The 69,629-nt window shown below is 42.3% G+C and overlaps 6 protein-coding genes and 1 long non-coding RNA gene across 36 annotated transcripts; 2 read left to right on the forward strand and 5 right to left on the reverse strand.

Moving 5' to 3' along the window:
• Nucleotides 1-533: 533 nt before the first annotated feature.
• On the reverse strand, nt 534-1,634 carry LOC101780927 (transcription factor bHLH139). The gene is made up of 4 exons (XM_004964090.3): nt 1,251-1,634; nt 944-1,156; nt 718-849; nt 534-620 (listed from the first exon to the last, which is right to left on the reverse strand). Exons 1-4 carry the CDS (start codon nt 1,632-1,634, stop codon nt 534-536), a joined length of 816 nt encoding a protein of 271 aa, XP_004964147.2.
• Nucleotides 1,635-11,114: 9,480 nt separating this feature from the next.
• Nucleotides 11,115-13,650, reverse strand: LOC101775105 (adenine phosphoribosyltransferase 1). Its single transcript, XM_004962974.3, has 6 exons — nt 13,362-13,650; nt 12,610-12,720; nt 12,418-12,510; nt 12,164-12,313; nt 11,874-11,932; nt 11,115-11,456 (listed from the first exon to the last, which is right to left on the reverse strand). Exons 1-6 carry the CDS (start codon nt 13,624-13,626, stop codon nt 11,403-11,405), a joined length of 732 nt encoding a protein of 243 aa, XP_004963031.1. The 5' UTR covers nt 13,627-13,650; the 3' UTR covers nt 11,115-11,402.
• A 1,603-nt stretch (nt 13,651-15,253) lies between these two features.
• Nucleotides 15,254-29,444, reverse strand: LOC101781333 (kinesin-like protein KIN-12F). Of its 2 annotated transcripts, none has more exons than XM_012844989.2 (39): nt 29,316-29,444; nt 29,102-29,217; nt 28,338-28,995; nt 27,818-27,973; nt 27,656-27,739; nt 27,457-27,576; nt 27,133-27,246; nt 26,954-27,046; nt 26,700-26,860; nt 26,544-26,618; nt 26,351-26,438; nt 26,209-26,267; nt 26,052-26,115; nt 25,896-25,961; nt 25,655-25,816; nt 25,247-25,351; nt 24,913-25,148; nt 24,728-24,797; nt 24,581-24,646; nt 24,442-24,498; nt 24,246-24,325; nt 24,088-24,160; nt 22,366-23,952; nt 21,903-22,217; nt 18,495-20,810; nt 18,288-18,395; nt 18,014-18,174; nt 17,839-17,926; nt 17,665-17,739; nt 17,348-17,581; nt 17,170-17,268; nt 17,022-17,093; nt 16,890-16,951; nt 16,689-16,800; nt 16,483-16,593; nt 16,225-16,395; nt 16,077-16,142; nt 15,860-15,979; nt 15,254-15,634 (listed from the first exon to the last, which is right to left on the reverse strand). In XM_012844989.2, the coding sequence occupies exons 3-39, from the start codon at nt 28,992-28,994 to the stop codon at nt 15,503-15,505; spliced, it is 8,415 nt and encodes a 2,804-aa protein (XP_012700443.1). In that variant the 5' UTR covers nt 28,995; nt 29,102-29,217; nt 29,316-29,444; the 3' UTR covers nt 15,254-15,502. The 2 variants fall into 2 exon arrangements, with proteins under 2 accessions (XP_012700443.1, XP_022680866.1); XM_022825131.1 differs by having other exon boundaries at nt 17,022-17,096.
• A 5,685-nt stretch (nt 29,445-35,129) lies between these two features.
• On the forward strand, nt 35,130-36,675 carry LOC111256850 (pectinesterase/pectinesterase inhibitor PPE8B-like). The gene is made up of 2 exons (XM_022825586.1): nt 35,130-35,505; nt 35,596-36,675. The coding sequence occupies exons 1-2, from the start codon at nt 35,190-35,192 to the stop codon at nt 36,282-36,284; spliced, it is 1,005 nt and encodes a 334-aa protein (XP_022681321.1). The 5' UTR covers nt 35,130-35,189; the 3' UTR covers nt 36,285-36,675.
• Nucleotides 36,676-37,349: 674 nt separating this feature from the next.
• On the forward strand, nt 37,350-45,943 carry LOC101782128. 29 transcript variants are annotated; one of them, XR_002676780.1, is made up of 16 exons: nt 37,350-37,492; nt 37,945-38,064; nt 38,135-38,203; nt 38,865-38,936; nt 39,384-39,458; nt 39,608-39,686; nt 40,685-41,854; nt 41,963-42,030; nt 42,117-42,160; nt 42,238-42,448; nt 43,094-43,198; nt 43,564-43,674; nt 43,874-44,153; nt 44,282-44,869; nt 45,195-45,259; nt 45,453-45,943. It is a non-coding gene; the product is annotated as an uncharacterized LOC101782128 (long non-coding RNA). The 29 variants fall into 29 exon arrangements; XR_001163650.2 differs by having other exon boundaries at nt 44,282-44,383; XR_002676781.1 differs by having other exon boundaries at nt 44,282-44,383; nt 45,493-45,943.
• A 6,829-nt stretch (nt 45,944-52,772) lies between these two features.
• LOC101775510 (uncharacterized protein Os08g0218700/LOC_Os08g12160) lies at nt 52,773-53,609 on the reverse strand. Its single transcript, XM_004962975.1, has one exon. It carries the CDS (start codon nt 53,595-53,597, stop codon nt 52,944-52,946), a length of 654 nt encoding a protein of 217 aa, XP_004963032.1. The 5' UTR covers nt 53,598-53,609; the 3' UTR covers nt 52,773-52,943.
• Nucleotides 53,610-64,005: 10,396 nt separating this feature from the next.
• Nucleotides 64,006-64,638, reverse strand: LOC101782533 (uncharacterized protein Os08g0218700/LOC_Os08g12160). The gene has a single exon (XM_004964093.2). The coding sequence runs from the start codon at nt 64,636-64,638 to the stop codon at nt 64,006-64,008; it is 633 nt and encodes a 210-aa protein (XP_004964150.2).
• Between the last annotated feature and the right edge of the window lie 4,991 nt (nt 64,639-69,629).

A 69,629-nucleotide genomic window follows, 5' to 3' on the forward strand; every position in this document is an offset into this window, starting at 1 on the left:
TTGGAGGAAGGCTGCACCGCTCGCGCACTGGAAGCGTAGAAGAAGCTAGAGGATGACATGTGAACCCGTGCCACGTCGGTTCAAAATCGCTGCCATATCAGCACCACGTTGGTGAAAATCGGGTGAAATCAGATGGGGGAGGTCACGTGTCCGGTTTCAGGAGTAGGAGTGTGAATTGCTCTTGGTATTTGCTCGAAAGAGAAGAAACAAAAACTTGTACAATTTACATATAATAATAAAGGGGAAAAATATCTCAGTTTACTGATTGTTAAAAGATGCCTCTTCTCGAGACAAAAGAAAAGAAAAATGTCCCGTGCAATTTGGGAGTAAAACGATCTCTTGATGTAAGTGGTGCAGTAGGCTGTAGGCAGCTTGTCACTCCCTTGCCTTCAGAAGTTTCAGAGTCTGCGCCTAGCACGCTGCTTCTGTACCTATGGTCCTCGAACTGTATAAAAAGTTCAGACTGGTTATACCAAGCACATTTTTCATCGGTTAAGTAACAAATTTCCTTGATCACGATTGTTCGCGTTTGATCATCTGTCCATGCTCAGATCGATCCCGATGTTCATCCCGTTGTACGCGATCGGGGCATACATCCACATGTCGTCCGAGCTCAGGAGCTGCAGATTCAGAAAAAGGAAAATGTCAGTGGAATGTCGTCATTGCGCTACAACATGGATGGCGCCAACACTATCAGAAAAATCTGCAAATCCTCACCCTGATCTGAAGCTGCAGGAACTTCACATAGTGGACTGCCTCCTCAAGCATGGTGCTGATATCTACTTTGGTCCCGTTGGGCACCAGGTTCTGCAGAATCTTCAGCCTCTCGTTGATCCTTTCCCTCCTTTTCTGCATAACCAAAGAACAGCAACAGTACTGTCAGATTCAGTTATGAAGAGGAGTGACACTTTCATGAACAGATTAGGATGATCATATATAGTACCCTTGCATAGATGCTCTGGGGTTCAGTTGTCGCACCGCGGCCTGCCCGAGCCTTGCCTTTCGGAAGAGCATCAGCATCTAAAGACTCCAGAGAGGCATTGGAGTCACTGTCAGAAGTGCAGCAGCTTGTTGGGCTCCTACTTGCATCCTCATCTCTACTCTGTTTGGCCCTCTTCGTTCGCTTAGTTTGAACTTTCCGTGCGCATTTCCGGCCCTGCATTTATCCCATTTTATTAAGCACTTACGTAAGTAACATGAGGTTTCTAGCCATAATATTGATGCTAGAAAGGATAATCACGAAGACTTACTCTTGTTTGGCCATCGAGTTCTTCAGCCAAGTGCTTTCTCTTGTTGGTAGCACTTACTGAGTCGAGCATACTCATGTTTGGAACATCCAGATCCTCGCAGCTCCGGTCACCATTCCCATAAAAATTAGGGGAATGGTTTGAGAACATGTTGACAAACTCAGTTGCACCGTACTCCTGGACCGAGCCCAGGTCATCAGGTGCAATGCAGGAGCTGATCCCGAGGGCTTCATTGGAGTTGCTCAAATAGTAGCCCTCATATGCAGGTTGGACAGCAAGACTACTTCCAATGTTGTCACTGTATGCATTGGAAGCTTGATCGGACCAAGGCAGATCTTGGTGGCCTTCCTCACCATGGGAGGGGAAGCCACCTAGCAGCTGGGCCATTACCTCTGACTCCTCTCCATGCGACAGAAAGTCGAACTCAGTCCAACCGACCTCAGTGATCAACCCTCCAGCCTCCATTGTGATGTGCAATGGGGACTTAGAGGTCAGAGGTGATTGTGTAGTGTTTTTGTGTGTCTGAGATGTTTGCTGGATGAAGACCAATGCACAACTGTGCAGGTGCTTTTATGCTGTTCAGGAACAAGAATTCAGAAAGGTTGCTGGGCTGGGCATCATCTTCAAAATTAAAAAATGTGACTCTGATTAAAGAAATGGCAGTCCACGCTTGGGACGAAGTTTATGGCTATAAGTTAACGATTAAAATCAACCAAAGTATATCCTGGAGACGTGAAGGTTACAAGATCAGAAAACTTCAACTGCTAGTTGGTAGACAAGACAGTGACTTATCCGGGATTACAGTGCCGTGGCCTGTCTGAGAAGAAGGTTCCATGATTGGGGACACTTCACTAATCATTGGTTTATCAAGGGGAGGGAGAGGAAGTCTATGGTGAGACAGGGTTTACCTCAGAAAATAGAATAGAATAGAATAAAAGAGTGTAATGCTGGTTAGAGAGATAGAATAAAGAAAACTGGAGATGCAAAGAGAGGCCTGCACGAACATGGTGGAGGGAATCTGAACATTCTTTAGAAACTGAAGGAGATATGCCAACGCCTCTGCTGATATTGAGGAATGATGCATTCTTCAATGTAGAATGTACTGGTGTTCTTCTGCATAACTCCAAAAGCCTAAATGATTTTCCGTACTTGTACATGGAAAAAAGACTCCAGAGTAAGCTAAATTTGAAACACAGGAACTATGTAATCCAGTGAAATTTTCTGAACTAAACTTAGATAGCAATTGGTCCGTGCCTACAGCCTCATACAAGGAAGTTCTTAATGCAATTTAGACCACAGCAGTTTACAGGAAAAAGATTGAACAAATGCAAAAGGTTCAACAGATGGTGTATAAAATGCTACCTTTGTGAAGGTCAACCAAGGCACCAGCTGCAACAAGAATACCAAAGGCCTTCAGAAAACTCAGTTGGATTTTAAATTCAGATTATGGCACATTTTGCGATTCGATGAGCATGTGCACCATCAAAATGGAAACCACAATGTAGGTCTCCACATAAGGTGTCAGGTTTCCGCAATGCCAGACAAATCTGAATCTGCTGGAGATCTGCTGCTGATATCCTTGTCAGCAGGAAGTGATCTGCACCCATCTAGCAATTAAGAGCTGCACATGACTCAGATCCACCACAATGTACAAATCAGTTGTACTTCTGGCATGTCCTCAAAAGGGACTTCTTGCCTCTCTTTGTCAAACAGAAACAGCTAAGATTCTGGCAAGGAAAATGATTTAAGGGAACAAGATGAGGTTTGTTTATGGTCTGTGATTCTTAACCTTTAGCTGTACGAAAGAAGCGATGATGCCTCCGATGTTATGCGGCCAAACTGCACGAGTATGCATTATAGAATACATAAACAAACCAACAATATATCAATACTAGAATCAAAACAAAGAACATAATATATGATGATTGCCAAGTAAACACTTATGTTTATTTTCTGACTTACACAACGTCCAACTTCAAAGTATGGGAAAGCCAAATTGCTTGTGCGATCGCCTCCTTTGGAGATCCTAAAAGATATTCTCTTCATAGCATTTCTTAGCTTGTAAACTAAGGGCCTGTTTGGATTCAACCTGTTAAAGTTTAACATCCGTCACATCGGATGTTTGGATGCTAATTAGAAGTATTAAATATAGACTAATTATAAAACTAATTGCACAGTTGGAGTGTAATTCGCGAGACGAATCTATTAAGCCTAATTAGTCCATGATTTGACAATGTGGTGCTACAGTAACCATTTGCTAATGGTGGATTAATTAGGCTTAATAGATTCATCTCGCGAATTAGCACAGGGTTATACAATTAATTTTATAATTAGCTCATATTTTGTTCTCCTAATTAGCATCCGAACATCCGATATGACACTGTTAAAGTTTAGCACCTCATATCCAAACACCCCCTAAGTGTAGAAACTGGCACCAATAAATTATGCCAGCTGATGGCGTTGCTTTGTTGTGTTTTTCAGAAGAACAGCTACATTTTAACATGAGTACGTTTGCTTTCACAATTAACTATATCTTGAGTTTAAGATATTTCACGCATTCTTTTCTCAAAGAAATTTTTTCTCGAATGGTTTTTCTCAAGAAATAGGAGTACCATGATCGCAACATTACTTATATTCAAAATATGAAATACAACAGGGCAGTAGTTTTGACAAACAATGAAGAAAGTAAATAAATAAAAAACAAACACATGAAATTGAATATATTTGAATAGCTTGCGAATAGTTAGTCTCCATCTCTACAGTCACACACTGCAGTGAATTCTAACAAAGGAATTGTGGGAAGGCAGTTGTACACCATAACAATATTAAATGGTCACCATTGTTACTAACCTTGGTTGAGACAAGAATTGAGATGCTGCTGTCCATTAGGGATGATGGCTATATAGGCCATGTTTGGCATGACTCCAACTCTGGGTGGAGCTGCTCCACTCCAGAACTCCAGGTGGAGCCAGCTCTGGGTGGAGTTGGAGCTATCTGACAAGGGTGTTTGGCTTGGAGAGTATCTCCAGCTCCAGAAAAGAGGAGTTTGAGGGTAGATTGCCATTCTTGCCCCTGGTTCGACTTGAACTACTTCTCACAAATATGAAATGAAAGTACATGCAGTGAAGTCCAAAATAATAATAAATTACATGTCATTTAACCAAAATTACAAAATAAGTTCATAGTTCCATAGCAATAGTCTTCTTTATAGGATCCCAACCAGTCCTTGTTTGCCTCAGCATTAGTTTCTTTCATGCATTGAAATCTTCCTTCAACTTGTCCCATTTGTTCTTGGTAGCCACAATTCCAATCCTTTCTTTGAACCCTTTCTCAACCCCAGCATAACCAAGTGCATTCAAGTATGTGTTTGGTCGATTTCCTTTTCCAACTTGTTTGGCAAACAACATACACAACACTCGAGTGTTCTCCGAGTTCCAATCAATTTCAGACATCTATCGAACTCACAAATTTCATATTAGAAGGCAAGTTACCTAATTTCTGTTAACCAATGTGTACAAATCAAACCAAGTTACCTAATTTTAGTTACCTAATGTATATGAATCCTAACCAAATTACCTAATTACAGTTACCAATCAAACCAAGTTACTGCATACATGTTGCTGCATACATGTTACTGCATACATGTAAACACAAACCAAGCTGCTGAAAACAAATAAACGGTGGCATCTTCACTGTTGCGATGACTTTAATCCACACGCACATACTTGATAGGGGATGGCCGGTTCACATTTCACACTAGAAAAATTTCAAGCGTTGCAAGTAGTTCCCTTGTTGGATTTGTAGTATACCATACCTTGTGAACGGCGGCCGGCGGGGGATCTCCTCCGGACGGTTGTTGGCAGGCCTCTACGGCCATCAGTGGGGGGCTGCAGCCAGTGTCGGAGCTTGTGCAGCAGGCGGCGGCCGGTGGCAGGCCTCGGCCGGTGGGGGATCTCCTCCGGATGGCTGTTGGCGGGCCTCTGTGGCCGTCGGCGGGGGGCTGCGGTCGGCGTCGGAGCTTGTGTGGCAAGTGGCGGCCAACGGCGGGCCTCGTGCGGCACGTGGCGGGAGGTGGAGCTAGGCAGCCGGGTAGGGCTAGGAGACCGGCGGTGAGCCTAGGGCAGCCGGCGGCGGGGGTGGACTACGGCCGCTGGTCGGGCTGGCGGCAGTCCAAACCCTAACAGCGGTCGGTCTCGCAAGAATAGAGTCAGGACGGAGAAAATGGGAGGCACGGGACGGAGAAAATGGGAGGCGCGGGGGAGTCTTGGAGAATAGAAGCGAAACGTTTTTTTATGTAAATAGTGGTATTGGTGGGCAGTTACCCACCAACTCCATGAGGAGGTTCAAAAGAGAGGGTTTTGGAGCAACAAAAGAGGTGCTCCAAAACTCCACCTCCATTTGCACCACAGCTCCATGGAGTTTTGGAGCTGGGGTGTTTGGCTAGATTTTTTGGTGGAGTTGCTGGAGTTCAGGAGTGGAGCCATGCCATATAGGCCAATAGAGTCCTCATGGGCCATATGGGCCTGTAATATGTATGGGCCTTAATATACTTAACACCCCCCATCAAACTCAAGGTGGAAGTGGAGGATCTGAAGCATTGAGTTTGAGTAAGTGAAGTCGATGTTGCTCTCGAGTTTGTGCTTTGGTGAAAAAATCTGCCACTTGCAGCTCCGAAAGCACATACTGAAGAGCAATAGTTTTCTGCAAACAATGAGACCGAGTAAATGAGGCATCAACTCCGATATGCTTTGTAACCTCATGCTTCACAGGATCATTGGCAATCTTTATGGCTCCAGTGTTGTCACAAAGAATGGGTGCAGGGCCATCACAAGAAATACCAAAGTTAGACAACAACCATCGAAGCCATATAATTTCTGAAGTTGTAGTGGCAAGTGCTTGAAGTTCTGACTCTGTATTGAATCGAGATACAGCTGCCTGCTTCTTGGACTTCCACGCAAGAGGAGAAGATCCAAGAAGGATACAATATCTTGTGACGGAACGACGATCTATTGGATTACTCACCCAAGTGGAGTCCGAGTAAGCATGAAGCCGAAGCAGACTATCATGAGCATAAAACAAGCACTGGGATGATGTCCCTCTTAAGTATCTCAACACATGAAGCAAGTGTCCAAAGTGAATAGAAGTAGGAGCACTCACAAATTGACTCAAGATATGAACTGCATGTGCAATATCAGGTCTTATAACGGTGAGATAAACAAGGCTACCCACAATATGCCGATATCGAGAGGGATCCTCAAGGAGTGTACCATTAGTAGGATGAAGCTGCAAGTGAAAATCCATAGGTGTTGCAGTCGTCCTAGTGTCAGAAATTCTAGAACGAGCAATAAGATCTTGTGTGTATTTAGACTGAGAAATATAATATCCCTTTTCACAATGCAACACTTCAATCCCTAAGAAATAACTGAGAGCTCCCAAATCAAACATCTGAAATTGCTCATGAAGTTGCTTTTTCAAATGAGATGTGTTCTTCGTCATCTCCAGTAATCAACATATCATCCACATATAGAAGAAGCAAAGTACGTCCATGTGGAGAGAGATGAATAAACAAGGCAGGGTCATGGTCACTAGGTGAGAAACTAGCAGCCCGTATCACAGATACAAAGCGCTCAAACCAAGCACAAGGAGCCTATTTAAGACCATACAAAGCACGTCGAAGACAACAAACATAGCCTAAAGGAGCATCAACACTTGTAGGTGGTTGCATATAAACTTCTTCATGCAAATCGCCATGAAGAAAAGCATTCTTAACATCCATATAAGAGATTTTCTAGGAAGAAGTGGCAACCATTGCAATCAGAGTATGGACAGTAGTCATATGAGCAACTGGTGCAAATGTCTCATCATAATCTTGTCCCTAAGTCTGCTGAAAACCTCTTGCAACAAAACGAGCTTTATATCTCTCAATGGAACCATCTGACTTGATCTTAATTTTGAATACCCACTTAGATGTGATAGGCACGACATGTGACGGTAATGGAACGAGATCCCATGTTCTTGTACGATCAAGGGTAGCAAGCTCCTTAGACATAGCAAGCTGCCATTTTGGAATACTAGCAGCTTCCTGATAAGTGATTGGCTCATAAACAACAGTATTCACATAGGGAAAACTATACTTGTCTTCAGGATGAATAGTACTATGATCTTGTAGATTATATCGTGGACCAGCCTGTAACTCATCATCCTATAACTCATCAGAAATAATATATGACTCATCAATATTATCAGAAGCATCAACAACAGACGTGTCAGGATTGGTCGAGGTGGTAAAACTAGAAAGAAGTGTGGTAGGGTTTTTGGGATGATGTTTGAAAAAATGTGTGACAGGTGGTTTTGAAAAAGATTGAGGTGGAGGTGATGGAGGGGTTGTAGGTGGCTCATAGAGAGGAGGCGTGATGGGAATGGAAGGATCACGGATGGACTCTGAAGGTGAAGTGACATCACTCATGGGTGAAATAGGAGGAAGACACATAAAAGATGTGGACTCTGTGGGAGTATATGAGGGCTGTGTAGAGGGGTTATAAAAGAAATGATGGTCCTCAACAAAGGTGACATGATACGTATGCGAAGAGAAGAAGGATCATAACACCGATAACCTTTATGCTCAGGACTATACCCTAGAAAAACACATTCAATAGACTGCGTAGTCAACTTAGTCCGCTCACGAGGTGCAAGCAAAACATAGCATGTACATCCAAAAACTTGAAGATGATCATAGCTAGGAGGAGTACCAAAAGGTACTTCACCAGGACATTGTCCACACAGTTTGGATAATGGCTGTCTATTGATGAGGTAAATTGCAGTATAAATAGCTTCACCCCAAAAATGAGAGGGAACAAAAGAGGAAATCAGAAGCGTTGGAGCTGCCTCTGTGAGATGGCGATGTTTGCGTTCAGCAACACCATTCTAAGCATGAGCGCCAGGACATGAGAGCTGAGCAAGTGTACCCTCAAAGGTCAAAAATTGGCGAAAGACATCAGATAAATACTCGCAACCAGAGTCTGAACGAAAAACTCTAATAGAAGTACAAAACTGAGTGTGAACCAAGCGAGTAAAAGATGGGTAAATTGAGCATAACTGCGAATGATGCTTCATGAAATAAATCCATGTATATCGAGAATGATCATCAATAAAAATGACATAATATTTATGATCATCTTTTGTAGCAAAAGGTGCAGGACCCATACATCTGAATGAATAAGATCAAAAGGTCTAGATGAATGAGAAACACTAGAGGAATATGGAAGATGTATATGTTTGCCAAGTTTGCAACCCTTACAATGAAAGCTAGACTCAATAGATGTATGACCTAAACAACCTTTATTTATTAATGTCGACAGGCGAGACCCACAAAGATGACCCAAGACGATGATGCCACTTGGCGAAGGAAGAGGACGATGATGCAGATGATACTCGGGCAATAGGGGCAGCAAAAGAAGGAAGACGCAAGGTGTCCAAAATGTAGAGGCTAGGAGCACCTTTACGGCGATGGCCAGTCCCAATTACAGGCTCGCTTTGATGATCCTGGATAAAATAAGATGAGTCATCAAAACTAATGAAGCAATTTTGATCTGTAATTTGACCAACTGAAAGTAGATTCATGGACAACTGAGGTACAAAAGATACATCATGAACAGAGAAATGAGAAGTGCATAGTGAACCCTAATGAGTGATAGGACAGGACGTACCATCAGCCGTCTGAACAGAAGCACCATTAGCAACAGGCTGCAAGCCACAATTTGGGACCGATCAGATATCACATGAAAAGAGGCCTCCCGAATCAAGCACCCAAGATGGTGAAGGAGCACTACCAGGAGAGCAGCAGCAACAGACATTGAGCCTCTAGGAGCAGGAGCTGTACCACGGCCACGACTAGCACGACATTCATGAAACTCAGCCAATTTCTTCGAATGTGCTGCAAAGCACCCAAGACGGTGAAGGAGCACTACCAGGAGTGCAGCAGCAACAGACACTGAGCCTCTAGGAGCAGGAGCTGTACCACGGCCACGACTAGCACGACGTTCACGAAACTCAGCTAATTTCTTCGGATGTGCTGCAAAATAATTTTCTGTATGTGTAATCTTGCCACAATGCTTACACGGCTATGAAAAGGCACCTTTTGGTGCACTGGTCCTTTGAAAGCTGCTAACACACTGTGGGATGCTGACATAGAAGAAGTGGACACTTCAAACGAGTCTCTTCAGCAAGTAAATCTGACAAAGCCTGTGCCATGGTGATATTGGATGAATTATGAAGCAACCGTGTACGAATGGAATCAAATTCTGCCCTAACTCCCATGACAAATCTATACGTAAGAAATTGCTCTGATTTCATGTTACTAACCTTGTGTGAGACAAGAATTGAGATGCTGCTGTCCATCAGGGATGATGGCTATATAGAGTCCTCATGGGCCATATGGGCCTTAATATACTTAACAACCATCCACTCGATTCTAATAAACTTAATATATTACTACACAAACACAAATTTATGTCACTTTCATTGACAACAAGAATGCGCCATTGTTTTAAACTTTGATTGTATTGATTGACTTGCACAAATGCATAAAAGCTGAACCAGAGAGTAAACTAGTCAAGCAGACTTTTCTATTACTGAATTATGCAGCCTCTGCCCTGATAACTTGGGCAAGAACAATGTACCACATATACAAATTGCAGGGGGCAAGAACAATGTACCCTTGGTGCAAATTGCAGGAACAAAGAACAAGTCGCATTAGTTCATGCAAACCATGAGTATAAGAAGGAACATATAAGATGATACTTATAGCCATGAGTATAGCCAGCTAAAGTCAACTAATCTCCTCATTAAGATGATACTTATAAGTGAATATATTCCTCCACTCTAACTGATGGGGAAGTCATCATGCTCAGCAAGATACAGAACTTCTGCTTGATTTTTATTGAATCAACACCATTTCTGTCACCAGTAGAAACTCAAGTGGAGGGAATATCCATGGAAGACACCAAAAAAGCTACTTGAAAAAAAAAGAGAATAAGCATCCATTGAGTTAATGCAAGGCAAAGAAGTCAAAAGTAAACAGATTGACTTTCAAAAGAAAATAGAACAAAGTCGAAGTCAGAGATCATATACAAAAAGTTCATTGTCAAACATAAAAATAACAGATGATTGGAAAACCGTTTGCTGAATGCATAACAATCTTCAAGTCAAATATCACTTATACATCATCAATCAGGATGTTCAACTGTTCAGCAGAAAGCAACAACAATTCATTTACAAACTAAAAGTTGGTAGGCAGATAGCACCGTACTCTAAAAGTATAATTCAGTTAAGGCAGTACTCTCTCTAAGGTTCAGTTAAGGAAATAATGCTCCTTTTAATAAAACATACAAACCGATAAACATGTCACAAAACAATTAACAGTCTCCTTTCTGATAGGTAGACCAGTCTAATCAGAGCATGACCCATGGGCAGGAGTGCACAATGCACCCCAAATGTTTCACTGCCAGGAAAGCATATGCATGCTTCAAGTAAATATTCCACATGTTCAACACTGTGAAGAACCAGGATTACAAAATTCAAGTTGCAAACATGAATAATCAAGACCCATGCCACTTGGCACAAAAGGAGATGGCAAAAGACATGGAGTAGACACGCATCAAACTATATAACTATCTAAAATAAAATATAATCAATGGTTGGGGAAAATAGTATCCATGATCATCAAGGAAATATGAACTCATGACCACCAGGCCCCTTAGCCAGCCAGTAGCATAATCTTCTCAAATCACTTCAGAAGCCCATGTCCAAACATGAACCACTATTATGATGGCAACTTTAAGTCATGAATAATTGCACCAAGAAAGTATGTACTAGCAATGACAACAAACTCCAACAAGGATTATCCTTAATTTTGATCTGAATAGTTGGCACTGTTTTGACATACATAAGCCTTACAAGGACCAGCAATCATGTCCATATTGACAAATAATTCATGGCCTCACAAATTCAAAGATAAAACTTTATTATGCATCAGCTAGGAATTAGCCGATGCTGTAAAATGGGATACTTTGTTGCCTCCAGAATGGTTCTGGAGAGGGAGCATCAACAGGGCCAACTCTGAGAAGTCCTAAGTTGTGTACTTGTATTCCATCCTGCTCAGTCTGCTTTCACAAGGACAAAAACGGGCCTGTCCCCTAGCTTGTCCCGGCCCTAAAATACAACATATAGTTAGAATAGTAAGCAAAGATAATTTCTCATAACAGGTACTCTAAACGTTTTTTCTTCATTATCTAATTTCCATTTTGATCCTAGATGATTACTATTAACTATTTAGGCTGTGGAATTCAGACACCTGAGATTGTAGTGCCATCAATATATACTTGAAAAAATTAGATAAGCTTATGAACTTCCAGGCATGACTTCAATTGTTCCCTTCCATGCATAAGTGTCAAGTCACAATATGTGATTTTACCCTTTTCTATGATGACAATATGCAGAAGAAAGCTGCCAGGTACATAGCAGACGCAAATAGAAACTCCTAGTAAGAGCATGACAACAACTCTAATGTGGTGTACAGATAATGTTTTTTCTGACCAGGGACATTGGTGTATCAGAAGCAAAGCATACCTTTAATTCTGGCAATTCAATGACACAAGCACACTCAACCACCTTTGCTCCAACACGTTCTGCGAAGGAAAAGAAACACAATTGAAGTAAATAAACCATCATAAAATAAACAATAGGAAAGTGATCCGAAGTGAGAGAAGGGAACCATAAACATGAACCAATAGACATGCAACTCTAGGAAAATCAAGTGTTTAGCATGATTTTTCATGATAAAAAGGATTTAGCTAATTGGCTTACAACATTGTGTACACAGTAGAAAAAACAAAGTAAAACTGAAGACAGGAGCTCACCAAGAAGTTTGACAGCTGCACAAAGTGTTCCACCAGTAGCAATAAGATCATCGACAACAAGTGCTCGATCATTGGCCTCCACAGCTCCGACGTGCATTTCTATTTTGTCGGTCCCGTATTCCAAAGAATATTCTTCAGAGATCACCTCACCTAGTAAACAGAAGGAAGATAGTTAGCTACTTCATTCACCTTGAGCTCTGAGCATCGTCGTTCAATAATAACAATGCCACACAGTTAACGGTAGATATACAGACCTGGCAACTTTTTTGGCTTTCTCAAAGGTACAAATTTTGCACCTATAGCTAAAGCAATAGGAGGGCCAAAGATAAAACCCCTAGCTTCAACACCTGTTTCCCATGGCAACAAACATGATAAATGAGAGCCACCGAACACATACGGTTGTCGGTTGCATTGCTTACAATTCTGAATGCATAATTATACTTTACCAGCAACAACGGTGATCCCTTGGTCCTTGTACCGCTCAACAAAGAGGTCGATCGTGTCGCGGAACGCCTTCGGATCAAGGAGCAACGTCGTGATGTCTTGAAACATGATCCCTACAACAAAATAAAACAGAAACAAAATCGATGCATGATGATTAATACAAAGAACAAGTACTGCAATTCCCACACACCAGAAATCTAGACTAATTTTTCAAAACCCCACATCAGCAGAGAGTGGCGTATCATTTTAAAGGTGCAGTTTTGTAACACCACACTAAGCAATGTTTGATACATGGCTCTCCAGTCCCCCACTATGGTGGGGGAGACGAAGAACCAAGATGCGGGTAGTAGCTAACCGATCCCCGTGGCCTGATAAAATAGCACGCAGCTTGCACGTGAAAGGTAAATAAATAAATAAATAAACTTCCTTGGCCCTCAGAACAACTTTGTTATTAGCACACTATACTCATATTATTCACGGCTTTAGTAATATGCCGTGACGCCAGGTTACGCACTTCAGTTAATTACCGCTAGCTCCGGAATCCCGCATACGTCATCCCCCATGGTGGTACTACTGAAAAGCAAATCTATACAACGAACCGTCGCGAGTCATCGACTGCCGGCAGCGCCGCCGCCAGCCGCAAGCATGAAGCCGACCGCTCAATCGAATCGAGCAGCCCAGCCCACCTACCCTGCGCGAGCGATCCTGAAGGGCTGTAGAGAGGGAGAGGGAGAGAGGAGCGGGGGAACCCCACCTGGCTTGGGGAAGTCGGGGATGACGCGGATGGAGGACGCGATCCCCGCCACGCGCGCGTCGCCGGACGCCATCGCCACCGCCGTCCCGCGACGCCGCCGCCGCCGCCCGCAGGTGATGCGCACGCCCGATCCCGCGCCGCCGCCGACGACGACGACGGAGACGCCGGTGGTGGAGGCGGGCCCGCGCGGAGGAAAAGGCGGCGCCGACGCTGCTGCTGCTGCTGACGGGAGGAGGCGGAGGCGAGGCTGGAACCGCAGCAGCATGCTCTTTTTATCTGGGCCGCGCCCGCGGGCCGCCGGCACCTCGGTCCGTTATACCCGCGCCGCGGGCGGGTGGGGGGGTGGGCGCCGTCTCCGTCTCTGACACGGAAGGCCAGGAGGGTCAAGCCACCCGGCAGGGCCCGCGGCCAGTGGCTTGAGACGCGGTTTCCGAATCGCTTTCGCCGCCGACGCCACCATGTTCCGGTGGGCCCCGGCGCGCGTGGTTCGTGCCTTCCCTCCACCACCAACCGGGAGGCGGGCCGACGACACGCCGGCCCAGGCGCGCGTGCCCGGGGCCGGGCCCACGTAGGGTTTTGTTGGTCGGATGACATGCGGGGCCGGGAGGGGATGGGCCCGCGACGACGCCAGCTAAAAGGAGGAGGGCGGCCGGCTTGGCTCATGCCGTCATGGCGGCGTGCGTGCGAGAGCTTCTTCATCGGCTTGGATTCACCGCGTGGGATGGGGCGGTAAAAACATCACTCAAACTTTTTTTCTTTTTGGAAGACACTCAAACTTTAGTCGAAAATCAAATTTCGAAAAGGACACTCATATTGGCATGGATCATCATAATTACCGGCAGCGTGTAATAACTGTCCTCCATCTTTTTTAGCATATATGGCATCAAAGGAACGAACCCTTCTTCTATAATCTTTCATGAATTTGCATTTGCATGCATATAGTGTATTTTTGAAGAAAATCAGCGTGTTCCATGTGCCTACAGTGCTAGAATATTGACGGAGGCAAATGAAATAGTAGCGTCGATTCAGTTTTCAGTCAGTGAAGCGAGTACTAACTTCTGAATGGAGAAAGCCGATCCTCAATCTTAGCAACTCGGATTGTAATTTGTTAATACTCTCTTCGTTTCAAATTGTAGCTCATTTTAATATTTCTAGATTTGCAGCTTTTGCTATACATCTAGATATACATTTTATCTACATACATAATAAAAATTATGGATCTTCAAAATCCAAGACAACGTACCATTTGGGACGGAGGGAGTAATAAGGTTGGTTTGGGTGAAAAAAAAATATCTTCATGATTTTACCGATTTATAGGGTTAAACGGAAAAGATGACGGTTCGAAAAAAATGGAAAGGAAATCGGTAAAAAAAAATATGGAATCGAAAATGAAAACGACTTTGCCCTTTTTGCGACCGTTTTCGAAGAATACCATAGTTGACTGGCGACCAGGGAGCTCGAGGTCCCCTGCCGCTGCTGGCCCCAAGGTTGTTGCGCTCGCCGGGCGGTCGGCAGGGAGTCATCTCCACGCCGGCGCCAAGCTCACCAAGATGGACAGCGCCGGCCTCGCTGACCTCACCAGGCCCCAGCCCCGCCGCCCTCTCTACCCGCAGCTCGCCAGGCCGGCGTCAGGCCGTTTGACGCATTTTTCAGTCCAAAACCATACGGACATATGTTTTCGAAAAAAAAAACCATACGGACATGATATCACAGCAACCTCCAAATTTAGGCATTCCCAATCCTGAATCTGGATTTTGGATTGGACAGCTGCAAATCTGCATAGAACCTGGCACAGTTAAAATGATTTTGGAAGCAGAAATCATAGAAGATTAGTTACTGATAACTGATGAGTGCGTTCGATAATTTCCTTTATACATTTAGAAAAGAAGAGATAAGGCAAAAAAAAATATGATTGCATTGAATTTCATTGAATATACACAACAGATGAGTCAGCAGGTACAATATCAGCAAAAGGAGATTGCTGTACCAAAATGGATCCTAATCATCCCTACTACCAGTTTGACTGTACTAGGGGTAGGGGATGATGCGTGAGGCCTGCAGGTTTGCTGTTAGCTGACGACTAACTAGTTACAGAGAATATGTTATGTACACTTTGTTCCGCCTGCAATGTCCCCACCGTATCACCGGAAGGACGAAATGCTTGGAGATCTGCTAAGACCTGGTGATGTTGAGCCAGACTTTGCCCCTGAGCTCAAAGACGATGAGTCGCTCTGGAGCTGAGACAGACGGGCTTTTTCTCGCAACAGTTTGCACTGCATAAGTTGCAATTTTCAGCAATCAGTCACATGAATACAGTAAACATATGTGCTGTTCCCTTTCGCCTGTTATATCGAAAAACTTAACCACTGAGGCTGTTTCAATGTGAGAACATAAAATAAATATTTGCTGTGTTATTTTCGGGTACCAAAGTAACAGTAATATCACTCCTGAACTCCCAGTATATTGATGGTTCAGTCAGCTAAATTCAGACATCGTACCTTCAACTTTAGATCCTCAACTTCACTTTCCAAAGATGGAACACGGCACTGAAGCTGATTTAGGCATTCCAATGCTTTCAGAAGACTCGTGTCAGGTTCAGGGTTTACAACTCCAGCTACCTGTAAAACAGCAGGGTTAATGTTTGGTCATGTAATCTGGCAACCTCACATCAAGCACAAGATAAGATTACTTCTTAGTAATAATATTCATGCATACCTTTAGAATGCTAGTGCATAAATTTGACAGATTTTCTGCCAGTTTGCTTCTATCTTGTTCGCTTTCCTGTTCACAATCAGACAGTATCAGTGTCGCAGTCTTCACACCTGGCACAACTCTTTGATAAATAAATAGAAAGTAGACGCACATCTAATTTCTTCCTCAAGAGCTCTTCCTCTTCAATCTGCTCGTATGGATCTTTCCCATTTGAAACCCTGTAGCGGGCAAGCTCTTCTTTTGTACGGGTAAGGATGGCCCCTAGCTGTTGCAGTTTTGCACATAGCTCTTCATTCTGCCTTTTCAGCAGGATATTCTCTTCCTGATGAGTGGTAGGAAAATAGATAAGATGATCATACAGGAAAACACCAATGCTCGCAAAAGCCTAAGTACCAACAGTGACCAATACCTTTGTTTTGACATGATGATTGATTCGAAGCTGAAGATTCTGTTGTCTGGTAAGCTTCTTCACTTCGTCTTCAAGATTGAGAATGATGGTTTTGTAGTTTGAATTCTCAGCCTACAAATATACCAACCAATAATAATTACTAAAATATATTATAAGGGAAAATAAGCATGGTCTTTCTTTTGCAATTGAAAAGTGATTTTCTGTACCTTTAGCAACTCTATTTCTGCGATCATAAAGTGTTCTCGTTGTCGTAATTTCTCTATATTAATGCGGGCAGCTCCAAGTTCTGATTGTTTCTGATTTATTTCGTCAAGCCAACTGTACCACAAAATCAATGACATGTAAGTCACTCACTATAACCTATTATTGGGATTCTAATAGGTCACAACAGATGGTGAAATATCTACCTCTGTCTCTCTTCAATGAATTCATCAAGCTGCTTCTTCAACTTCATCAGCTCATTGGATTGCTGAACATTTATGTTCAAGTAAATGCCAAGAAGAAGATAAGTTGGAGAAAAACTATTATGCTGAATTTACCTCTTTAATTTCCTGTGCTTGAGAAATAGCCGATTCTGTTGGCTCCATCTTTTTCTGGTTGTCAACTAGAGCCTGCTAGATAGGTGGTTTAGATGCATAATTGGAAATATTTTACAAATGAACAAAGTATATGAATTTATATTCTTACCGCCCAAGTTGTCATGTTCATTTTAACCCCAAGCATATCACGAATCACATCATGCGTCATGCTCTCTGTTGTAGCTAATCTCGCGTTCAGCATGAATATCTTCAAACAAAGGAGCACAGATAGGTTGATAAAATAATTAAAAGTAGAAACAAAAGTGGAAAGTGAAGAGTAACCTCACCTCCCTTTGTCGGCTAGCAGCTATACCCTCAAGTTCCACGATACGCTGCTTTGCAGCACTTAGTTCTTCATCTTTCTCAGAATTCATTTGCTGTACAAAGCCAATGCCGATACATTTAAATGGAGAACCTGAACCGCGAGGTTTTGAGCTAATCTTCTCTTGTCTCATGGAGCAGGCATGTGCTGAGGAATTGTCGGTCTTAACCTGCTGTGCCATGGCCTCCAGCTCCATCAACTAACCAGATCACAATTCATTAGATTTCATTAAAGCTGTTAGTAAGTTCAGTTCTTCAAAATAAACACAGACAAAATGCTTACCTTCTGCTTGTATTCTCGTGCTGCTGCCTCAGCATGAATGTTTAACTCCGAGATATGTGCCTTGCACTGAGCAATCTACAAAGAGAAAACAAAATCATGGTGGAACCTTATACAACCGGGGGACTGGACTAATTAAACTGTGCAAGTGAGCTGATAAGCGATTAGCAAACCTACCTCTGATTCCTTTTCAGAAACGTCCTTCTCAAGTGCTCTAATACTTTCCTGAGCACAGAGGAGATCATTATGGATGTCTGCTGGGTACCTGCAGGGGCATCAAGTTTAGTGGTAACTGTTTCTGTTATAGTTGTAAGTATATGTAGCATGTAACAGAACTGATAGCTATACGAACCTAGACGAGTCAGCTAAATCAACAATTCCATCTTCCATACAGCTCTTAGATTTTCCAGAGGCTGGCACAGTAAGCATTTGTTGCCTAACTTTCTGCAGCTCCACTTCTAGTTCTTCCCGCTGCATTCTTTGCCTCTCTGCTTCTTCCTTGACTATGTCCACCTTAGGAGAAATAAGCAAAATCATTGTTGAGAAAAAAACACACTTTCAAAAAAAATGATCAGAGTACAGTAAGTGATTACTACACATTTAAATAAAAAAGTAGCACAACTTACTTTGCTTTCCAAAGCACATACAGTATTCTCAAGTTCTTCAATAGACGTCTCCAAGAGCTTGACTTCTTCATCCTTCCCTTCAGCATATGCCTTATGTTCCTCTGCTATCTGCAGCTTTCATGAAATCGAAATGATTTCGCAGAAAGAAGAATACAATATGTATGTAAGGAAGAACAATATTTTAATAGTAAAATATGATATGAGCACCTGCCGAGATTCCGTAGCAATTGCTTCACTTTCTTCGGCAAGTGCCTGAGCCATCTCCAGCTTCTCTTTCAAGATAAGCAACTGAGTGTCACTGAATTGCTTTTCATCTGAGAGTTTGGAGAAGTCATTTTGCAAACTCTGAAGACAGATATTCCTCTCATCAATTAAACGTCTCAACTCAATTAACTCCTCCATAGCATAACCAATCTCTTCAATATGCTGGAGCTGTGATTTGAGTTCTGTGTTCTCCATAGAAATGACATTTAGCTCATCAAACTTTTTTGCCAGTTCCTCTTCTAGGGTTGCAACCTTTTCATTACTCATCAAGATTCTAGCTTCTAATTGTTGCCTCTCAGAAGCACCATCATCAAGTTCAAGCGATTTAGATGCAAGAGCTTGTTCCAAAGATTTTATTGCTTTTCTCAACTCCATAAGCTCAGCAGCTTGATTTTTTGCTACAGATGAAGACTCTTGTAATAGGCTAAGATCAAATGATAAACCCTTTGCTAATTCATCTTTCCTGATTAATTCAGACTGGAGAATAGAATTATGGGTGCTTAACGCCTCAGCTAATACCTGAATGATGTCTAACTCATTGGATAACTTGCTCACCATGTTTATTTGCTCATTAATGTAATTGTGTACATGATCAGTAAACAGTTGCAAGCGGCTTTCAAAGGTAACAAATAACTGATCAGCCTCAATGTTAGCCACTGATTCGACCATGCACTGTTCCTTGCACAATATATTCAAAATTTCCTGCTTCAACATTTCATTCTCAGAACTGAAATAATTTTCTCTAGTAGTGCTGAGATGAATGGCTTCATTTTTCAGTTCCAGCTCCCTACACATGGTTCCATGGGAAAGTTCCAACTCCTCCAAAGCTTTGCTTTTTGCATCTAAATTTGTTTGAAAGGATGTGATGCTAGATTCCAAGGAGGAAATTAAATAATTAAGTTTTGTGTTTTCTTCGTTCATGGCGTGCAGATTTTCCATAGCTTCATCACTAATTTGCTTCAGGTTCTCCAAATCAGCCCTACTGCCTTTGTTCTCCTCATGTAAAATGCAGATTGCAATATTCTCCAAATCATGGTCCACTTTCCACAAAGTTGCTTCTGCCATCAGTCCTTCAAGGATGTCAGTAAACACAACTCTTTGTTCTTGCAGATGTCGTTTGTTTTGTTTCAGTTCCGAAGCCAAAACAGTAGACTCAATGTCTTTTGCGATCATATTTGCCATCACCAAATCACTTCGATAATCTGCAAGCCAATGGCACAATTCAAATTCACTGCAGCCTTTAAGGTCAACAAAAGGCATGGAACTATTCATTTGAATCAGATTCAACTCTATAAGCATTTTGTCCTTCAACATTCCATTGAGAAGCAAAGCTTCATCTAGTTGGTGGCGCAGATCTTCCTTTTCTTTCGATTCAGCAGCCAAGGCACTCCTGTTCGTAGCATCAATCTCTTCGATCAAAATGGAGAGCTCACTATACATGGAATTTGACCGTGACACCATTGCTTCTTCTTGTGCTTGCAAATGCAGAATCTTCTTCTCAAATGAATCTAACCTTGTGTTCAATTTGGTTGCTTCTTGTTCCTTTTTTGTAATTCGACTAAAACTGTTGTTGATGTCAAGTAATAGCTTTCCTTTGAGAACACTACACATTTCCAGTTCATTCTTGGCTTTGTCATTATGCTCTCGCAATTTAGATATCAAAGAATTAGATTCACAGAGCCCACGTTGAAGGAAACCATTTTCTGCATTCAGCCCAGTGATTCTCTCCAAAAGAATCCCCATGTGACAAAGATGCAATACGGAAATAGCACAATCTTTTCCAATTATCTCGAACCAATTCTCCTCCAGCCATGTTCTGGCCAACTCTGCAAACTGCTGAAGCTTTTGCTTCATCCATGCTACATCAGAAGAGACAAACTCAAGCTTCTCTAACAATAAATTCTGTAAAAGTCTAATGCCATCTTCCAGCTCAAGAGCTAGCTCATTTGCTTCAAGCAGGCCTGATTGGAATTTACTTTCCATAAGCTTGTAACTTTGTTCCTTCGTATCCAGCAGCGTCTTCAAAGTACTAATTTCACTTAACATGCCATCCTTTTCAGCAATAAACAAAGCTTCCTTTTCCTGATAACTTTCTGCTTGGTGTTTTGCCTTTTCATTCGCTTCAACCAGCGCCTTCACAGTAGAATCTGCATCACTTATAGTTGCCTGCGCTTCTTCAAACTTGGCAATAAGTGTTGCAGACTCAAAAGATTTCTGGGCCACAAGAAGTTTTGCCTCCGAAATCTCAAGCTCGAGTGCCTGAAAGAACATGTTTATGATGTTAATCTTTCAATATCTAGACTTGCATTCTTGCATAAAGAATATGCAGATAACTAGATACGATCACAACCGCAGTGAGGAATCCAGATCAACTAATAACTCAAGGAAATATAAGGACTCGCTCAGAAGAAGTGCACCCATGGTGCCTTGCTTAGTCGATGGAGCTAAGGACTTAAGGGCTTTAGCAGCAGCTAGAGGCTAGGATAGTGCAACGGCTGGTTGTTATCTTTTCAAAAAGCATGAATGTACCTCACAAAAGCTGATGTAACTCTATTTATTCTTCGTAACGCAATGACACACTGTTCTCTTCCATGTTCGAGGAAAACAAAGGCAAAATAGTTTTCCATTGTAGACTCTTATAGTTGTCATCCATAACAAATTAACATATTAATTACTCCCTCCATCCCAAATTGTAGGTCTTTTTGGCTTTTCTAGGTGCATAGATGTTTGTATACACCTAAATATAGTGCATGTCTAGACGCATACAAACATCTATGAACCTAGAAAAGCCAAAACGACCTACAATTTGAAACAGAGGGAGTATCCACCTTGTCTGGTAGTGCCAACTGCCCAACACATAGTAGTGCATATGTATCCCACATTCAACATTGGATATCAATTGAAAGCTTGCAATTCAGGTCACCAAAGAGCGCCGAACACTATGGTGTGCGCACCATTGATTTCTTTGCTAATTTTGTTAATAAAGGGTGTGTGTGACCATTTTAAACCCATGGGGCAAAACCAGGTGGACCAAAGGAGTTATTTTACTACAAACCACAAAGCATCAATGATCGCTCTCCTATTTTGTGCAGGGGATAGTTATTCTCCTTTTAACTGTTGCTTCGTGCACATGACCAAATTCCTACTTGTCAAACATAAAGTATACAGCACAATAGAATTCTTTTACTGGAGGTCTACCTTTTTTTGCAAGGAAGAAGAAAGGTTACTGTGAATAAGCTAAAAATACTATCTAACTAAAAAGGAAGATAATTTTTTGCTCGCAAAGCCACAAAAGGTTTTCAAAAAAGGGAAAAACTTTAATGGAGATCATAATGTCCTTTCAAGTGTTACCTCTTTTTCCTTATTCCATGAAATAAGTGATGCATCATTTCCTTGTATCTTTACCTCCAGCTCTTTCAATCTAGCTTCGTAGCATCTTTCCTTTTCAATTATCTCTGCATTCAATTTAAGGACCTCATTCCTTAGATCTTCAATTGTTCTTTGACTCTCTTTCAAATTTTCTTTTGCTTGCAGATATTTAGCCATTTGAGACTGCATCATCTTCATTCCTAGAACTGTAAACTCCATTTCCTTACTGAGTTGGCAAAGTACCTCAACATTTTGCTGCTCCACAGGTTGGAAGGCTTCAAGTTCCCTAAGGTCAACCTACACCATGAAGTTAAATATGGTCATATACTCATATCCTGACTGCCACTCTTAATTGGCATAAATTGATCATTGTGAGGAACTTACTGACATATAACAGTGGATTGTATGGTTCACCTTGTACCAAATAACAAGAGCATTAGCTTACCCGATCCTCCAACTTCAAGTCTGAATTTTGACAAGCGGTCTCTTCAGGGCTAATAGAAAGGCTTGACTGCATTGTATTGAATCCAACTCCGAGCTCACGTATGATACCATTTGCCTTCACAGTTTCTGACATCAGTCTTGACAAAATAGTGAACTCTTCATTTTTCAGCTTCTCAATAGCCTGGTCCTTGTCTTGAGTCTGACTCAATAAATGAGCTAAATAGCTCTTTGACTGGTCTAATTGTGATTCCAACTGATGAATCTCTTCTTCCATTTCCCTATGTAAAGAAACATAGTTTTGCTCAAGAACCTCCTTCTGCACAAATGTTTCGATGGACTCATCCAATAAAAGCTCTATCCTGTGAATTCTTTCTAGTTGCTGACTGTTCACATGTCCTTGTTCAGATAGTTGTGATCTTAAAAGATACATTTCTTTTTCTTGATCACATTTTTCTTGTTGATGCACTTCATTTATAGCCTGCATTGCTCCTCTTAAGGACATTAACTTCAAGTCTAAATCACATTTTATAATATCTGCCTCTTTCAATCTGTTCTGAAGCTCTTCAAGTAGCTCATCTCTTTCAGATATACCAAAACACATCTTCTGGACTTGTTCCTCAACCCATTTTCTTTGAGAAAAGGATTTGGAGATAAAGGCAACCTGATCAGCAGCTTCGTCTAGAGCTGAATTTCCATCCACAAGATAGCTTCCCATGTCAGCAGCTAATCTGTTCCAGTCATTGGTCAACAATTCAATTTCCTTTTCTTTGTCTTCAATCACAGAAGAAAGGCTTTCATTCTTTTTCAATACCTCAATTAACTTATCATTCAACTGCTTTATTTCTAGCTGAAGTGCATCTATGCTTTGCTTTGCTAACAGATCTTTTTTGTTGCTTGCATCTAGCTGCTGCTGGACTGATATCAGTTCTTCTTGTAAGCACACAATTACCTCAGCTGTCTCAACCTCCACCTGCCTACGGACTTCATCCATTTCTTGCTCAGAGGAACTGTGAGATGCCTGATCCCTTTGGTACCTTGTATTCAAGTTTCGTGCCTTCTCAAGTGAAGCTTGCATTCTTTTCAGCTTTGTCTGCAAAGGTGAATCTTCATTATCATAACACTTCAGAAATTGTGCTGTGGGTTCCTCTTTGGTTAGGTGTTCCTGTCTACGGAGGATGTCAAGCTCATTATTTAACCTCAAGATCTCCATATCCCTCTTCTCCAAAAGCTCTATGCTTTGCTGATTATTGTTCTTCAGCTGATCCAGTTCATTTATCAATATAATTTGCTGTGATTCAAGAGCTTCAATAACAGATCCTGAGTCATTCAGTTTCCTTTCCAAGGCTTCATTCCGCTTACACGCTTGGATGATACGTGTATTTGCTGATTGCAGCTCATCACCTAAACAAGCTGATTTTTCCTCAACTTCTGCACGGGATGTTCTCTCTTCTACAAGAATTGTTTTTAGTACATCCAATTCCAGCTGCAGGTTTAATAGCTCCTCCATCCTCTTGAAACTCTCATCAGAACAGTCTTCCATCTTTGCAGGGGCATCAGAATCATATCGGTGCAATGAAGATGGAATATTCTGTCCACAAAATCAAAAGGCACAAAATTTACATTATTCTCATTTCACCATCACTACAGGCAGTACAGATAAGTTCAGACTTCAGACATAGAAGAACATAAGAATACAGATAAGCTCAGGTAGTGTTGTGCATACCTCGTATACTATAGGTTGTTCCTCCTTTGAGATTTTTAGAGCACTTAATTCTTTCTCAAGATCAGCTATTTCCCTGTGACATGATTTACTTGCTTAAATAACAGAAATTCAATCAAGAAAAACTCATGGTAGTGCTTATCATGCAAATATGCAATTACCTTGTTAGTTTTCTGTTTGATTCTAAGCAAACTTGCAGGTCACCTCTACATGCTTCTAATTCTTGGCTGGTCCTTTTTAACTGGACGCGAAAAGAGGGAGAGAACAAAATCTGTTAGTACATCATATGGTATTAACTGTTTATTTTAGTCAATACAACTAATATGAAACAGATAAATCTAGAGGACAAAAACATACCTCCATACGTAAACTTTCAGAATCACCTTCTAGATCAATGCAATGCTGTTGACTGTCCTGAAATTGTTTGAAAAACTAAACTTTGAGCAAACTTATAGGGAAAATAAATGTGCTTAGAGAATTTAAAGAGGAACTCAACCTTGGATTTGGCAGGAAAGATATTTTGTTGCTCAGTTTCTATCCTCACTTCAAGTATCTGTGATACCTGTCAGCACAAGGAAAAGTTGTTTAAAAGAAACAGTACACCGTACCTAATTAGAATTACAAAATAAAGTTCAATATAGACCTGATTTCGAAGTTCAGAAATTTCATTCAATAAGAGCTCCCTCTCCCCTTCGTCAAAGAATTGTTGGGACCTGTAAATACACCAAAGTTATTTTACTCCAGTATAACATTTTTATCTTTGAGTGAACACTAGGATCATCCCCTTAAAGTGCAACGTATGCTCATGCTGATCAAGACTAGACATACCTCTTCAGTTGGCTTGAGAGACGAATATTTTCTAGTGCAAAGCGAGTTACTTCAGGATTTTTATCAAATCTTGCCCTAAGAAGGTCAATTTCTTGTGACAAGGTTTTGTTTTCTTCAAGGAGATATGATTCTGCTGGCATTTTTTTGTTCACAAGAGCATCCATCCTATGAATCTTCTCATCTCGAAACTTAAGCATCATCTTAGCGGACCTTGTATCATCCTCTCTTTGGCGAACCTATGCACAAATCCAAAAAAACAAACATAATTATGTCCACTTACAAAATTTTATGGGTGGGTGTTAGAGAATTATTTTTGTTGTCGCAAGAAATTTACCAATTCATTCAACTGCTCAATTTCAATTTCAAGTTCCCTTATAGTATTTTCTGCAGTTGATTCTCTCCGTAATGCTCCCGCTAATGCTTCTTCCAGTGATCTCAACTGCAACGAATTTATGTATCAGCAAATAATTTTTAGTTTATCCGATGAATTGAAACGCAGAAAGACTCTTTGCTGCAATAACTTGAAATGTGGAAAGAGTCTTTGCTGCAGTACACATACAAAGGAAAAAAAAAAGATGACGAAGCCATTTAACTAGGGAGGCATCTGCATGTTCATGCTGAATAATTTAAAAATCACATTTGATCTCAAAATATATGTTTAACTCTGATGGGCATACAGCATGTAAAACTAGAAGTCATGAGATACAATACAATAGACAAAAATCTAATGAAGACAGCTTACCTGCTTATTTGGAATTTGTAAGTGTTTGAAAGAGCTTCTGTTATTGGTATCATCATCATTCTTGTCATCCACACTATCATCATTAACATCACCTCCAAAAATATCAGCAGAGAATGATAAAGATCTGGTGACATGTTGACGCTTGAGGACAGCAAGCTCTTCCTGGTAGAAGTTCATTCCTTTAGTTTAGGATGAATGTTATATGGAACAAAAAGTAGATCTGAAATTCTGCATACATCACCTTTAGGAGACGTATCTGATGTTGCAAAGCTAGCACATCTCCTGAAGCATCTTCATTCACAACCGCCTTAAAATTTGAAGAGAAAGAATTGAAAGTTGTTAGTAACATAAGACTTTTTGGAAAGAAGATAAACAGATTGAAAAGGCATATACTAACATTGTTCTGAATGAGCCTTGCACGCTGAGCAAACTTTAGGGTGCTAAGTGTTTCGTTAGCAGAACTGTATGAGCACACAAAAAGGAGATATAACAATACTTAACAAGTTCGCATACATTTGCCAAGTTAGACCGGATATAGTTGAAGAATTCATTACCATACTGATGGGCTGACATTTGCAATTATCATAGTTTTTGAATTTCCTCCAAGTGAATCCTGCATGTCAAAAAATAAAATAAAATGAATTCCAGGCATCAAGGGAACTCAGATGTATTGAAGAAATGTGTCTAGGTTATTACCTGGAGAAGAAATGTCAATCTTGAGTCCCTATAAGGAACATGCCTTTGTTTCCCATGCGCAAGATCAACTAAATTCATTATCACAAGACTGCACAGCACAATTCCCATCAATACTCATGGCTGAACAATAGAGCAGAGAAATTCCTTTCATGGAAAATTAAACATCTAAAAAAGTTGAGTCGTAAGCACGAACCCAAGTGTTGATAACGATTTGTTAATATTAGCAGCTTCCTTCAGCCGCTCACCTTCCGCACCAGATGTCCTCTGCCTGTTTCAAGTGGATTCTCAAGAATTAGGACTGAGCTGAGCACAGTATACTGTGAGACAATTGACCAGATTGTCTTCCTACCTTTCGGATCCAGCAAGATCGACAAGATTTAGTCTTGCAAACCGTAAGTTAGATGCCGAATCTTTCTCCCACCTACTCTCAATGATACAGGTGAAAACACTGTGGGAGCGGCTACTCTCACGATTCATGTTTGTAGCAGCCACTTTCCTGTTTGCAGAACCCTGAAGCAGGTTTTGGGCAGCGCAATAATTTAAATACAGTGAGTTACATGAGGTTATTCACAAGACATAAGATCATAACTCAGATGTACTTACCTGCATTAGGAGTTTTATTATGTCACTGACACAGCCAACTTCGAATTCAGTCAAATTTTCGACATACACTTCCTTTCTGATATCTTCTCGGAGCTGCACATTTTTTTTCTTACTTAGTACATATAATGATGTCACATTGAAAGATCATATCAATTTGAAGCAACAGCGTGAAATCTTACTTGGAGATTTGTGGAAGAAGGATCTAGAAGATCTGTAATTTGTTCATTATATATCTCCAGGAAAGAACACTTGCAACTGTACTTGAGCTTTTCATCCCTCCTGCTCTCTTCTTCCTGCAAAAGTGGATTTCATACAACAAAATGGGGATTATAGTGCATGTCATACTTTCTTTTTGATGAAAAACTGCAGGGTAGTTCCCAAGCATTTCTTCATTTGCAAAAGCAACAGTTTGTTCAAAACTGGTAAATGAGATACGTGATCATCTAATCAGTAATAAATAATGCATTATTTATGCTAAGAATTGCCAAAGAGCTGAAAATTACCGCTCTAATTCTAGCAAATAAGAACTCAAAAATGCGTGGTGTCATTCCTCGGTCTGGACTAGGCCTCACTTCCAGATCACTTATTTCACCAAGCATTGTATATGTTTTCCCACTTCCAGTCTGAAAACAGTTGAAAAATTCAAGAGCTGGAAAGCATCCCATTGGCAGCAAATAAATGACAAATGAATTTGATAAAGACCTGTCCATAGGCAAAAACACAGCTGTTGTATCCAGCCATGCAGTTTTCAACCATAGGTAAACCAGCAATTCGGAAGAGCACTTCCTGCAAATGCAAACTCAGCAGTTAACCACAGTCCAACAACAATACCTGGATCACAAGTCAAATTGGATTCAAGCTAACCTGGTCCACTGTTTCACAAGCAACATGGTCAAAAGTAAAACGAGTTTCGGGCTGCCCAATCCATGTGATGCTCTGTGCACTTTCTTGTTTCAAGCATCGATTGTAACTATGCAGGTTCTTCTCATTATTATTTAGAGGGCGGACACGGATAACAACCTGGAAAATGAACCACAAATGAAGAGTGTTTGATGAAGTTAACCCACCAACATGTGCATGTGTTTGAAACTGAAAGCTCTCACAGAAGCAAAAGAAAGAAAAACACAACAAATTTATCTGTAGGGTACCCACACAATCAGTAAACTGAGGAACATTTATGCTACTCTACAGACATAACTAGATCAGTACAAATGCTAGTTATTGCCCATTGGATGAGTTACTAAAAAGGTCACTCTCTATCTTCCAACAATTGTGTAATCTGGCAGCAATATACATCTACACACGCATACGCATCAATTTCATGATAATTCATGAATGTCCCAAGAAAGATATCAGCAAAAGATTTGCAGTAGGTGTAGTTCACCTGCACATTGTTGTCCATCCAGAACGAGGGGTCTTCCCGGAGCTCGAAATGAGGCACCTCTGCGGAATTCACCAGCGTCGCCGGCCCAAGTGACAGCGGCGCTCCCCTCCCCGCCGTCGAGAACCCCATCCCAAACCCAGCCCCCCTGGGCCCGCCGCCGCTCATGGGCGGCCTCGACCCGCTCATCCCAATGCTGTAGGCCGGCTTGGTGACGCTCTTGGTCGGCGTGCTTTGCGTGGACCCGCCCTCCGAGGCTGCTGGCACGGCCGCCGCCCCCTTGCCGCGATGCGCACGGGGTGTGGTCATCGCGCTGTAAGGGGTCGCCCCCGCGCCCGCCCGCGGCGGCGGCTCCTCACCGCGGGGAGGGACCCACCCGAACCGGCTCCGCGCGGCGGCCTTCTCCGGGGTCCTGAACGGGAGCTTGGAGGGCGTCGGCGCCGGCGACTCGGGCTTCCGCTTCAGACCTGACGCGGGCGGCTGGATGGCGAGCAGCGGGGGCCGGGAGGCCGCGTCGGGGGCCGAAGCGGCGCCACCGACGACGACCGCCGCCGCGCCCCGCGAGGCGGCGTCGCCCGGCGCGTTCTCGTCGTTCCCCGCTTCCGAGGCGGAAGCACCCCTGGCCGGAGTTCGGCGGGGCGTTGCGATATCCCGCACCATCCTGCGCGGCGCAGCACAGAAGCTTCAAAACAACTTGGCGCACCAGAAGTAGCAACAATCCCCCTCCCAAACAAAAAAAAAACTCGGCGATGAGGCGGCGGAGGCACCTGAGAGGCGCGGAGCAAGTGGAGGCGGAGGTGGTGGCGGCCGTGAGCAGGAGGATGGCGAGGCGGCGAATGGTGCCCCGCCGCCGCCGCCGCGTGCGCTTTCCGGAAGCTGAAACCTGGAGGAGGGGAGATCCGCGTCAGAGGAGCAGGGAAATTTCAAATCCGGGCGCAGAGAGAGGACATTTCAGATCACAACGCTCTCAATTCGAACCACCTGGTGGAGGAAGGGCGGAACCACGGCGCCGCCGCCGAGGCCGGAGACGCAGCGCGCCGCGAGCTACCCTCTGGCTAGTAGTGGAACACCCCCCCTCTAGAAGGTTCTAGAACCCTCCCTCCCTCCCCTCCCCTCCCCTGCTGTGGCTGTGTGAAGAAGAGACTGACTGGTTGGAATGGGGGAACGGCGAAATGTTATGCCCGTTGGGAGAGAGGTGGGCCCGTGCGGGGGCGGCTGTGGAAGGCCCAGCGGGATTTGAATCGAGATGGAGGCATTCAAAACCGACGGCTGGGATCTCACCCCGGGAAGCGGGCGGACGGCTGGGATGGGATCACGGGGTGCCCCCCGCGAAGCGGGTTCGAATTTGGAGGGTCCGTGACAGGCAGCCCCGGGGGTTACAAATTACCTAAAAAATGACAGCGTTTACCATCTTTGTTAACTTATATGCCCCTGTGGCCCTGTCCTCCATGTGTGTGTGTGTGTGTGTGTGTGTGTGTGTATTTCAGGGGCCTGGACTTTTCTTCTCTGGTTTTTTCTACTATCGGGACGTACCATTTCCCTTTTTTGTGAGACGGAATTTCTATGAGCGGGTGCATGGTAGCATTGGTTCAGTTCATTGCTCAGAGTTTATAGATTCAAAAATTTCAGATCACCCTCGGAAAACGCTGAAACTGGCCAGCAATTGGTCTCTTAACTAGTTTTCAGCTCTTCAGTTATATTATATGTATAACTACAGGCACGCATAGTTTAATGTATGCAAATTGTTCAGCCCAGTTTGAATTGCACAGATCTGAAGTAGCATAATACATGCACATGGATTTTCAGGGGATGTTTGATCCCGGCACATGGGCCACGAAGCTTAGGGCCTGTTTTCTTCCACCTTGCTAAACTTTAGATGCTAAAAGTTGCTAAACTTTAGTTGCTAAACTTTAGCAAAGCTGTTTGGATACTCTTGCTAAAAGGCATTTAATGAGCTGTAAAAGGACCTATCTACCCTTATTAAAGGTGAGCAGGAGGGGGGAGACAAGCAATAAATGAGGGGTATATGTTGTCCAGCCCACCTTTTAGCAAGTTTTAGCAACCAAAAACTTGCTAAAGTGCTAAACTTTAGCAACTCAACTTTAGCAAGTTTTAGCAAGAGTGTTTTGCAGTTTAGCAGCTCAAAGTTGCTAAACTTTAGCATCTAAAGTTTAGCAAGGTGGAAGAAAACAGGCCCTTAATACCGGAGGGGATGTTTGGATCCCGGCACATGGGCTACGAAGCTTAATACCGGTTGATTTCTGATCGGTACTAATGTGAGCATTAGTACTAGGTCTAACGAATAGTTTCTCAGGAGCCTCCTGTGACCCCTTTTAGTACCGGGTGGAGGCTTCACCCGGCACTAAAGGTCACCCATTAGTACCGGTTGGAGCTCCCAATCGGTACTAATGTGCCTGAGGGCCTTTAGTACCGGTTGGAGGCTACAACCGGTACTAACTTCCCTCCTATAAATCCACCGTCTTCTTCCTCCTACCTGAGCCATTCACCATAGCTCAGGCTTCATCCTATCCATGGCGCCATAGGGGAGCTGCGCCGGATTGAAGACCATTTTGTGAGGATTTCACTCATTTAAGTGTTCTAAAGGTTAGAAACTTAATCCTCCCTTGATACATGGTTAGTATACTAAGTTTTATGCTTTAGAGCTAGAGTAATTTGTGATTTTTAGAATAAGTTACAATAGAGAAAAATTTCTTTTATATGCATGTGTCATATATTTTTGAGCTACAATTTTTTGGATGCTATATTTTGTATTAGTCAAAGAAATTGATCAATATGATGGTAGAGGATTAATAGAGAGATTAATTTTATAGTTTAGTCTCTTACAAATATAAGCTAAATAAATTATTGGGAAAAATATAATTTGTTTATATTTTAGTATTTGCAAATATGGGTGAGATAAATTGTGGTACATAGAGATAATAAGATTAAATATAGGTATGTAATTAGTTATTTTTAAAATAAGCTGCAATGAAGAAAATTTCCATTTATATGTTATATTTCAGCTAAATAAATTGTGGGGAAAATATGAACTAATAAATAAATTGTGGTACATGGAGATAATTAAATTTGGATGTTTGTAATACTAATTTATTATTGTCAAATTTAAAAATCAAAGTGTTGTCCAAATAACATGGCTACTGCTGCCCAAGGGAGTGCGATCGTCGCGGCAAAGGGAAAACCATAATTGGCTCTCATGATAAGCTGAAGAAAATAATCATGTGAGAGAGAGCAATGCTTCATTATTTGTAAAGATGTCATGAAGATGATGTTACGGCTGGTTAGGAACCAACTTCTTTTGGTGGTCGTTATGCTCCATCGCCAGTCCCGGAGGTTTCAGGTTCACTGAGTAGTACCATCGCAGGAGGTACAAATAATCCACAAGATGAGGCTGGGTTAGCTAAACCTTTATCTTCACCTCCCAAGTATGTTTAAAGCCCTCCTAGATAGTATCATGTTGTTTGGGTCTGAACTTTAAATTTGTGTATTTCTATCTAAACTTTCAGCAACTTGGAGGCGTCAAAGGCTTGGCGGAGGCCGGACACGCATCGACATCGGTGAGTCACGCCTTGTGGAGTGTGCAAGAGGGTTTGACTGGTTAAACCTCAAAACCGGGGGTGAGTCACGCCAGAAGGGTGTGCAAAGGGTTTGATCGGTTTGACTTCAAACACCCTCTCTTGAAAATCTTTAACTGTTCTTGGTGTATTTTTCCATGCAAAAACATCTCTACAGAAGCACCACACAAACTTGCCACAAAAAGACTTTGATTTTTAATGCTATCTTGGCTTGCCAAATTTCTATCATCCATTTGTTTACCACACCAGAGAATGTCTACTCTCTATACAGGGAAGCAGTTGTGAAGTGACTAGACTTTTCTAATGCCCATTTCACAGTATCAGTACCAGATAGTTCAATACCTTCAATGATTGACACCAATCCCTCCCACTCTTGAGTTTCTTGCTCACCAAAATTTCTACGAAAAGTTAACTGAATCTCACCATGTCTAAGAACTTCTGCCATTGTCCAACTTTGCTGGTTACAGATTTCATACAACTTTTAGAGGACATGTACCTGTCCACACATCTTGCCAAAATCTTACATTTTTCCCATCTCCAACTATATGAATGATGCCTCTCTGACAGCATTCCTGCACTTCCTGCGGACCTCTCCAGAATTGAGATCCCCCACATTTTCTGCAACTATAAAAACCCTTGTTTCCCAAGTACTTTTTCCTTAGCAGGTTACAGCATATATATATTATCATCTCCTCTCTCTATTTTGAATATCCATTTGGCTAATAGACATTTATTCATCACTCTTGTATTTCTAAATCCTAGCCCACCCTCTCTCTTAGGTACAGCTATCATTTCCCAGTAGCCATGTGGTATTTCCTCTTTAAATTTGGTCCATATGCCAGAAGAAATTAGCTCTAGCTGTGTCCATTTTGTGGTGTGACTCTCCTGGCAATAAGTATTACCTCCATAGTATAGTTAGGAATTGAGCTTAGGCACGTTTCAATCAAGATCATCTTCCCTCCAGACGACAGACTTGAGCTTTGCCATGTTGGCAGCCTTTTCTCCACCTTTTGATGTACGCAAGCAAGGTCAGATGAAAACATGCGTCTACTATGAACCATGATCCCCAAGTACTTTTATAAGGAGGGATCCCACTTTGCAGTTTAGCATCTCGGCCACTCTAATTTGTTCATTCTCAGAACCTCCTAGCACCAGGACCTCACTCTTCTGATAATTGATACGCAGTCCTGACACATTCTCGAAGCAATGTAACAATTCTATAAAGTCGAGCTTCAGGATTATCCCTTTTGACTTCCTCACTCTCATTTCGTGTAGCACCTCATGTAGGACTATAACCCCATCTAAAATATATCTTCCTGGTGTAAAAGCAGTCTGGTTTGTATTGATCAGCTTGTCTGCAAATGGAGTCAATCTTAGGGTCAGAACTTTGGTGAACCATTTGTAGTCCACATTGAGAAGACAGATTGGCGAATCTCTCCAGGTTGTCTTCTTCTTCCTAGTCCTCCAAGGCCTCTTTAATTTACATTCCAGAATAGTATCTTCATTTTGTTGTTTTTGGAACTGCGGCGCTTTCCTCTGTGCTTTAACAGTTCTTGCATTCTGTTCCTTTTTGTTTTGAGATTTGACAGCTTCCACTCTCAATTTTGCAGCTAACAGCGCTGCTTTCCTGCCTGTTCCCAGCCCAGCTGCAAGCCGGCCCACGCGGCCTGCTCCTCCTCCACCACGCCAGCGCCCCTTTTACTGCGGGAATTGCATACCCGAACGGTTTGGCCATTTTGCTGATCGATCAAAGCAGCCTAACTATATCACAATGCAGCCTGGATTGATGCCGATGGGAGATGGCAAGCAACTCCAACTCGATCGATCTAGCTAGCTAGCTGTGCACGCGTGTCGATCGGTCGAGCGCCGGCTGAATGGAACGTGCATGTGTGGTCGGTTAGTTGCATTGCATTAGCCGATTGATGATCCATCGATATCGTATAGATAGCTATTATAATTATTAATTAGGTGGGATCATAGCTAGGGTTCGGTCGGAGCCTAACTAGAGATTTGCATCGCCTGCCGTTTACCCGCAAGAAATTGATTGAAACTGACGCGCCTCCCTTGAGCAAATTATTCGTCTCCTCCTGCGTTTGCCACTGTCCTTTCAGTCGCCCACGTTTCGACGCTAGTGTAGTCGCAGTGGGCGGGCCTCCTCGCGGTGCATGCAACCAAACAGGACAAATGTGCTGTAATTATAGAATTTCAAGTATTTATATCATATTGTTTCCACAAGCTATATACCTATATTTTGCTCGCCGATCCACGTACCCCAAGCCAAGTTGATCTAGGTGCGCTTGGATGGCCACTATACAAAGTGAAAGATATATGTGTGGGTGGGAGAGGGCGGAGGCACATGGCAGCTAAACGTGCTTGATCGGTTGCATTGGCCGATTGATGATGATCCATCGTATAGGCATGAAATGGATGGATACCTAATAGTTAACAGCCTAGGTGGAATTAGGATCGCACGACCTTCCTCCTGCACCATCCCCGTTAACACCCTTCTCTCCTTGATTTGGGATCCAGGAAGGCTCAAGTTCGATGGCGCGGGGACCTCAATTTTTGGCGCCTGGTTCGATTTGGGTGGCCAGAACCACAAGTCCTGTTGCGGCCGGATTCTCAATTAGGGAGGTGCATAGTTCAATTTTGGTGTCGATTTGTGCAGCACCAACGCCAATTCTTGCTGCATGAATTTCGATTTGGATTGCCAGGGTTCAAGACCTTGATTTTTTGCTGCATGATTCCGATTTTGAGATCCTACAGCACCAATCGAGGATCCACTCACCAAAATCGAGTGGTTGCCACCGAGTTCAAGCGTGCTGCTGCCCAAAATCAATGTTCTTACCGCCCATAATAAGTTCCCCGCAACCAAAAACATCGCTCAATCGAGCCCCTGATGCTGTGCGCCAAACGAGTAGCTTCGAACAGTAGCAGTAACCGGGTGAGAGACGGCATCGATCCGCCGCACGGTGTTGAGAGAAAAAGAAAAGAGCCAAGCTCTAACCGCCATTCTTCCAGCTGGCCACCCATTTGGGTCTATATATACGGCGGGCGGGCGGTCACCAAGAGTACGTCCATGCATCCAAGCAACTAGCAAAAAGCAAAGGCAGCAGCAGCTAGTAGCTCTCAGCTCGGAGTGGAGTAGTGCAGCGCGCGCATGGCGCCGGCGGGAGTCATTGCGCTGGCGATGCTCGCCCTCCTGACGAGCGCAGGAGGCGGCGGCCATGCTGCGGCCGAGCAGCAGCAGGAGGCGGCCGGCATGCCGCGGTGGGTGGAGCCGCGTCTCCGCCGCCTCCTGGGCACCCGGCGTCACAAGGTGGACGCCGTCGTGTCCAACGGCGGCGGCAACCACTACGCCACCATCAACCAGGCGTTGGCCGCCGCGCCGCCCCCAGCTGCCGATGGAACGCCCGCTCGCCGCTACGTAATCCATGTACGCTCCGGAACCTACGACGAGATTGTCAACATCACGCGGAGCGACGTCACCCTCATCGGGGACGGGATGGGGCGCACCGTCATCACCGGTAACCACTGCAATCGCACCGGCCACGACGTGCTCCAGTCAGCAACATTGAGTAAGTCCTGCTCATCACTCTAGCCTTCCTGCGTCTGCCTGCAATTAACTACAGTAGACATGACACTGTGTTTAATTTGTTTATTTGCAGGCGTTAATGGAACTGGTTTCATGGCCCGAGATCTGACGATCAAGAACACCGCCGGGGTGGATGCGGGTCCGGCGGTGGCCCTCATGAACTTGGCGGATAGCTCCATCTGCTACAAATGTGAGATTGACGGTTACCAGGACACCCTCAACGCAGACTGCAACCGCCAGTTTTATCACACTTGTAACATTTCGGGGACAGTGGACTTCGTTTTTGGGTATGCAAAAGCTGTTTTTCAGCAATGCAACCTTCTGGTCCGCCGTCCGGTGCCGGACGGCCACTGCGTCGTCACGGCCCAGGGCCGTGGCGGGCCCAATGACGTTTCCGGTTTTGTGTTCCAGGACAGCACCGTCGCGGCGCTGCCGGGCGTCGACCTCAACGGGGTGCCCACCTACCTTGGGAGGCCGTGGAAGAACCATTCCCACGTTGTATTCATGAACTGCTTCCTCGACGGAATCATCCATCCTGCTGGCTGGGAGGGGTGGAAAGACTACGAGCGCCTGGGCAACATATTCTACGGCGAATACCAGAATCGGGGGGACGGCGCCAACACCCAAGGGCGCGTCAAGTGGCCGGGATTCCACATCATCAAGGATGCTGCGGAGGCGGCGAATTTCACCGTCCAGAGGTTTATCCAGGGCGACGGGTGGCTTCCTGAGTTCGGTGTCAAGTACAAGGGAGGCCTGGAGTAGCATGCAGCAGCTTGTGCGTGTGTTCGTCGTCCGTGTGTCTTGTCGATCTCATGTATCCATTGTTGGCGGTAATCCTTGTGACGCTTTGTTTTTCTGTTTGAATAAGCTCGCCATGTGTTCAGGATGAGCGAGTCTTTAGGAGCTGCGTGGTGTGTTCGGCATGCCGCGCATGTAGGAGAAGGCCTGGTCATACTTGTGTGGTGATGGCGCACGCGTCTGATCGTGGCTGATTGTGGCGCAAATAGTTCGTGTGTGTGCACTGTGTATCTTCTTCCTGGGTTCGAGTGAACGTGTGCCTGTGTGCGTGATTTCACGGCTGAGCAGGGCTCGCCGGAACGCCAACATCCATGTATACTCCCATCTCATGTATCTCCATTCTACATCTGTGTTATGCCGTCGCTGCTTTCCAAGTCACCAAAGGTGAGGTCCCCATCCCGAGAGCATTCCATTTTGCCTATCCCCATTGATTTTCGTGCACCGTAGGCCATTCTACAGTATCTCCGGCGATGCTCCGGCCGAGCACACCCACAACGTCCATGGCACCACCGTGAGTGCTCGTCGTCATCCTGGCTGAGGCAAGAAGATGATGTTGTGACCCTTAGATCCAAAATCGATGGTTTATAAGCAGCATACCAAATTACCAATTCGCATAGACTCGGTGCACCGTAGACTATAGACTGCTTCGTTTTAGTCCATGACCATCTACGCACGCCTAAGTGGGGCCCATTCGCCCATCTCCTTCACTTCTGCTTCCTTGCTGCCTCCGCGTCCGCGTGCTTCACCCCCGCCGCCATGTCCCGCCTCGCAGCGCACCTCCGCCTCTCCCCGTCCATGGCTACCATCACGCTCCTCGTGCTCGGCAACGGCACGCCTGACATGTTCGCCTCCGCCGCCGCGCCCGGGGGCCTCGGCGGGATGCCCAGGGTGGGGCTCGCGGCGGTCCTCTCCGCCGGCGCCTTCATCCCCATGGGCGCCTTCGCGCTCATCTCTGCGCCGTGGGAACCGGTCTCCTCCCTACAACCGCGTAGGGTGGGGCCCGCTTGGCGCGTCGGCTGAAGGGGATTAGGGGACGGTAGGGACCAGGAGGAGATGCTAGGGCGGGCTCAACATGAGGGGGAACCATGGTGAAGAGGAGCAAGAGGAAGAGGAAGGAGGAGACGCCCAAGGAATCGGCCTGGGAGAAGAAAGTAAAGGAACAAATTGAAAAGGTAACCATTCTCTCCTGTGTTCTGGATCTTGACATTATTGAGTTGAATTACTTGTCAATTTTGTTGATGGGCGTTGTGGGTTCTTGCTTGCGGGAGAGAAATGTGCAGCTTGATTTTTTAGGTAACAAGGAGATGTTATCCGGGTGCAGCTCATTCGATCTACCCGGTGTCAACTTTCTCTCTCTGTTCACACAGTTTGTTCATTATAGAAACGAGGATTGCATCATTTGGGCCAACTGTGTAGCCAGTTTAGAAGCCTATCCCTTCAGGTTCAGTCCTGGAGAAAATCCGCCTTTGTAGGATGGAGATTTTAAAGAAGAAACTAATTTAGCTATTCTCGTGAGGTTTTCAAGAATTTCCTCTGGACATAAGGATTCGATTCCAAGCCCCCTTTCCCATTCATGCCTTCAGGGTTATTGATGATGTCTACTTTTCATTACTCCGGATTTCAGGTCAAATACTACTATATTGAAGACAATGCTGCTGCTTTGGAGCCAAGGTGTGATTCTGTTGTGCATTTGGATGTGCCCCAGGTTAAAGAAGCGACAACAGACAACAAGGGTTTGAGGATTGTGAGTTTTCATTAAGTTTGGTTTGATTATGTAGTGTCCATTGAAACTTAAAATGGTGTTATAATTTCAGGATGATGTTGAGAAGGAGCTTGGAGCAAATGGCCATGGCCTAGATCAGTGTGATGTTACATAGGATGAGGTGAGCATTGCTTTCTCTAAATTTGTATGAAGTTTGGTGCCCACATGAACCATCTTACATGATTATCTAATTTCTGAACTCCAAAATTTGCTTTCGTGCTTCTTTGTGTACCGGGGAAAGAACTGCATTGTGATTAAATTTAAGCTGTCATGGTACTATGCTCAATTGAGCCAACAAAATTAAGAACATTTTCTGCCAAAACAGATATACATTATTTTGTGATAGGTGTTCATGGAAACGCATGCGCAATTAGCACTTAAATTTTGCTCCCAAGATAGATATCTGAAAAACCACCAACAGGTTCGATTTTAAAAAGTAAATATGGACCCACCTTATTATTTGAAGTTGTGAAGGACTCAATATCTCATTGTGAATTTGAAATCACCTACATCCGAGCAAAGTCCTTATGAAGTATTCTTTCCTTGAAGTCTTGAACTATTGTAGAAACAGTTTTGGTCTTGGGATATGAGAAATTGCCTAGTCTTTTTTGTTGCAAAAATTACAGACAATTTGCCATTAGCACTCATGAAAACAAAATAAACTGATAATTTATTATAGTGTAATGATTGCAACAGATAATATTCTCTTACGACAGGTTTTTCTGCCAGTGATACCATTGCAAGATTTCCTATATTAAAGGCTAGATCCTTGCCTTGTGCAGGTTGATTATATTTTTTGCTCTCCCATGACTTCAACATTTGCAGAGGATGACATCTATTGCTCTATCCTATTGGTGAGAAATTAGAAATGCTTTCAGTTTTGTTGTTGGTTACATCATTGTTGTAGCCTGCTTGTTCTCTAATATATTTTTCTTGCACGAACTTACCAAGTCATAATTTGTTTCTTTTATTGGATTGCAAATTTGCAATAACTGCATGTGTACAGTATCCACATCGGGACAAAAATGAAATGTTTAATATTGGCACTTAGTTCTGGAGTGATCGCTGCAGCAAATTCTTGAATCTTGACATTCATGCTCCCCCGAGAGGTCAATAAAAACTGAATGACTTGTTAACCAATTTCTAGCTTCCTTATCTCTGTGTATTGTGTTCCAAAATTTCAATAGATGCATACTATTCTCGACTTTATCTTGCTAAGGTAACTGTGATCCAAAGTAGATAGATTATATATGAGATAAACAATGCTTATATTAGTCTGAAGTATGGCAATATGATGCCAGATTGGAGATTTAGAGGACACCATTACCTTTGACCTCAAGCCGTCAGATGCTATCAACGTTGCTTTCCGGTGCAAGGTATGCAGTTGCTTCCTCTCCTTTCTCAGTATCTGTTAACAGTACATATTGCCATGGTGGCAATCGAGTAGTGGATTTCTTTGCTATGGTTGCAGGACATGGCTACATACAGATATAACATATGAGCAAAGTTGATTTTCTTTTTTCAGGTACATGGATTTTATGCCATACAGATACAACATATGAGCAAAGTTGATTAAGGTGTATTCATGCCCACTTAAGCTGCAGGTTGGTACTCTGTCTTTTCTCACATACTATGTAGGTCAATCAAATATTAAGGATCCAATTATTCCACGGATACAAAATTCACTAAATGGGTGCATGCTATGTATATTTAATTCAACTGAAAGAAGCCATTAACTATATAACAACTAAAATAAAATAATAATAATACACTTGTGATCCTGATAAAAGTTACTTGATCTTGGTCATCTTCAGAATATAAAAGGCAAGTTTTACTGTGATTTTAGTTCACGTTTTCCATGCTTGGCTGAGATATCGGCATTTGAATTGTTACAGCTTCTATTGCACAATTTGACTCCTTTCTTTGGTTGCAACAAAATATGTTAGATTAGAGTACCATATTCATGTGCAGTAAATGTTGGGAATTTTGATTCAAAGGACCTGTGTTAATTATTGCCACAGAATTTTATATTGAGTTATTGCCACAAAAAAACATTCGACTTTGATCTAAAATTCTTTGTTTGAAATTAACAAGTATGATAGCGAAAGCATATGTACTCAGTTTCAAAAACAATTGATTAATCCTTATTCATCTCGGTAGGTATTGGTTTCACCAAAGCTACATCCTGCCAGCCATTTGCAGTGGTTCCTGCAGCTGCATCCTGTTGCCTAGCTACCTCGCTCTGCAAAGAGCCGATGTAGCAAAAATTGAGTGAAATGCCATAGGCAGGGCTTGTTCTCGTTGTGCTCCTATCCTGTGGACATATCGTTGCTGCAGGCAGCTCTGCAACTAGGGCAGCAACCAAGTATAGAGCGGCTATATCGTGGTGCCGATGCCAAGCAGCAATAGTCTCAAAGAGCATTCCAGTTGTAATATACATGATAATTTTGGATACACGATTTATTTGTGGATGTGGATTTATTGAAATGCAATTTTGGAAATGATATTTGATGGAATGGTTTTACGCTTTAAATTTGAATTTGACTTGTGGTGTTGAAATTATGACCACCCCCGCCCGCTCCTCGCCTCCTCCCTGCCCCAGCCGCGCCTCCTACATCCACCCGCGCCTCCCTGCCCTGCGAGTGGACAAGGACTCTAGGAGTCCAGCTGCGGACTGCTTTTGCCATGGCGGACGACGGCCGCCACAAAGGATGTACAGGACGGCTGAGAACTGCTTCTTCAGGGTTTGAGTTAGTGAATCCTTGCAAAGGTCAGTGCGCCCTCCTTCCACTCACTGGTCTCTCATGGAATTGCTATTTAGAGACTTTTAGCTGATGGTTTGATGATTACATATTCAGACTAACTCACAATGAAGCGACAGATTTCTCAGGTCCTCTAAGTATGTCTTGCATGTTCTTTGTCCTGACAAAACTTAAGAATTTGCTGATTGAAGTTTTATCAGACACGAGGTAGTTTTATTTTTTTTTCCAGGAAAATTCGTGATGAGCAAGAAAGTGCTGTATTGTTTTCTCTACTGTCTTTTGTTTTGGTGGTTTATATGGCAGACCCATCAATTCAGTAGGAACAACTATGTAGACCATAGATCATAGCTTGCCCTATGCTGCTATTATAAATTGAAAATTCAGTACAATTTGTCCTCTTTAAATTTGAAATTTCATAATTTGCTGACAGTTCAATGCCTTCATTTGACACCATCTGAACTTAAAGCAAAGCTGGTTATGACAATCTCTGAATGGTACATTATATTATTTACGCCTGGAAAATTGACAACATTGGCTTTACATATAGTTTAATATTATAATTTAAGGTCCAAGTTTCTTTTTGGAAAATTGACTGTGCCTGTACCTTTGCCTCTATCAATCTTGTGTGCTGAAGATCCTAATGGTGGCATGAATTAATTTCTTTTGGTTAACATTGTATGCCAGAGATAAATGCTGTTACTGTTCAAGTTAGTTTAAATAATTCATGTTGTAATCTTCAAAATTTCTACATCTCACACTGGATGCTTTAGTTTTTATCTGCTTCTTGTTTGTCAGTCACACTGGATTGTAATATAGCTTCAATTTGTTTCTGGTAAGTTTAACGTATATCTTTCTCACTAATCAATCGCTGATTCCATATAGCTAAAAGGTGAACTAATTTGGGACTTATTTGTTCATTTGAAGGGACAAACCAGCTTTTGGCCATTCAATTACCATCTGTGAGACAGTGAGAGCATCACTGCGGTAGGCGAAAACCTTTGAGATATTAGGTGAGGCCATTCATTCATATGTGTGCTGTCTGGGTCACACTATTCCTGAGCTCTGAGCTCCATGATCCTAATATTTTAATTTTCTGAGTTTGATCATTGGTAACTTAGGCACATTGGTTGACTGTGTCTCATTGGCGTCATCTGGGAGGCCATTTCCTTGGTCAGTGCCAGCTCTGGTATTGTGCTTGTTTATTCTTTAGCATTGTTATGTTTGAGGGTAATTTGATTTATTGTTTAAACATAGCATTTTTTGTTTATACAGGTCATCAGCGCCAGTAATGCAGGACCAAATTGTGGATACGTAATGTATGACCTTTGTTTCAGAAATGATCCATTTATTATCTGTTTCCTATTTTGTTGTTAATTCATTTCAGAACCTGTAGGTTCCACTCTTCTGCCATTGCTTTCTGGCTGCAAGGGAGGCCTTAGTGTGTGGTGTTCCTTCAACTGCACTCTCATTCAATTAGTGAGCATGCCTCGAACTGGAAGAGGCTAAGGCGTTGGGCATGATGGCTGTTCCATTGTAGTTGAGGAGGCGCAGAGCAGAGGAGATCCCATGGGAGATGCCTGACTGCCAGGCTTGGCAAACATATGGTTCGAGAGAGCATTTCAAACATTATCATTACGTAATATCATAATACACTTGTTTTTGTCCTAATAGTTATTAGTGAGCTATCATGGTACACAACAATAGTTATTTGTTCCTGTAGGAGTAGTAGAATTTATTCATGTAGTCAAGATGGTGAGCCTAATTAGCAGCAACATTTAACAAAGCAACTGCATAGCTACAGCTTGGAGCAGATAACCCTGTCATTAGGCAAGGACCAGTACATATGTGCTGTGCTCCCTTTGCTGCCAATGTTTTACGCCTGGCCTTATCTGTACTTCCCACGTCTTTGGAAGGCTTGGTCCTGATTTACGGATACAAATTTCTTTGCTGCCAATGTATTTTGGTTCTATGTATTTGCAAAAAATGCTTCAATTGGATTTCAGAATCTGAATGCTTTAGAGAAATTATTTAGGGATAATGCAAATCATTTTTGTTCTTGTTCATCTAGATTGCATGATTATCTCCTTGTTTGCTGTACACATAGACTTGAGGCAAATTTGTAAATGTTTTTTCGTCTGCATTATGCAGGAAAATCACATGCATTGCAAAAAGAAAACCCATGTTTTACTATGCTTCATTCTTGGTTAAAACAGGCTTGTACTGAGATGGTAATGCCAATGTCTTTGCAGTGAAGACAGGAGCATGTATTCGTATTCGGAGGATTGTATAAAAAACTATGGTGTCAGGCCAAGTTCTCGGTGGATTACTACAGAGTTTGGTGGGCAACTGGGCATGTAAGTTCTCACTTCTCAGTGTGTTTAGTAAATGCAGCATTATCACAGAACAAACGGGTTCTTTTGGTTACTTTTCCAGCTAGCTTTTTTAATTACTTATCTTTCTTAAATGGAAAAAAACTAAATCGTGTTTAGATGAAAACATGTTATTGATGTTTACTTTATTACCCCAGACTTTAACTGTCATAATCTAAACTTGCAATGTCTTCAATGGACATATTTTGGACCTTGCCTTTGATGCCTTGAAGCACGAAAATATCTATTTAAGTGCCTTATTTAGTTTTTTGGTTTTCCCTGTGAGTTGCAATCCATGTCTTAGGGGACGGCAAAGCAATGATACTTCTATTTTTGGTTGTTTCCTGCAGGATCTTCATCTTTTTTCTTCCTTGTCTGAATATGCTAAGGGTGAGATCTGTATTGGCCTTTTGCACCCTGATTTCACTGTGCTATTCAAGATGTCAGAGTAAGATTGAAAGGTACTTGACTTCGCTTTTTTAGACACCGTATCTGATATAAGACTCCTCTGTTGGAAATAACATATTGACATGTATAAAAAGAGAAGCTCCTGGGTCTAACCATGATCAACCACGCGAATAGCTTAATCTTTTTATTCTGAAAGAAGAATTGCTTGCATTTGAAATGGTTACCAATGAGTTGACGATCTGTCTGTTCTAGTTTCAATCAGGTTTGGAGAGAAACACTGAGATGATGGAGAAGGAAATCAGCACTTTGGGGCCAGGGAAGTCACACAATCAAGATAGCCGGAATTTTCTAGAGCTGATAATTATTTCTTTTGTTCTTTTTCAATTTGTTTACCTTTTCTTTCATATTACATAATACTAATTTCTGGTTACCTTTATTTTCTTTGTTTGTGTGATGGATCTTGCATAGATATGAAGAAGTCAAGCATTCATTGGCAAATCTTGCATGCTCAAAATAGCTAATGCTTGATCAAGTAAGAAAATATGATGCTCACATATCAGCTATGGTAGAATTATTCCCATGAGCATTTTATACTCGAATATCTTGCAGGATCCTATGATACAAGCAGGACTAAAACTTTTTTTTTCTCGAACTACGCAGGAGAGCTGCGTGTCATTTCATTTAAGATAGAGAGAAAAAAGAGTACATAGAGAGGGGGAGAACCCCAGACTAAGTACAGCAGGACTAAAACTTCAGGATAGTGTAAGTTAATAAAGATTCTTTTGCCTAAGATTTAGCTACTACTATGTCAGCAATATGTGCTTCTCTGCAACGTGTTAAGTGTTAATTCTATGAACAATCACGCCATTTGATTTGAAGAAGGTTACGTAGTCTTTAATCTTTTGTGTCAGTAGTGTGGTACAGTTTTTTCACCAATGGTACGTCGATGTCCAGCTCAATGAATTCAGTATGTGATGTTATATAATGGCAATCGACTTTGAGTTTTTTAGGTAAATGGATAGGTTCAGTTTTTCATTATCAAATAGGGATAGACTAAAGGAAAATATATTACATATCAATAAATCGAACTCCCAGTTTTCAGGATGTAGTGATGATGTGTAACTTCAGCACATAACACAAAACAGATTAGTCGGCTGTCTAACAAGATTGTGCAGCATTTGTCTTGCTCACTGAATGCACATTGACTTGGTAAGAACTGGGCAAGAGAACATAAGGAAAAAGCATGAGGTAAATGTGCTATTTCTTTTTTGAGTTGTAATTGTGTAGCATTGCTCCTGAGTGAAAATTAGTGAGGCATGTATCATAAACAGCTATAGAGGTTTGTTTGCTACAGTATGCTTAGCAAAAAAATTTGTCTTTTGAAAAATAGCAAGTTCGATTATTATTATTATTTAGTTTGTGAGAGAAATTTGGTTGAAAGAGAACATAACATTTGATTTGTCCATGTTCTGGAATTTCTAGATTCCTGAGCATTGCTTACCTTGGTTATAAATGGATACATTGTAATTCTTGTTATCTTTCTTGTGAAATTTATATGATAACTTGGGTTCAGTTTGATGGAACAACTTTTATTGTACATGGAAGCATGGCCTCTGAAAATTGTCATATAATATTGAGGTAAAGAAGCAAGCCCTAAACAACCACTCTCAGGCTTCTGTTTTAATCCGTTGTAGCAGCAAACTGGTAGCAGTAGTAGATCAAGGATGTAATAGCAATTACATCTAAGAAAGGTTACCCAATTTTCCTGTAGTCATGTTCATTGTGTGGCTGACCCACTGAGCTCTCTTGTGCTTGCTTATGTTTTGTTCAGATATGTCATAATTCCTCAGTGATGCTGTACTGCTGTTCAGATTTAGAAAGGAGTCAAGCACTTCCTGGACAACAAGAACTCGCTGACACCTTACAGCTGCTAGACTGGCATTTGGTCCATGCTAAGTTCTGCATCGGCGACAGAATCTGTGCTGATTTAATCGCCATGGCTTCTAGCAATTCTGTACAACATTTCTCCTAAATATGCAAGGCAATGGAAATAATGTCTTTCATCTCTGCAAGATCTAATAGGATGCAGCTATCAAAGTAAATTTAAGCTGACACATATCAATATGAGTTGAATATATCATCAGTACATTTAGTTTCTAATGGACATCATGTACACAATCTCGTGCTGCAAGGTGTGCTAATAACTAATTGTACTAGAAGCTACATGCAGTAATACTTTTACCACGTATTACAAGCTGCAAGGTGTGATTCTTGTATTTTGAACTATTTTTGTGTACTGAATAAGGACTTCTGATTTTGTTACTTCCATGAGAATCTGAAATTTTAAGGGTGGGATGCAAGAAGCAAATAACTGCTTCTTTTTCTATCGCAAAAGCTACTGAACAACTTCCAATTGGCTATACAAATTTTCATGAAACAAAATTCTCAAATATATGATTTTGGTTGCTCGTAGTACCGCACAGGCACGATCAGTTACTTATATAAAAAAACTAAAGAGCGAAAAAGCTTCGTATGTCGTTCACCCTCCGCTCCATTGTTTCCACGTTACAACGAACCGGCATCCTCTGATTCTTTTTTTTTTCCCACCCATCTACTTCCCTCCGTCCTATCCGGTGTCCACCTGTCCTATCCGGAACCGTCCATCCGCTTCCCTTCGTCCTATCCGGTGTTCGCTTCCCTCCCCGCCTTCCACGCTGACCCGATCCCCCACTCTCGACCATTCGCTTCCTTCCATCCTATCTGGAACCACCCATCCACTTCCCTCCATCCTATCCGGCGTCCGCTTCCCTCCCCGGCGTCCACGCCGACCCGATCCCCCACTCTCGACCCTCGAGGTGGCGGCGGGTTCCACGATCTGTTCAACTCTGTGCGCTGCTCCATCTCCTTCCGCTCGGGCGCCTCCGTGCTCGATGAGGCCGCCGCTTCCTCCTCTTCTTCCTTCGCCGCGGGTGGTGGAGGGTTCAGGGAGCGGATTAGCAGCCACCAACGCAATTCGTGGGGGATGGGGCTGCTCGGGATGGTGGCCAAGAGCCCCTCGCCCACGTGCCTCCTTCCGCCGCCTCTGTCGCCGCCCCCGCCCACTGCTGGGGCCGAGGCCTCAGCCTCAGATGGATGTGGCGATGTGGTGGGAGAAGGAACTGGCGGAGGGGAGGAGAATCCGCTGATCCAGTGGCGGAAGGGTGACCTCTCATATGGTGAAAATTTTCAAAAATAGGCCCTTGCTGACCTCTCATATGGTGATCTTTATTTATGCCACATGGACATTCATTTTATATATCTTTGCTCAGTGAAAAGGCGACATGCCATCTGTGTTGGGTGATATTTAAATGGAAAAAGCTACTGCGCGCGGGATTGCACCAGCGCACGACTTGCGCACGGCCTGTGGGCTACTACAACCCATGCTTTTTGTTTCACTTTAAAAAATGCGATAACTTTCTAATGGAGTGTCCATTTTCAATTCTATTTTCACTACTGCATTTCTTGTGATGAGATCTACAAAACAAGATCCATGATGCTTATATTTTAGAGTATTTTTTTGTACTCGCAGTGTCGCCCGCGTTGATGGGCTTCGAGGGACCGATCACTTGGCTGTCGCCGGCCACTAGCAAGGGGACCGGTGTGGCGACGCCGGAGATTTCGGTCATTCCAGCAGTCGCCCCGCTCGTCATGGTGGCCCACCCTCCTCCACCATCAATGGCCTCGCTACCCTTTGCCACCCCTTTAGAGGGGGAAGGCGAGAGCTCTGCGGCCGAGGTGGTGACTTTGGAGGTGGTGGTCCTGGCGGACTCCTCATCATCGGAGGCGGCTGCCATGGCGGCGTGGAGGCAGCATCTGTGTGGACCGCACTCGACCGTGCCTCCCGACTTCAGGTGGCACTAACCGGGGTGGCGCCCACGCCGAGCAGGGGCCCCACGCTCACTTGGAGCATCCTCAACAGCCCGGCAAGGCACTATTTTCCCTCAACGACGTCCAGGAGATGGCGTCATAGGGGAGTGCACTCCACTACAAGAAACCTATTAATCTATGACGAATTTTATGTGACGTTTTCAGAGAACATCACTAATTGTACACAATCTGTGATGATTTTCAATTTCATGTCACGAATCTGTTAAAGTGGATATGAGGCCCGTAATACAGTGACGTTTTATCAATTTTATCACGAAGCGGCCCAAAACCTGTGGCGTTTTATCAAATTTATCACGAAGCGGTCCAAAACCTGTGACGTTATAATAAATTCGTCACAAAGCGGTCCCAAACCTGTGATGTTATAATAAATCCGTCACCTTCCAAAACCTGTGATGTTATAATAAATTCGTCGTGATTAACAAATTTAGAATTATAGGGAGCAAATAAAATTTAAAAAAAGGAAAAAGGAATTTTTGACACAAGCTTCGGCCTGCTCGCGTGCGCGGGTTGCCTGGGCCGGTTCTGCTAAACAAGCTCACACTAAACAAGCTCACACAGCATGAATTGTTCAACGAAAAGGTAGAGCCTAAATTGGCTTGCACTGATTACTTACTGTAGCATAACAATGACATTTCTTTTGAGAAATTCTGCTGTTTGAGCTGCTTACCTGCGTGGGCCGCTCGGCTTGCCTGTTGGAGTCTTGATCCGCTGGCCTGGTGGCGCTGTCCACCTGGGCTGCAAGCCACCCACCGTGCGCTGCTGGCCTGCTTCGCGAGCTGGAGCTGCTGTGCAGCCCGCTCGGCCTGCTGCTCCCGGCCTGATAGCGCTGGGCCTGCTGCGCTGCTGCTGTTCGCCTGGCCCGCCTGGCTCTGCTCGCTGGGCCTGGCCTGCTTTGCGCCTGGTGGACGCGGCACGCACGCGCGCGACCGAGCGCTCGTTGCCTCCCTCGCCGGGCGAAGCCTCCTGCACGAGAGAAACAACCAGGAACAGAAGAAAAGAAGGAAGAACACAAGAACTCCGCCCAACCTTCAAATCTAAAATGCTCCCTCAAAAGTCGTGGATTTTGGAGAAAAACAAAACCCTACCAAAAACACAATTTTTAGAAAAACTTCAAATTCACACCAAATCCGTGAGGGATTTGATGGAGGATCATACCAAAGTTGCTCACAAGTATCCTAGCGACAAAACCCACCAACAAATTTCACCTTGGAGCCAAACACGAAGAAGTTATTATTTTAATTATTATATGGTAATTTGAAGATAGAAGTTTGAATTGTCCATACAAGATAATTAAATTATTTTATATATCTTCAAGGCATGGGTTAGAATTGAACATACAAGCTTAAATATAAATTTTTATGCATTTTTTAATCTTTTTGGAGGTACACATGGTTCAACTTGGAATTACTTTCGATGAGCACGTACAAATTTATTTAAATGATAGAAAATACTAAATCTGTTAAAAAATTCTTAAACTCCTACATGACAATTTAGATGTTGTCTATTACATGTAAAAATATAATTAGGGGTATATACAATAATTATTTTGCAAGTTACTTCAAAGGGTGTATAATTAGTTAGTTAAAAAATAGAAAAATAACTTTTTTGCACAACAAGTGGCAATGTAAATCCACAAATGTCAACAACAAGGTAAAGGTAAGGTTGTGTCCAATTTTGAGGTGCATACGAGTTCGAACATGTAAAATGCTATTTAAATCTCAAAGTTTGACTTGAGTTAGCAGAAACTATGCGAGAGATGTATCCATTTGTAAAAAATATATAGTACATCTTTAATAAAATCTGGTAAAACTTTTATGACAAGCTTATAGACCCAAAATATGTTGTCATGTCAATTTGTAGAATTTTCTGACCAAATTTAGATATTATTGTAATTATTATGTGGTAATTTGGATATAGAAGTTTGAATTTTTCCTAGAAGACAATTGAATTATTTTATATATCTCCAAGACATGGACTAGAATTGAACGTACAAGCCTAAATATAAGTTTTTTGTATTTCTTTAATCTTATTGGAGGTACACGTAGTTCAACTTAGAATTACTTTCGATAAGCACGTAGAAATTCATTTAAATGATAGAAAATACTAAATCTGTTAAAAGATTCTTGAAACTCCTACATGACAACTTAGATGTTGTCTATTACATGTAAACTGTAATTAGGGTATATAAAATAATTATTTTGCAAGTTACTTCAAAGGGTGTATTAATTAGTTAGTTAAAAAATAGAAAAATAACTTTTTTGCACACCAAGTAGCAATGTAAATCCACAAATGTCAACAACAAGGTAAAGGTAAGGTTGTGTCCAATTTTGAGGTGCATACGAGTTCGAACATGTAAAATGCTACTTAAGTCTCAAAGTTTGACTTGAGTTAGTATAAACTATGTGAGAGATGTATCCATTTGTAAATAATATATAATACATCTTTAATAAAACCTTGTAAAACTTTTATGACAAGATTATAGGTCCAAAATATGTTGTCATGTCAATTTGTAGAATTTTCTGACTAAATTTAGATATTATTGTAATTATTATGTTGTAATTTGGAGATAGAAGTTTGAATTTTCCCTAGAAGATAATTGAATTCTGTACCACTACCATAATCCGCGAAACTCCCGAGCGCCGGAAACACTCGGGACTGTAAAAAATGCTCGAGAAACAAATAATAGGATACTGAAATAAACAATAATTTATTTCTTCAAACGATAAATAAATTACAAGTTGCAGAGTACAAATATAGCTCAGAAAATTAAATGATCAACGCAAATGCATGGATGCATACATATAGCTTTATTACTGAATAAGGAACCTTAATTATTGAATAGAATTACCATGAATATAATAAATAATATAAATAGTGTACGTGAAGCTAGAGAGATGACTGATTGGATAAGCACCGACGCAGGTAATGCAAAACGTCCTAGGGGTTTTTTCCATCTGGAGATCGAGGAGTCCAGTTGGGCCTGGGCCTAAAGAAAATAGCAGCGGTGGCATATTCATGTCTAATATTGGATCTCCTTGTTTGTTGTATGCATTAAGGATTAGTTTCACTTCTAATAGCTTACTGCAGATGCTTTCTTGTTTGTGTAATATGCTGCGTAATCATGTTGAGCCTGAGGCTTGTAAGAATTCCTCTTATTTAATTACTGCATGGATTAGTGTCATGAAGGATATGACCCCTGTGTACAATCAAGATAATTCACTTTTTTTTTCTCAAATATATGCTTACCAGCCCATTAGGTGGTGTAAAAGTTAGACTGCATTAGCCTGGTAAAGATAAGTTATGCATTTTTAATAAATTTTTGGATTGGTTGATATCATCCTTAACACCTGCATTTAAACAATTTGTCTCTTTTGATCCTGACTATTACTAATTAGAGGATCGTGTCATTTCGCTGTTGCTAATTACTAATTAGTGGTACTGCGAAAAGCGTGTTGCTCTGATGCTTATGGCCCATTTCGTTCAATGAATTATTTTCTCATCTTTGATGGAATTAACACTAGAACAAAAATATGATTCTGTCCTCAACAACTGGTTACGTTAAATTCATTGCTGTGATTATTTGATTATAAGATGCAGCAAAGAAAACATGTCATTGATCTCTACAACTTATCAGCTGTGGCACCAATTGATCAGTCGTGGTACAAGCCATGGCGTAATTGTCTAGGATTAGCCTGCACCAATCCTCAAATCAACCATGTGCTAGAATCTTAGAGGCAGTTGAAGCTTGCTGTATGACACTCTGCAATCATGATAATTGCTATAGGACACTGAAGTGGATTACATTTTCTGCACGAGCATGTTTCTTTTTTTAAAAAAATAACTGTGTCCTAGCATGTGTTTGATGTAAATGCAAACACTTTCTAAAATAAAGCAATTATTTTCTGTTACATACTTTGAAGTGTTAGATGTGGAAAGTGCTCCATCTTCCTAAAGCGTTGCTATCTCATTTACCAAGCCTTTCAATTATCTTTGCTCATTGGTTACTAAGACTAAAGATGGGTACAAAGTCAATGAAGCATGCACATGTATAAACACCAAATATAAGTTGTACCATAATAACTAGCACATAATTTGTTGCTTGTGAGGCAATTACGTGCTGTCCAGTCAACATTTGTTGGTACATGGATCTTTAAGAAATTGTCTTTAAGTTTATCAGCTAGGAAATTCAGTTTACTTTTTCTACACTTGGAAATAATAACTAGTAAATGACTCCAATTTCAAGCACCTTGACAATCTTGATTCTTATTTCAGAGAACCAGAAATGAGATCTGCTGCATCAGACTTATTACATGTATTGGAAATTAGACTTATTGCAGGTATTGGAAATTAGATTTTCTGAAATTAGACTCAGTAGCTATAATTGCACATTGTTATACTTTGAAAAGAGTAACACCTTTAAACATTTTTGAAGCACCCATTGGTCACAGGAGGTATGGAGGATTTTTGTCAGATTACTCATGCTGCGCCCAAGGTGATAGTCCTAAACCAAATTGAGTAATATGGGATACATATGAAATTCATGTACTGCTCTAGCTGAAATGATTCCATAGAATGATAGTGTTTGCTAATGCTCAGTGTATTTACATCTTTCCTTTTGTCTTTTTCAGGACAAGCCTCAGCCGCCACCTGAGGGCCGCCTTCGTGATGCTACTAAGGGTAGGTCTCTAATCTTTAATACTATTGCCATGAATGTTGAACTGTGGATTGCAGGTTCGCTGATGCGTAAAATGCACGGGCATGGATGCCGGGTACATGACGAGCTCGCCAAGGACCAGGATTTGCTCCGCGCGGTCGTGGGGCAGTGAGCAACGCCTTTGGGGCGATGGATGAGCAGGTTCTCCCGCGTGGACAGGTAACCCGCCCTTGCATGGTGTGCCAGTTCACTCATCCACATCACTAGCTGTGACCAATTGTGCAAGTGCCGTTCACGTGCTAAATATGCATAAACAAGCATATATAAAAATTAAATGATCGCACTACCAACATCATCACTTCCTTCGGACCCTCAAAGGAACACGGCAAAAGAAACTAGTCTCGTTGAATACTGTACCACTACCATAATCTGCGAAGCTCCCCGAGTGACGGAAACACTCGGGGCTATAAAAAAAATGCTCGGGAAACAAATAATAGGATGCTGAAATAAACAATAATTTATTTCTTCAAATGATAAATAAATTACAAGTTGTAGAGTAGCTCAGAAAATTAAATGATCAACTCAAATGCATGGAAGCATACATATATATAGCTTTATTACTGAATAAGGAATCTTAATTATTGAATAGAATTACCATGAATATAATGAATAATATAAATAGTGTACATGAAGAGATAGGACTGATTTGGATAGGCACCGATGCAGGTAATGCAAAACGTCCTATGGGTTTTCTCCGTCTGGAGATTGAGGAGCCCACTTGAGCCTGGGCCTGGAGATAATAGCAGCGGCGGCATATTCGGAGTGGTCCGCCACGATGGAGCTGGGGACCCGATCCATGATGCGCTTGAGGCCACCATCCCAGCACTTGACGAAGTTGATGTCGACGTCGCGGAGCCAGTTCCAGACGAGGAGAAAGTCCGGGTCCTTGGCTTTTAGCTTGTCGTCGGCGATGGCGCTTATGCGGCCGAGCGCCGGCAGCGCCTGATCCCTGGCCCCGGCGACGGTCTCGTCAAGCATCCTGATGCACCCTTCCAGTTTGCCAGCCTCGCCGAACGAGCGCAGGTCCTTGGCGAGGTCCGCGAGCTTGGACACCATGACGGTGACGATGGCGAGGGAGGCCCTGTTGTAGCTGCTGTTGATGGACGCGGCGTACGGGAGCAGGAGCTCGTAGCACGCCCTGGCGGCATCCGGCCTCCTGATGCAGGTCTCGTTGCAGCCGGCGCGGATGAAATCCTTCGCCTCGGCGGAGGCGGGCAGGTTCTCCACCAGCAGTGGCTTGTTTGCGCCTGCGGCCGCGCACCTCGATGCCGCGGCGGCGAAGGCTGTTAATACCACCGCCGCAAGCACACGCATCTTTGGCGGGAGAGCAGACATGTTTGTTAACTAATTTAATTTGACGCTTCTCTCTAGCTTGTGTCTCGGCCTATATATACACTGCTGATACACACACAACTGATGCATGCATGCATGCTGTCCCTATTTTAGGCTCAGCCCCACCACTACCGGCCACTATTTTAGGCTCATGCGCCTGTGCGGGCTCTTGACAAGTGTGTGGCCGTGGAACCGGGCCCGTGTTCTCGGACAGGGACGGACGGAGGAGAGGGAGCCGAACGGCGTTGCGCGGCCGAAGAGGCAGGGATGGGCAGGGAGGGTGGCCGCGGCCACCGGAGAGCGGGAGAGGTAGGGACGGGCGGAGGAGGAGGCTCGGGCGAGAGGCAGGGGTGGCCGGAGTGCTGGATGGGTGGGGAGGAAGCTGCGGACTGGGACGATTCGCTCGTAAACGGAGTGGATTCCGGGACGCATGTGTTAATGGCCTAAATCACAATAAATCAATGACTAGATCCACCTGTCAATGAGATTAGGTTGGACAAAAAAAAAGTGGGTAGAAGTGTTTCTCACTTTAATAATAAGTAAGATTGTAATATATATAATCCTAAAATGTATGGAAGTGATTCCGTATACGAATCTAATGATATGAAATTGGTTTGGTATCATGATAACTTCTAAATTCTTAGATCAAGTATGGGCCAAAGATTAATATATTTAAATTAATCTTGGGTTGCGCGCTCCTTACAATTTCTTATAACATGGAGAGGACACAGCATAAAGAATTGACCGACGAAGGTAGGTTGTCCAAGGATAAAGACGACGACGCAATAGGTTGTCCAAGAATTGACCGACGAAGCTAGGTTGCGTGCCCTTTACAAGCTTCAAAAGTCGGTAAAACATTGGATAACGTTCGTGTTTTCTAATCTTTACCATTCTAACTTTTTAAAGGACCGCTGTGGAGGTATGCCTGCAACAGCTAAATGATCATGGATACTTTTTGCCACACTACTTATATTTAAAATAAATGCGCTTGAGGAGGGAAGCAGTAGTGTGATTATGATTGCTGAAAGGCTATGTCATCTGAATCAACATGACATGGTATGGATCTAATCATCCTTTTATCTTTAATTAGGTTACATCTTTTAAATTTCATAATGTTATTCTCTTCTTTTAGGATATCTATAATCAAACCTTTGCGGCAATAAGCTTTCAAGCGATTCTGGAACAAGTCGTGGAAAGGTTGGGATATAGTTACAGCGTTGGATACCCGACACGCACTAGATATTTCACACTCTAGGCTAAGCCCTCTTTGTACAAGGCATCTCAAACGACGGACACACTATTGTTTGAGATTTATGGTTGTCCAAATTAGTGTCATTTTGAAGCACTAGAGAGTGCACTAGTTCATGCTCTAATTTATATTGACGACGTTATAGACTTTAAATTGTAGATATGAATTATGCTCCATATCTAAGTAAGCTATCCAGACTAAGCCCATGGTATGCATGGACGTAACATTTGCCGTATGTATTTGAACTTCTCTCTAAAACAAGTAATGTTGTATGAACTCAAGTACTTACTTTTCTTATGTATTTGAATTATTAATAGAAGTGGTTCTCTCTAAGATCTCAAATGTAATATTATAGATATATATTAGTGTACCAATGTAGAACAAAGAAACAGAAATAGGTAAAGGAAACAAATATGAATATAGAATAAGGGAATAGAAATAAGGAAAAAGAAAAAAAATTAGTACCGGTTAGGCATACCAACCGTTATTTGAACCGGTACTAAAGGGTCCCCCTCTAGTACCGATTGGCCAGTACCGGTTGCACAACCGGGGGGGGGGGGTTATGAACCGGTACTGGACGCTATTTTTCCAGTAGTGTAAAGTGGTGGAATGCACGTGAAAAATATGCGTGAACAAGTTGTAGTGTACATATATAGCTATATAAAAATTGTGCGAGTGCTGTTCACATGCTAAATGTGCATAAACAAGCTGTAGTGTACATATATAGCTATATAAAAATTCAGTGATCAAATCAAAGCGTGTGCTGACCTTCCGCGGTTGAAAATATTTTTCCCAGCAAAACTCTTTCACCAACCGGTACTAAATGTAGCCTTTAGTACCAACCCAGTACAAATGCTTAACAAAATAAGAATACCAGTACGAGACACCCATCGTGTGCAATCAACATGTAAACTCACAGCCCTACTCTAGGTTCCTACTGCTGATCACACTACCAACATCATCACTTTCTTTAGCACCTCAAAGGAACATGGCCAAACGACCTAGCCTAATTGAATTCTGTACCACTACCATAATCCGCGAAACTCCCGAGCGCCGGAAACACTCGGGACTGTAAAAAATGCTCGAGAAACAAATAATAGGATACTGAAATAAACAATAACTTATTTCTTCAAATGATAAATAAATTACAAGTTGCAGAGTACAAATATAGCTCAGAAAATTAAATGATCAACGCAAATGCATAGATGCATACATATAGCTTTATTACTGAATAAGGAACCTTAATTATTGAATAGAATTACCATGAATATAATAAATAATATAAATAGTGTACGTGAAGCTAGAGAGATGACTGATTTGGATAGGCACCGACGCAGGTAATGCAAAACGTCCTAGGGGTTTTTTCCATCTGGAGATCGAGGAGTCCAGTTGGGCCTGGGCCTAAAGAAAATAGCAGCGGTGGCATATTCATGTCTAATATTGGATCTCCTTGTTTGTCGTATGTATTAAGGATTAGTTTTACTTCTAATAGCTTACTGCAGATGCTTTCTTGTTTGTGTAATATGCTGCGTAATCATGTTGAGCCTGAGGCTTGTAAGAATTCCTCTTATTTGATTATTGCATGGATTAGTGTCATGAAGGATATGAACCCTGTGTACAATCAAGATAATTCACTTTTTTTTCCTCAAATATATGCTTACAAGCCCATTAGGTGGTGTAAACGTTAGAATGCATTAGCCTGGTAAAGATAAGTTACGCATTTTTAATAAATTTTTGGATTGGTTGATATCATCCTTAACACCTGCATTTAAACAATTTGTCTCTTTTGATCCTGACTATTACTAATTAGAGGATCGTGTCGTTTCGCTGTTGCTAATTACTAATTAGTGATACTGCGAAAAGCGTGTTGCTCTGATGCTTATGGCCCATTTCGTTCAATGAATTATTATCTCATCCAACAACTGGTTACATTAAATTCATTGCTGTGATTATTTGATTATAAGATGCAGCAAAGAAAACATGTCATTGATCTCTACAACTTATCAGCTGTGGTACTGCCCATTCACCAATTGATCTGTCGTGGTACAAGCCATGGTGTAATTGTCTAGGATTAATGTCTTTCATCTCTGCAAGATCTAATAGGATGCAGCTATCAAAGTAAATTTAAGCTGACACATATCAATATGAGTTGAATATATCATCAGTACATTTAGTTTCTAATGGACATCATGTACACAATCTCGTGCTGCAAGGTGTGCTAATAACTAATTGTACTAGAAGCTACATGCAGTAATACTTTTACCACGTATTACAAGCTGCAAGGTGTGATTCTTGTATTTTGAACTATTTTTGTGTACTGAATAAGGACTTCTGATTTTGTTACTTCCATGAGAATCTGAAATTTTAAGGGTGGGATGCAAGAAGCAAATAACTGCTTCTTTTTCTATCGCAAAAGCTACTGAACAACTTCCAATTGGCTATACAAATTTTCATGAAACAAAATTCTCAAATATATGATTTTGGTTGCTCGTAGTACCGCACAGGCACGATACTTATATAAAAAAACTAAAGAGCGGAAAAGCTTCGTATGTCGTTCACCCTCCGCTCCATTGTTCCCACGTTACAACGAACCGGCATCCTCTGATTCTTTTTTTTCCCGCCCATCTACTTCCCTCCGTCCTATCCGATGTCCACCTGTCCTATCCGGAACCGTCCATCCGCTTCCCTTCGTCCTATCCGGTGTTCGCTTCCCTCCCCGCCTTCCACGCCGACCCGATCCCCCACTCTCGACCATTCGCTTCCTTCCATCCTATCTGGAACCACCCATCCACTTCCCTCCATCCTATCCGGCGTCCGCTTCCCTCCCCGTCGTCCACGCTGACCCGATCCCCCACTCTCGACCCTCGAGGTGGCGGCGGGTTCCACGATCTGTTCAACTCTGTGCGCCGCTCCATCTCCTTCCGCTCGGGCGCCTCCGTGCTCGATGAGGCCATCGCTTCCTCCTCTTCTTCCTTCGCCGCAGGTGGTGGAGGGTTAGGGAGCGGATCAGCAGCCACCAACGCAATTCGTGGGGGATGGGGCTGCTCGGGATGGCGGCCAAGAGCCCCTCACCCACGCGCCTCCTTCCACCGCCTCTGTCGCCGCCCCCGCCCACTGCTGGGGCCGAGGCCTCAGCCTCAGATGGATGTGGCGATGTGGTGGGAGAAGGAACTGGCGGAGGGGAGGAGAATCCGCTGATCCAGTGGTGGAAGGGTGACCTCTCATATGGTGAAATTTTTCAAAAATAGGCCCTTGCTGACCGGATCTTTATTTATTGCCACATGGACATGCATTTTATATATCTTTGCTCAATGAAAATGCGATATGCCATCCATGTTGGGTGATATTTAAATGGAAAAAGCTACTGCGCGCGGGATTGCACCAGCGCACGACCTGCGCACGGCCTGTGGGCTACTACAACCCATGCTTTTGGTTTCACTTTAAAAAATGCGATAACTTTCTAATGGAGTGTCCATTTTCAATTCTATTTTCACTAATGCATTTCTTGTGATGAGATCTACAAAACAAGATCCATGATGCATATATTTTAGAGTATTTTTTTGTACTCGCAGTGTTGCCCGCGTTGATGGGCTTCGAGGGACCGATGACTTGGCTGTCGCCGGCCACCAGCAAGGGGACCGGTGTGGCGACGCCGGAGGTTTCGATCATTCCAGCAGTCGCCCTGCTCGTCATGGTGGCCCACCCTCCTCCACCATCAATCGCCTCGCTACCCTTTGCCATCCCTTTAGAGGGGGAAGGCGAGAGCTCAGCGGCCGAGGCGGTGACTTTGGAGGTGGTGGTCCTGGCGGACTCCTCATTATCGGAGGCGGCTGCCACTGATGGCGGCGTGGAGGCAGCATCTGTGTGGACCGCACTCGACCGTGCCTCCCGACTTCAGGTGGCACTAGCCGGGGTGGCGCCCACGCCGAGCAGGGGCCCCACGCTCACTTGGAGCATCCTCAACAGCCCGGCAAGGCACTATTTTCCCTCAACGACGTCCAGGAGATGGCGTCATAGGGGAGTGCACTCCACTACAAGAAACCTATTAATCTATGACGAATTTTATGTGACGTTTTCAGAGAACATCACTAATTGTACACAATCTGTGATGATTTTCAATTTCATGTCACGAATCTGTTAAAGTGGATATGAGGCCCGTAATACAGTGACGTTTTATCAATTTTATCACGAAGCGGCCCAAAACCTGTGGCGTTTTATCAAATTTATCACGAAGCGGTCCAAAACCTGTGACGTTATAATAAATTCGTCACAAAGCGGTCCCAAACCTGTGATGTTATAATAAATCCGTCACCTTCCAAAACCTGTGATGTTATAATAAATTCGTCGTGATTAACAAATTTAGAATTATAGGGAGCAAATAAAATTTAAAAAAAGGAAAAAGGAATTTTTGACACAAGCTTCGGCCTGCTCGTGTGCGCGGGTTGCCTGGGCCGGTTCTGCTAAACAAGCTCACACTAAACAAGCTCACACAGCATGAATTGTTCAACGAAAAGATAGAGCCTAAATTGGCTTGCACTGATTACTTACTGTAGCATAACAATGACATTTCTTTTGAGAAATTCTGCTGTTTGAGCTGCTTACCTGCGTGGGCCGCTCGGCTTGCCTGTTGGAGTCTTGATCCGCTGGCCTGGTGGCGCTGTCCACCTGGGCTGCAAGCCACCCACCGTGCGCTGCTGGCCTGCTTCGCGAGCTGGAGCTGCTGTGCAGCCCGCTCGGCCTGCTGCTCCCGGCCTGATAGCGCTGGGCCTGCTGCGCTGCTGCTGTTCGCCTGGCCCGCCTGGCTCTGCTCGCTGGGCCTGGCTGCTTTGCGCTGGTGGACGCGGCACGCACGCGCGCGACCGAGCGCTCGTTGCCTCCCTCGCCGGGCGAAGCCTCCTGCACGAGAGAAACAACCAGGAACAGAAGAAAAGAAGGAAGAACACAAGAACTCCGCCCAACCTTCAAATCTAAAATGCTCCCTCAAAAGTCGTGGATTTTGGAGAAAAACAAAACCCTACCAAAAACACAATTTTTAGAAAAACTTCAAATTCACACCAAATCCGTGAGGGATTTGATGGAGGATCATACCAAAGTTGCTCACAAGTATCCTAGCAACAAAACCCACCAACAAATTTCACCTTGGAGCCAAACACGAAGAAGTTATTATTTTAATTATTATATGGTAATTTGAAGATAGAAGTTTGAATTGTCCATACAAGATAATTAAATTATTTTATATATCTTCAAGGCATGGGTTAGAATTGAACATACAAGCTTAAATATAAATTTTTATGCATTTTTTAATCTTTTTGGAGGTACACATGGTTTAACTTGGAATTACTTTCGATGAGCACGTACAAATTTGTTTAAATGATAGAAAATACTAAATCTGTTAAAAAATTCTTAAACTCCTACATGACAATTTAGATGTTGTCTATTACATGTAAAAATATAATTAGGGGTATATACAATAATTATTTTGCAAGTTACTTCAAAGGGTGTATAATTAGTTAGTTAAAAAATAGAAAAATAACTTTTTTGCACAACAAGTGGCAATGTAAATCCACAAATGTCAACAACAAGGTAAAGGTAAGGTTGTGTCCAATTTTGAGGTGCATACGAGTTCGAACATGTAAAATGCTATTTAAATCTCAAAGTTTGACTTGAGTTAGCAGAAACTATGCGAGAGATGTATCCATTTGTAAAAAATATATAGTACATCTTTAATAAAATCTGGTAAAACTTTTATGACAAGCTTATAGACCCAAAATATGTTGTCATGTCAATTTGTAGAATTTTCTGACCAAATTTAGATATTATTGTAATTATTATGTGGTCATTTGGATATAGAAGTTTGAATTTTTCCTAGAAGACAATTGAATTATTTTATATATCTCCAAGACATGGACTAGAACTGAACATACAAGCCTAAATATAAGTTTTTTGTATTTCTTTAATCTTATTGGAGGTACACGTAGTTCAACTTAGAATTACTTTCGATAAGCACGTAGAAATTCATTTAAATGATAGAAAATACTAAATCTGTTAAGCACGTAGAAATTCTCCTACATGACAACTTAGATGTTGTCTATTACATGTAAACTGTAATTAGGGTATATAAAATAATTATTTTGCAAGTTACTTCAAAGGGTGTATTAATTAGTTAGTTAAAAAAAATAGAAAAATAACTTTTTTGCACACCAAGTAGCAATGTAAATCCACAAATGTCAACAACAAGGTAAAGGTAAGGTTGTGTCCAATTTTGAGGTGCATACGAGTTCGAACATGTAAAATGCTACTTAAGTCTCAAAGTTTGACTTGAGTTAGTATAAACTATGTGAGAGATGTATCCATTTGTAAATAATATATAATACATCTTTAATAAAACCTTGTAAAACTTTTATGACAAGATTATAGGTCCAAAATATGTTGTCATGTCAATTTGTAGAATTTTCTGACCAAATTTAAATATTATTGTAATTATTATGTTGTAATTTGGAGATAGAAGTTTGAATTTTCCCTAGAAGATAATTGAATTCTGTACCACTACCATAATCCGCGAAACTCCCGAGCGCCGGAAACACTCGGGACTGTAAAAAATGCTCGAGAAACAAAAAAATAGGATACTGAAATAAACAATAACTTATTTCTTCAAATGATAAATAAATTACAAGTTGCAGAGTACAAATATAGCTCAGAAAATTAAATGATCAACGCAAATGCATAGATGCATACATATAGCTTTATTACTGAATAAGGAACCTTAATTATTGAATAGAATTACCATGAATATAATAAATAATATAAATAGTGTACGTGAAGCTAGAGAGATGACTGATTTGGATAGGCACCGACGCAGGTAATGCAAAACGTCCTAGGGGTTTTTTCCGTCTGGAGATCGAGGAGTCCAGTTGGGCCTGGGCCTAAAGAAAATAGCAGCGGTGGCATATTCATGTCTAATATTGGATCTCCTTGTTTGTCATATGTATTAAGGATTAGTTTTACTTCTAATAGCTTACTGCAGATGCTTTCTTGTTTGTGTAATATGCTGCGTAATCATGTTGAGCCTGACGCTTGTAAGAATTCCTCTTATTTGATTATTGCATGGATTAGTGTCATGAAGGATATGAACCCTGTGTACAATCAAGATAATTCACTTTTTTTTCCTCAAATATATGCTTACAAGCCCATTAGGTGGTGTAAACGTTAGAATGCATTAGCCTGGTAAAGATAAGTTACGCATTTTTAATAAATTTTTGGATTGGTTGATATCATCCTTAACACCTGCATTTAAACAATTTGTCTCTTTTGATCCAGACTTTTACTAATTAGAGGATCGTGTCGTTTCGCTGTTGCTAATTACTAATTAGTGGTACTGCGAAAAGCGTGTTGCTCTGATGCTTATGACCCATTTCGTTCAATGAATTATTATCTCATCTTTGATGGAATTAACACTAGAATGAAAATATGATTCTGTCCTCAACAACTGGTTACTTTAAATTCATTGCTGTGATTATTTGATTATAAGATGCCGCAAAGAAAACATGTCATTGATCTCTACAACTTATCAGCTGTGGCACCAATTGATCAGTCGTGGTACAAGCCATGGCGTAATTGTCTAGGATTAGCCTGCACCAGTCCACAAATCAACCATGTGCTAGAATCTTAGAGGCAGTTGAAGCTTGCTGTATGACACTATGCAATCATGATAATTGCTATAGGACACTGAAGTGGATTACATTTTCTGCACGAGCATGTTTCTTTTTTTTTAAAAAATAACTGTGTCCTAGCATGTGTTTGATGTAAATGCAAACACTTTCTAAAATAAAGCAATTATTTTCTGTTACATACTTTGAAGTGTTAGATGTGGAAAGTGCTCCATCTTCCTAAAGCGTTGCTATCTCATTTACCAAGCCTTTCAATTATCTTTGCTCATTGGTTACTAAGACTAAAGATGGGTACAAAGTCAATGAAGCATGCACATGTATAAACACCAAATATAAGTTGTACCATAATAACTAGCACATAATTTGTTGCTTGTGAGGCAATTACGTGCTGTCCAGTCAACATTTGTTGGTACATGGATCTTTAAGAAATTGTCTTTAAGTTTATCAGCTAGGAAATTCAGTTTACTTTTTCTACACTTGGAAATAATAACTAGTAAATGACTCCAATTTCAAGCACCTTGACAATCTTGATTCTTATTTTAGAGAACCAGAAATGAGATCTGCTGCATCAGACTTATTACAGGTATTGGAAATTAGACTTATTGCAGGTATTGGAAATTAGATTTCTGAAATTAGACTCAGTAGCTATAATTGCACATTGTTATACTTTGAAAAGAGTAACACCTTTAAAGATTTTTGAAGCACCCATTGGTCACAGGAGGTATGGAGGATTTTTGTCAGATTACTCATGCTGCGCCCACGGTGATAGTCCTAAACCAAATTGAGTAATATGGGAAGGGTAGGTCTCTAATCTTTAATACTATTGCCATGAATGTTGAACTGTGGATTGCAGCTTCGCTGATGCGTAAAATGCACGGGCATGGATGCCGGGTACACGACGAGCTCACCAAGGACCAGGATTTGCTCCGCGCGGTCGTGGGGCAGTGAGCAACGCCTTTGGGGCGATGGATGAGCAGGTTCTCCCGCGTGGACAGGTAACCCGCCCTTGCATGGTGTGCCAGTTCACTCATCCACATCACTAGCTGTGACCAATTGTGCAAGTGCCGTTCACGTGCTAAATATGCATAAACAAGCATATATAAAAATTAAATGATCGCACTACCAACATCATCACTTCCTTCGGACCCTCAAAGGAACACGGCAAAAGAAACTAGTCCATAGTCTGCGAAGCTCCCCGAGTGACGGAAACACTCGGGGCTATAAAAAAAATGCTCGGGAAACAAATAATAGGATGCTGAAATAAACAATAATTTATTTCTTCAAATGATAAATAAATTACAAGTTGCAGAGTAGCTCAGAAAATTAAATGATCAACTCAAATGCATGGATGCATACATATATATAGCTTTATTACTGAATAAGGAACCTTAATTATTGAATAGAATTACCATGAATATAATGAATAATATAAATAGTGTACGTGAAGAGATAGGACTGATTTGGATAGGCACCGACGCAGGTAATGCAAAACGTCCTATGGGTTTTCTCCGTCTGGAGATTGAGGAGCCCACTTGAGCCTGGGCCTGAAGATAATAGCAGCGGCGGCATATTCGGAGTGGTCCGCCACGATGGAGCTGGGGACCCGATCCATGATGCGCTTGAGGCCACCATCCCAGCACTTGACGAAGTTGTTGTCGACGCCAACGAACCAGCTCCAAACGAGGAGAAAGCCCGGGTCCTTGGCTTTCAGCTTGTCGTCGGCGATGGCGCCTATGCGGTCGAGCGCCGGCAGCACCTGATCCCTGGCCCCGGCGACGGTCTCGTCAAGCATCCTGATGCACCCTTCCAGTTTGCCGGCCTCGCCGAACGAGCGCAGGTCCTTGGCGAGGTCCGTGAGCTTGGACACCATGACGGTGGTGATGGCGAGGGAGGCCCTGTTGTAGCTGCTGTTGATGGACGCGGCGTACGGGAGCAGGAGCTCGTAGCACGCCCTGGCGGCATCCGGCCTCCTGATGCAGGTCTCGTTGCAGCCGGCGCGGATGAAATCCTTCGCCTCGGCGGAGGCGGGCAGGTTCTCCACCAGCAGTGGCTTGTTTGCGCCGGCGGCCGCGCACGTCGATGCCGCGGCGGCGAAGGCTGTTAATACCACCGCCGCAAGCACATGCATCTTTGGCGGGAGAGCAGACATGTTTGTTAACTAATTTAATTTGACGCTTCTCTCTAGCTTGTGTCTCGGCCTATATATACACTGCTGATACACACACAACTGATGCATGCATGGATGGTGTCCCTATTTTAGGCTCAGCCCCACCACTACCGGCCACTATTTTAGGCTCATGCGCCTGTGCGGGCTCTTGACAAGTGTGTGGCCGTGGAACCGGGCCCGTGTTCTCGGACAGGGACGGACGGAGGAGAGGGAGCCGAACGGCGTTGCGCGGCCGAAGAGGCAGGGATTGGCAGGGAGGGTGGCCGCGGCCACCGGAGAGCGGGAGAGGTAGGGACGGGCGGAGGAGGAGGCTCGGGCGAGAGGCAGGGGTGGCCGGAGTGCTGGATGGGTGGGGAGGAAGCCGCGGACTGGGATGATTCGCTCGTAAACGGAGTGGATTCCGGGACCCATGTGTTAATGGCCTAAATCACAATAAATCAATGACTAGATCCACCTGTCAATGAGATTAGGTTGGACAAAAAAAGAGTGGGTAGAAGTGTTTCTCACTTTAATAATAAGTAAGATTGTAATATATATAATCCTAAAATGTATGGAAGTGATTCCGTATACGAATCTAATGATATGAAATTGGTTTGGTATCATGATAACTTCTAAATTCTTAGATCAAGTATGGGCCAAAGATTAATATATTTAAATTAATCTTGGGTTGCGCGCTCGTTACAATTTCTTTTAACATGGAGAGGACACAGCATAAAGAATTGACCGACGAAGGTAGGTTGTCCAAGGATAAAGATGACGACGCAATAGGTTGTGCAAGAATTGACCGATGAAGCTAGGTTGCGTGCCCTTTACAAGCTTCAAAAGTCGGTAAAACATTGGATAACGTTCGTGTTTTCTAATCTTTACCATTCTAACTTTTTAAAGGACCGTTGTGGAGGTATGCCTGCAACAGCTAAATGATCATGGATACTTTTTGCCACACTACTTATATTTAAAATAAATGCGCTTGAGGAGGGAAGCAGTAGTGTGATTATGATTGCTGAAAGGCTATGTCATCTGAATCAACATGACATGGTATGGATCTAATCATCCTTTTATCTTTAATTAGGTTACATCTTTTAAATTTCATAATGTTATTCTCTTCTTTTAGGATATCTATAATCAAACCTTTGCAGCAATAAGCTTTCAAGCGATTCTGGAACAAGTCGTGGAAAGGTTGGGATATAGTTACAGCGTTGGATACCCGACACGCACTAGATATTTCACACTCTAGGCTAAGCTCTCTTTGTACAAGGCATCTCAAACGACGGACACACTATTGTTTGAGATTTATGGTTGTCCAAATTAGTGTCATTTTGAAGCACTAGAGAGTGCACTAGTTCATGCTCTAATTTATATTGACGACGTTATAGACTTTAAATTGTAGATATGAATTATGCTCCATATCTAAGTAAGCTATCCAGCCTAAGCCCATGGTATGCATGGACGTAACATTTGCCGTATGTATTTGAACTTCTCTCTAAAACAAGTAATGTTGTATGAACTCAAGTACTTACTTTTCTTATATATTTGAATTATTAATAGAAGTGGTTCTCTCTAAGATCTCAAATGTAATATTATAGATATATATTAGTGTACCAATGTAGAACAAAGAAACAGAAATACGTAAAGGAAACAAATATGAATATAGAATAAGGGAATAGAAATAAGGAAACAGAAAAAAAAATTAGTACCGGTTGGGCATACCAACCGTTATTTGAACCGGTACTAAAGGGTCCCCCTCTAGTACCGATTGGTCATTACCGGTTGCACAACCGGGGGTTATGAACCGGTACTGGACGCTATTTTTCCAGTAGTGTAAAGTGGTGGAATGCACGTGAAAAATATGCATGAACAAGTTGGAGTGTACATATATAGCTATATAAAAATTGTGCGAGTGCTGTTCACATGCTAAATATGCATAAACAAGCTGTAGTGTACATATATAGCTATATAAAAATTCAATGATCAAATCAAACGTGTGCAGACCTTCCGCGGTTGAAAATATTTTTCCCCGCAAAACTCTTTCACCAACCGGTACTAAATGTAGCCTTTAGTACCAACCCAGTACAAATACTTAACAAAATAAGAATACCAGTACGAGACACCCATCGTGTGCAATCAACATGTAAACTCACAGCCCTACTCTACGTTCCTACTGCTGATGACACTACCAACATCATCACTTTCTTTAGCACCTCAAAGGAACATGGCGAAACGACCTAGCCTAATTGAATTCTGTACCACTACCATAATCTGCGAAACTCCGGAGCGCCGGAAACACTCGGGACTGTAAAAAATGCTCGAGAAACAAATAATAGGATACTGAAATAAACAATAATTTATTTCTTCAAATGATAAATAAATTACAAGTTGCAGAGTACAAATATAGCTCAGAAAATTAAATGATCAACGCAAATGCATGGATGCATACATATAGCTTTATTACTGAATAAGGAACCTTAATTATTGAATAGAATTACCATGAATATAATAAATAATATAAATAGTGTACGTGAAGCTAGAGAGATGACTGATTTGGATAGGCACCGACGCAGGTAATGCAAAACGTCCTAGGGGTTTTTTCCATCTGGAGATCGAGGAGTCCAGTTGGGCCTGGGCCTAAAGAAAATAGCAGCGGTGGCATATTCATGTCTAATATTGGATCTCCTTGTTTGTCGTATGTATTAAGGATTAGTTTTACTTCTAATAGCTTACTGCGGATGCTTTCTTGTTTGTGTAATATGCTGCGTAATCATGTTGAGCCTGAGGCTTGTAAGAATTCCTCTTATTTGATTATTGCATGGATTAGTGTCACGAAGGATATGACCCCTGTGTACAATCAAGATAATTGACTTTTTTTTCCCTCAAATATATGCTTACAAGCCCATTAGGTGGTGTAAACGTTAGAATGCATTAGCCTGGTAAAGATAAGTTACGCATTTTTAATAAATTTTTGGATTGGTTGATATCATCCTTAACACCTGCATTTAAACAATTTGTCTCTTTTGATCCTGACTATTACTAATTAGAGGATCGTGTCGTTTCGCTGTTGCTAATTACTAATTAGTGGTACTGCGAAAAGCGTGTTGCTCTGATGCTTATGGCCCATTTCGTTCAATGAATTATTATCTCATCTTTGATGGAATTAACACTAGAACAAAAATATGATTCTGTCCTCAACAACTGGTTACGTTAAATTCATTGCTGTGATTATTTGATTATAAGATGCAGCAAAGAAAACATGTCATTGATCTCTACAACTTATCAGCTGTGGCACCAATTGATCTGTCGTGGTACAAGCCATGGCGTAATTGTCTAGGATTAGCCTGCACCAATCCTCAAATCAACCATGTGCTAGAATCTTAGAGGCTATTGAAGCTTGCTGTATGACACTCTGCAATCATGATAATTGCTATAGGACACTGAAGTGGATTACATTTTCTGCACGAGCATGTTTCTTTTTTTTAAAAAATAACTGTGTCCTAGCATGTGTTTGATGTAAATGCAAACACTTTCTAAAATAAAGCAATTATTTTCTGTTACATACTTTGAAGTGTTAGATGTGGAAAGTGCTCCATCTTCCTAAAGCGTTGCTATCTCATTTACCAAGCCTTTCAATTATCTTTGCTCATTGGTTACTAAGACTAAAGATGGGTACAAAGTCAATGAAGCATGCACATGTATAAACACCAAATATAAGTTGTACCATAATAACTAGCACATAATTTGTTGCTTGTGAGGCAATTACGTGCTGTCCAGTCAACATTTGTTGGTACATGGATCTTTAAGAAATTGTCTTTAAGTTTATCAGCTAGGAAATTCAGTTTACTTTTTCTACACTTGGAAATAATAACTAGTAAATGACTCCAATTTCAAGCACCTTGACAATCTTGATTCTTATTTCAGAGAACCAGAAATGAGATCTGCTGCATCAGACTTATTACATGTATTGGAAATTAGACTTATTGCAGGTATTGGAAATTAGATTTTCTGAAATTAGACTCAGTAGCTATAATTGCACATTGTTATACTTTGAAAAGAGTAACACCTTTAAACATTTTTGAAGCACCCATTGGTCACAGGAGGTATGGAGGATTTTTGTCAGATTACTCATGCTGCGCCCAAGGTGATAGTCCTAAACCAAATTGAGTAATATGGGATACATATGAAATTCATGTACTGCTCTAGCTGAAATGATTCCATAGAATGATAGTGTTTGCTAATGCTCAGTGTATTTACATCTTTCCTTTTGTCTTTTTCAGGACAAGCCTCAGCCGCCACCTGAGGGCCGCCTTCGTGATGCTACTAAGGGTAGGTCTCTAATCTTTAATACTATTGCCATGAATGTTGAACTGTGGATTGCAGCTTCGCTGATGCGTAAAATGCACGGGCATGGATGCCGGGTACACGACGAGCTCACCAAGGACCAGGATTTGCTCCGCGCGGTCGTGGGGCAGTGAGCAACGCCTTTGGGGCGATGGATGAGCAGGTTCTCCCGCGTGGACAGGTAACCCGCCCTTGCATGGTGTGCCAGTTCACTCATCCACATCACTAGCTGTGACCAATTGTGCAAGTGCCGTTCACGTGCTAAATATGCATAAACAAGCATATATAAAAATTAAATGATCGCACTACCAACATCATCACTTCCTTCGGACCCTCAAAGGAACACGGCAAAAGAAACTAGTCCATAGTCTGCGAAGCTCCCCGAGTGACGGAAACACTCGGGGCTATAAAAAAAATGCTCGGGAAACAAATAATAGGATGCTGAAATAAACAATAATTTATTTCTTCAAATGATAAATAAATTACAAGTTGCAGAGTAGCTCAGAAAATTAAATGATCAACTCAAATGCATGGATGCATACATATATATAGCTTTATTACTGAATAAGGAACCTTAATTATTGAATAGAATTACCATGAATATAATGAATAATATAAATAGT

Source organism: Setaria italica, chromosome III, assembly GCF_000263155.2.
Source record: "Setaria italica strain Yugu1 chromosome III, Setaria_italica_v2.0, whole genome shotgun sequence".
Taxonomy (NCBI): Eukaryota; Viridiplantae; Streptophyta; class Magnoliopsida; order Poales; family Poaceae; genus Setaria; species Setaria italica.

Excerpts from the sequence above, each read along its gene's own strand:
- LOC101780927 (XM_004964090.3), bottom strand. The coding sequence starts at position 1,634 with ATGGCCCAGCTGCTAGGTGGCTTCCCCTCCCATGGTGAGGAAGGCCAC. Across the intron at positions 850-943 it reads CCCAGAGCATCTATGCAAGG|AAAAGGAGGGAAAGGATCAA; the intron begins GTACTATATATG and ends TTGGTTATGCAG. Across the intron at positions 621-717 it reads TCCTGCAGCTTCAGATCAGG|CTCCTGAGCTCGGACGACAT; the intron begins GTGAGGATTTGC and ends CTGAATCTGCAG.
- LOC101775105 (XM_004962974.3), bottom strand. The coding sequence starts at position 13,626 with ATGCTGCTGCGGTTCCAGCCTCGCCTCCGCCTCCTCCCGTCAGCAGCA. Across the intron at positions 12,721-13,361 it reads CCCCGACTTCCCCAAGCCAG|GGATCATGTTTCAAGACATC; the intron begins GTGGGGTTCCCC and ends ATTTTGTTGTAG. Across the intron at positions 11,457-11,873 it reads TTGAATTGCCAGAATTAAAG|GGCCGGGACAAGCTAGGGGA; the intron begins GTATGCTTTGCT and ends GTTGTATTTTAG.
- LOC101781333 (XM_022825131.1), bottom strand. The coding sequence starts at position 28,994 with ATGGTGCGGGATATCGCAACGCCCCGCCGAACTCCGGCCAGGGGTGCT. Across the intron at positions 25,962-26,051 it reads CAAGGCTCATTCAGAACAAT|GCGGTTGTGAATGAAGATGC; the intron begins GTTAGTATATGC and ends TCAAATTTTAAG. Across the intron at positions 24,499-24,580 it reads TCTTTCCTGCCAAATCCAAG|GACAGTCAACAGCATTGCAT; the intron begins GTTGAGTTCCTC and ends AAACAATTTCAG.
- LOC111256850 (XM_022825586.1), top strand. The coding sequence starts at position 35,190 with ATGCCGCGGTGGGTGGAGCCGCGTCTCCGCCGCCTCCTGGGCACCCGG. Across the intron at positions 35,506-35,595 it reads GCTCCAGTCAGCAACATTGA|GCGTTAATGGAACTGGTTTC; the intron begins GTAAGTCCTGCT and ends GTTTATTTGCAG.
- LOC101775510 (XM_004962975.1), bottom strand. The coding sequence starts at position 53,597 with ATGTCTGCTCTCCCGCCAAAGATGCGTGTGCTTGCGGCGGTGGTATTA.
- LOC101782533 (XM_004964093.2), bottom strand. The coding sequence starts at position 64,638 with ATGCATGTGCTTGCGGCGGTGGTATTAACAGCCTTCGCCGCCGCGGCA.